The sequence below is a fragment of the Thermobia domestica genome, chromosome 8 (assembly GCF_964235325.1).
Source record: "Thermobia domestica chromosome 8, izTheDome1.hap1.1, whole genome shotgun sequence".
NCBI classification, from domain to species: Eukaryota; Metazoa; Arthropoda; class Insecta; order Zygentoma; family Lepismatidae; genus Thermobia; species Thermobia domestica.
In genome coordinates this window covers 161,829,680-161,901,768 of record NC_137461.1, presented here as the reverse complement: position 1 = coordinate 161,901,768, position 72,089 = coordinate 161,829,680, and the positions used below count along the sequence as shown (strand labels likewise).

Genomic DNA, 72,089 nt, shown 5'->3' with positions numbered 1-72,089 from the left:
TTGTCTCACACTCCTGAAAACAAACATTTTCATTAGTAGTAGGTACTCACCCTGCAGCAAATTGAGTTCAACACAAATTCTGGTTAGAGATGTCGGTTTATTTTCCAGATAAGGGAACATTAATATGAGTGCTGTTGATGTATATTCACACTCCAATACACTGAGACATTAATTTCCTTCGGTAGTGCACTACTGTAACACATACTCGATGATATATATATATATATATATATATATATATATATATATATATATATATATATATACAACACTTCGTTCACTATATTAAACACAAAAGAGGGGAGGATGAAAAAGTGATTATTTTAGGTCTGGTTGACCTTAGAAAAATAAAAAAAATATGATATACAGATTTCTTTAACTCCTCATTTTCGATGAGTTCATGGTCTCTGACAGTCTCAGAGAGGAGTAAATAATATCACAAAAATTTTCATATTTTATCAACACGTTAAAAAAAACAAAATTTAAATTGATCAAATATCTTAGTTATTTCGTGGCACAGTTCCTGTAGTTGACCAAGTGTTCACGCACACAGTTCTAGTTCCACGTCACCAAGTCCTTCCACATTCCCATTTACTGCGGAGGGTAAGTGTTCTTCACAATGTTAATAGGCTGGATAATAATGTTTCTCGAAGTGGACATATGGTATGTCCATGAACGCAAGCAAATACAAATGCTTGGAACCTTGTACAAAAGTCCAAGGAAGGCACTGTGTTAAAAGACGTTACAGGCCTTTTCAAATATCTCAACTAGAGAGGTTTCACTTTACGTGTTTCACTGCCATACTGGAAGTGTAAATGCTTCCCATATTAACTGGTGGGGTTTTGATAAGATGTCCACTTAGTTCATCTCATATGAGTGACGGTTAGCACTGTTAAAAAAAACTATGATTTCAATTGTTAATTTCCATATCAAGTGTAGTTAATTTGCATGACTTAGTTTCACACACTGTAGATACGTGCACGGTTTAACACATTCTTTATGTGCACTCGAAAGAGATATATATAAACGCAAAGTTCACTACACACTCGAGTTTCTGGTATTTCACAGGAATCTCCACGGGGACTAATATGTCCACACGTCTTCCTGGGTTAGCAGTAACCGATAGGTAAGAGAAGTCAAGACGACTTCCTTACGACGATATTTAACGTGTTCTCACTTCCGGATACAAGAACGAACTTACCTTGTTCACCACTAAAACAAGTATATCTATCGCACAAACCCAAGAAAGGAAGAAACTCGCTCCCTTTTGAGTCTCTAACAAGAGGTTTTGTGCCTTCCGGCAATCTTCCGGGTGGTCCTCTCTGCAAATACCACCAGTTCAGCCGCATCTAGTTGCAATTTCAACCTGCACCCCTTTTGACAGGTGCTGCTCTTCATGAATGACGGTGAACTTGGAACCTTCTGCTCCCAGCAGAAGTCTATGAGAGTTTTTAAAACAATATGATTATCTTCACTTATAACACACTGATAAATAGGAGAAATACATGTTATGATACACAGAAATACAGTAAAATATTCATACAATACATTGTTATGCTAAACATAAACTGTCATCTCTCTCAGAAGCAGAAGTAAGCCCAATTTCCTGCGGCTGTCCTTCAAGCTGTCTGCTACCAATGGCATCCATGTTTGTATGGAGAGGAATAGAGGAAACATCTTTGATTATTATTAATTTTGACAAATACAAGATCCAAATGTCTTGTACGAAAAAGGATACACGCTGATAAAAATTAATCAGTAATTTTGTACGGTATTTCCAAGAACGATTTGAGCGTAATACGTTAATATTAATATTTTACATAGAAAATGAGTCAAAATAGAGTAAAACATTTCAAACTGGCTTGCATCTTGGGAAAAAAATATAGGTCCGCACACAGACCGTACCGGTCATGGGTGAAGAGGGGGGCGGAAGAGACGCTTGAGCTAGTTGCACAGAAACTCACACCTATAGAAATCTAAAAACTCACATATAGAAGCTAAAATTTTTACAACTTTTTAAACAATAGAAGTTGTGTGTCTATACCCACTGTTTCCAAGTCAGTGTTTTTTCCCTAAGGAAGTTTGTAGGATCTTTCCTGTGTATAATGAGTCTTATTTAGTCCCTCTCTAGTGATTTCTTTACATGGTGAGTCGTGAGGACCTCACATATCGAAGTCTAGGCGACGAGAAGTCGGGAGAAAAAAAAACTTCTGTCAGCGCTCGCTCCGTCTTCCAGCGTTCTAAAATCAATGCATGATTCCCATAGAATATGCCTATTTCTTCAATAATTAATCCATCGTAGAGGCTTTTAATATCATTCTTCCTTCATCCCCATGTAGCTATATATTATACAATGACTCAGTAATTAGATGCAAGTGGTAAATACAATATAACTAGCCTATAAAGGAAATAACACAAATGAATAAATACAATATATTACAATATTGTATTAATATTTCCGTACTACGCTCGGTGTTTTAAACATCTTTAATGATAATACTTAGATAATATTCAATAAGTATGCTAATATTTAAGCAATTAATTATATCACAAAATAATCTATTTACATATTGATATGTAAATGTGCCCCTCATCTGCATTTTGATATGCAGATGATGAAGAAGGACATTGGCCTTCTACAGTATTTTCCCCCCTATGATTCTAGGTGCTGTACTTGCTAGTACAGGACGTAGATCATAAAGAGGGCACATTTTTGTTCCTGAAACTATAATTACACAAAATATCTAAGGTTAAAAAAAAACAAAGTAAATCACATAGTAAATATAATAACTGAAATACCAATACACAAAAGCTAAATATAGAGAATTCAGTATTCCCTTACTTTACGTAAAACATGAATCACATAAGTTCCCATACATACACAAATACACTAATACACTAGTTCACTAAATAAACACTATAGCACTAACACTATGTACATTTTTGTCCAGTCCGGGGTTCGATGCATATATGTGTGACCTATTGCATCTCTATTGCACCAGTACCACCGTGAGTTTTGTCTTCTCTAGCAATATACGGCTTTAAGAGAAAAGCATTTCTGGTCATTTTGACCTCATTTGTCGCTGGATCCGCTAGTGTGTACATATTCCTGCCGGTGGTAGCGACAATCTTCCACGGGCCAGAGTATAGGAGTAAGAGTTTTTTCGACACACCTGCTAGAGCATCCGACTTGGGGAACACTCTAGATAGGACAAGGTCACCCACTTTGTACTCTACGGTACGGTGTGACTTGTCAAAGTTTCGCTTTCGTGCAGCAGCATTCATTTTGTGATTCTTTCTTGCAATCTCAATATAATACTGCACGTCATGGCGCTGGTCCACTTCTGGGATCTCAAATAGCCTGGCTATGTCTCTAGACATAGACTGTCCAAAATGACATTCAAAGGCTGACACGCCAGTGGTCAGTTGTTTCGCCGAATTTAAACACTTCTCAATTTTATCTAAGTATTTGGGCCACAATCTTTGGTTATCATGGCACAATTTACGTAGTAAACGTACTGTCGCCTTGACAGCCACTTCTGCCATCTCACCCTGCGGATAATATGGAGTAGAAATGATGTGCCTGATACCAAGGTCTGCTAACTCATTTTTCCAGCGGTTAGACTGGAAAGGTGACCCTCTGTCTGTCAAGACTAGTTCCACACTAGGGTTCACTTTTAAGTACTCTTTAAGTTTCCTAATTGTAGTGGTAGTGTTGGCTTTCCTACACGCATACAAACCAATGAGTTTCGAAAATGCGTCGTAGAATACTAAAATGTAGTGGACTCCCCCAATTCCCTTGGTTAAGGGTCCTAACCAATCAGTGCAGGCCAAATAGCCTGGCTTCTCAACGACGACGGGATTCAGTGGTCCCGGACGATAACATTTGGGAGGGTTGCTCTTCTGACATAATTCGCAGGAAGCACAAAATTTTCTCACACTTGCTCTCATCTTTGGCCATACGAAGAATTCAGATAGAAGTGGTAGTAGTTTACTAGCCGACAAGTGCCCTCGATCTGTATGGTAATAATCGAGCAGTGGAACTACTAACACTTCTGGGATGCATATTCGGACTCCTTCCCGGTCACGCTTACATAAGCGTCCGTTCAACACTTCAAAACGGTGACAAGCACCATTCGCCTTTGGTGAGTCCGTCTTCTCTTCTACATCTCTCTTGATCTTGCCGTAGACAGGATCTGAAGACTGCATCTCCGGTAGTATGGCTATCATCTTCCTCAACTCACATGGAATTTCCGTCAGGATGGACATCAGCGACTCCTGGAGGATAGGCTTCCGTGCAACACTGAGGTCTTCTTCTGTGTGAGGAGGGTACCTAGAGTGATAATCACTCAAATTCTCGTTGGACTTAACAAACTGAAATTCAAAATTGAAATTGGAGAGCAGCATCGCCCACCGGGTGATGCGCTGGTTTGTAAGCCTACAGTATAGAATGAACTTAAGAGCAAGGTGGTCGCTGCGAATTATGAATTTAGTTCCTACTAAATATTGTTTGAATTTAACAACCCCATCTATCAGTCCAAAAAATTCTTTTTCTGTCACAGAATAGTTCTTCTGTGCCGCATTAAACACACGTGATGTGAATGCAATGACACGGATATCATCATTATCATCACGCTGGTACAATAGAGATGAACACGCAATGTCACACGCATCCGACTCTAAAATCAGCTGTTTGTCAGGCAGGACGGTCTTCAGCACTACTTCTTCCTGGAAGATCTGCTTGATCTTCTCCATCGCTGCCTGATGTTCTGGTTCCCACTTGAACCTCACGTTCTTCTTCAGTAGTTGGAACAACGGATGGAGAACTTCCGAGTACTTCCTACTAAAACATCTATAGTAGTGGCAGTAGCCAATGAAGGAACGCAGTTCCTTTACGTTCCGGGGTGTTCTAAAATCCAACACCGACTTCACTTTCTCCGGATCTTTACCGATACCGGATTGAGAAAGATGAAAACCAAGTATGTTCAAACTTTTCCTTGCGAAATTGCACTTTTTCAGCCTGAGAGTTAGGCCGCCCGCAGTGAGTAAACCCAACACTCGGTCGAGGTGTACAATATGATCATTGAAGCTCCTGTCGGCCAAAATCAGGTCGTCAACATATGCGCCGCAGTACTCTTTAGCTTCAGTTCCTATCAGCATATCTAAAGCTCTGACGCAAGAAGCAAGGCTTTGTTTTGTCCCAAACGGAAGTTTCTGAAAGACATAAGATATGCCTTCATGTAGGAATCCCAAGTATTTCTGGTCGCTTTCCTTAACTTTGATTTGTAAGAACATTTCGGTCGCATCGACACAGCTAAACCAAGAATTGTCACAAATGTCCTGGAGAACAGATAGGGGTGGCATTGGTCTGTCAGAAAGATCACCAGATATTTTGGCCAGAGCTCGGCCATCAATACAGATCCGAATACGTCCGTCACTCTTCGGTGTCACTACCAGAGGATTAATATACGCCGTAGGCTGTTTCTTGATCACCCCCCAGGCCAACCATCGCGAAATTTCATTGGATACCAAATTTCTAAATCTCTTCGGGTAAGGATAGAGTTTTGTCTTGATTGGACGTTCGTCCGTTACTCCAATCTCATGCACGTAGTTAGCTATGCAACCTGGCTTGACATCAAAAAGTGCTTGATGCTTGAGAAGCACAGCTTTCAAACTTTCTCTTTGGTAGGCAGAGAGATCTGAGTAGTTCGATACAAATTCCTCTATATCTGAATGGGAGGCGCGTGTTTTCACTTTCATCCACTCTTCGGGTGGGAATACGTGAACTGCCATTTCTTGGGCACTTGGGAATCTTCCATCGTCCAAGTTTGGGGCACGAGCTGCCTTATCTATGTAGGTCTTAGGCTCATTCTGTGCACTAACCCGTATGGCCTTCCGTCTTTCGTCTGACGGGGAAAAATTACACTCAAAATTATCTAATTCATCCATAATACTAAATGGTTTCTGGCACTCTCCATTCAACTCCAAACAACGAACTACTAGATCCTCGGTCTCACAATCTACTGATCTAAACACCACTTCTACATCATAAGGATGTTTGAGATGTAGAAGGCCGGTGTCATAGTCTAACACGGCACGAGATTCGGTAAAAAAGTTGGATCCTAATATTAAAGACCTGTTCAGGCCTGAAATTATAATACCTAGAGTATGATATTCCTTCCCTTGTATCTCAATGACTAACAGCGTTTGGCCAATGATCGTCGCTGATTTACTACCAAAAGCAGACGTAACCCGTATATTCTTCGCACTCAAAAATGCGGGTGGGGGTGGCTATTTGAGACAGTGTCCCAAATTTCTTTCGAAATTGCAGAGCAAGTTGCCCCTGTGTCCAATAAACAATTTACTTCTTTTCCAAACAAACACACTTTTATCTCTGGTAGTGAGATGACGTTATTTGTAGGTAATTCATCATTACAGGAATCAAACAAGTTCTTAAATATGCCATTCGCTTCTTCATAAATTTCCCTATCTAGATCAATGTGTTCTCCGTTCCTACTAAGTAATGTTAATTTATTTTCAAACATGCCTTCACTAAAATGCTTCTTTGATTTTATCTCTAAACATAAATCACAATTTTCTTCTTCTTTTCCATCTTCAGTTACAAAAATTTCTTTCACTGCGGTTTCGCAAGAGTTATCATCATGTTTATTTTCTACGTTATCTTCAAAATGTCGCACATACTTGGAATGTAATTTAGTCAACTCGGGTGGACAAGTTCTCACCGTATCCATCCTACCGCCGTCGCAAGCATATGCGGACAATCCTCATTCCCTTGAAGAAGGAGATGAGGATTGGTTACTCCTGGTATTGTTTGTAATTTGACTGGGAGGAGGGGGCGCACGGTCATAATGCTCGAGTAATTGTATCTCTTCGTTTTCTCGACGGAAGGAATTTCCTCGCTGTCCATCCGCACTGCGCATTCCGCCCCTCCTACCGCGGGCTACACGACCGTTGTTGTGGGTGGAGTGGGAGTTCCCCCCACGTGACCAGCCAGACGACCCACTTCCGCTGCTCTGGTTCTGAGGCGGGGAGCGCTGGTGGTTGTTTTGGTTCGTGTTGTGTCTCCGTCTCTGGTAAGGACGCTGGTTTTCTCGTGTTCTGTTTTTCTTACGAGCCACGTGCTTACCGCTAAGGCCTGAGGGGTTATTTTCCTCACCTTCTATGCTCACCTGGAGCATGTTGACCCCTTTCCTCGGGTTTTGTTGGTAGAACTGGTCTCGATTAGTCATCGACGACTGCAGTTCTTGGACCAAATTCAAAAGTTCAGCAATGGTTTTAGGGCGAGACGAGACTATTGCCCTAAATAGCCAATTGGGAAAGTGCCGTGGGAGTACCTTCAATAGTGTCGCATCTGACATGCGTGGCTCCAAAATGCTGTTTTTGTGCAGCAAATCCAGCAGATATTCTGCAGGGGATTTGTGTACACGACTGTCAAAGTGAGATGTCAGAATGTTTGCCCTTAAGTTAGCCAACCGCTCTTCACTTAGGTAGCAATGCCTAAATTCACTCACAAAATCTTCATAAGTTTGAATTTTGCTTCGGTTTACCTGGAACCATTGGTAACAGGTGTTCCGGACAGCTCGGGGGATGAAGCTTAGTCTCATCTCGTCCGGTACCCCAGTGACCTCGAAGTACCGGTCGAGATCTTGCAGAAAATTATAGGTCTCGGTTTCCGTCTCGTTTCCCATATACACAGGCAGGGTGACATCTCTGTGTATGAGACCTAATGCTGTTGCCAGATTTTGTCTTGTCTCATGAGTACATGATCGAGACGTTGACGGAACAGGGTCTGTCTCGTGGGCAGTAGCGAGGTTCCCAGGTTGAGAACCGGGCAAGTCGCGACTCGAGGTGTTGTTTGGTGATGGAGGACGTTCTTGGGTGGCGGAGACGGAGATGTTCGCGAGTCTCCCCTCGATCACCTCACTTGTCTCCTTCTGTATGGAGTTCTTCCATTCCTCCATCTTCTTTTCTAATTGCGTGCATACATCCTGTACGGTATCTTGCATCTGCTGGATGCTACCGTTGCACTCTGAACGAATTTCCTCGAGTGGCGTTTCCTGCTCGATTTCCCCCCTGAGCCTGGCTAGTTGGGAAGCGAAACTCACTTCCACTCTCCTGACCTGATTATTTAGTTGGATAGTGGTCTGTTCGACACGAGACGAGACCTGTTGTATACTTTCAGTGAGATCAGTATAATTTTCTTCTAGCTGTCTTGCAACACTGCTAGCATTCTCCTGCACTTCGTCTAGCCTACTTGATGTTTCGGCTACACGATTAGACAGGTCTTCACGGGTATTATTTATCTCCCCCCTTAACTCAGCGGTGGTGAGCTCCAACCGCTCAGTTAGCTGCCGCTCACTCTGCTCAAGTCTCGAACTCATGGACTCCAACTGGAGTTCAAGACGAGCATTGCTAGACTCTATAGCCTGTTCTAGCCTTTCACTATTTTGTTTCGTTTCGGTACGGACTTGTTCTATACTTCTGTCTAATTTCTCTAAACCCTTTGAGCTCTCTTCTAATTTCTTTTCTAACTGGGTCGCATTTTCTACAAGCTTTAATTCTAACTTTTTCTCTAAATTCTTAGCATTCTCATCTTGTTTCCGCGTACTCTCTTCAAGTTTTAAGAAAATCTCACCTAAAATGGCCTCAATATTCAAATTATTCATATTATCCATAGCGCTACAAATATTACTGGCTGGGCTAACAAGATGTTCCGGAGTTTCAGTAGTTTCGTCCCTTTCCTCCCGCAATGGCACTTCCGGTTCCTTACCGGTGACTGGTGGAACCGTTTCTACCACGTCAGCGTCTCCCACTACGCTGATTGTGCGCTCGTTAGTGCTCTGCGCTTCTACAACACTACTCCCTTCTGAGAGCTCGTCAGCTCTCTGAGCGAAATCTTCAATTACGAACTCCTTGTCCATATTCACTAATTTTCGAGCCTGTGCTCTCGTAACGACCATTTACAATAGAAGAATTGTTACAAAGGTTACTTCCCCCCTAACTTCTAAATCCTGAATTCTCTAACACAATGTTATACAGCGAAACATTCAAAACACAAAATAAATTCAAACACAAGACACCGCCGTTCTTGGAAATTTCAGGGAAAACAAAACATAGACCGAAAATTTTACTTAAACAGTATTCTGACCAGTGAGTATATGAAGTATACTCTATGCCCTTAACGCTGCTGGCGCCAAGTTTTTGTGAGGTGCAGGTAGCCAGAGCCGAAACTAAGGTTACCAAGGAACACCAACACAAATAAATTTAAATAAATAAGGTGGAGTGGCTGGGAATATACAAAATTAACATAGAAATTTACATAAAATGCAAATTGTAGACATCTGCATAATACTTCCCTTCTTGGAGATAAGGGTACTCTCCTGTAAGAGCCGCCACTGCCACAAGTGAGTCGGTAGAGCATAAAACTTTTAGTTAATGAGAACAACAGATCTTAGGGTTATCTGTGCAACAGTCATGGTCAAGATGCTACTATAGTGAGTTGTTTATGAAATACCAAAAAGGTTAAAAAAATATATATATACTTTTAACTTAACAGGTAGCAGACTGTTTTAGAACTCACTATACTCATGACTGTTATTGATGGTTCTCTGGGCATTAATACTCTCTCTGGGCCCCATTCAGAGAGCCGGTCAGACATACACACAACAAGGGAAAATGCTTCCTTGTCTCACACTCCTGAAAACAAACATTTTCATTAGTAGTAGGTACTCACCCTGCAGCAAATTGAGTTCAACACAAATTCTGGTTAGAGATGTCGGTTTATTTTCCAGATAAGGGAACATTAATATGAGTGCTGTTGATGTATATTCACACCCCAATACACTGAGACATTAATTTCCTTCGGTAGTGCACTACTGTAACACATACTCGATGATATATATTTATATATATATATATATATATATATATATATATATATATATATATATATATACAACACTTCGTTCACTATATTAAACACAAAAGAGGGGAGGATGAAAAAGTGATTATTTTAGGTCTGGTTGACCTTAGAAAAATAAAAAAAATATGATATACAGATTTCTTTAACTCCTCATTTTCGATGAGTTCATGGTCTCTGACAGTCTCAGAGAGGAGTAAATAATATCACAAAAATTTTCATATTTTATCAACACGTTAAAAAAAAAACAAAATTTAAATTGATCAAATATCTTAGTTATTTCGTGGCACAGTTCCTGTAGTTGACCAAGTGTTCACGCACACAGTTCTAGTTCCACGTCACCAAGTCCTTCCACATTCCCATTTACTGCGGAGGGTAAGTGTTCTTCACAATGTTAATAGGCTGGATAATAATGTTTCTCGAAGTGGACATATGGTATGTCCATGAACGCAAGCAAATACAAATGCTTGGAACCTTGTACAAAAGTCCAAGGAAGGCACTGTGTTAAAAGACGTTACAGGCCTTTTCAAATATCTCAACTAGAGAGGTTTCACTTTACGTGTTTCACTGCCATACTGGAAGTGTAAATGCTTCCCATATTAACTGGTGGGGTTTTGATAAGATGTCCACTTAGTTCATCTCATATGAGTGACGGTTAGCACTGTTAAAAAGAAAACTATGATTTCAATTGTTAATTTCCATATCAAGTGTAGTTAATTTGCATGACTTAGTTTCACACACTGTAGATACGTGCACGGTTTAACACATTCTTTATGTACACTCGAAAGAGATATATATAAACGCAAAGTTCACTACACACTCGAGTTTCTGGTATTTCACAGGAATCTCCACGGGGACTAATATGTCCACACGTCTTCCTGGGTTAGCAGTAACCGATAGGTAAGAGAAGTCAAGACGACTTCCTTACGACGATATTTAACGTGTTCTCACTTCCGGATACAAGAACGAACTTACCTTGTTCACCACTAAAACAAGTATATCTATCGCACAAACCCAAGAAAGGAAGAAACTCGCTCCCTTTTGAGTCTCTAACAAGAGGTTTTGTGCCTTCCGGCAATCTTCCGGGTGGTCCTCTCTGCAAATACCACCAGTTCAGCCGCATCTAGTTGCAATTTCAACCTGCACCCCTTTTGACAGGTGCTGCTCTTCATGAATGAATGACGGTAAGGAAAACCGACAGGGGGGTAAGAATATCCTAGGATAGATTTACCCCCCGGTATATATTCACTGATGTAGATGTACACTTCAATATGGTATTAATATTATATCTTTTGTCTTCATTTTCTTTGAGTTTAAGGAAAACCAACAGGGGGGTAAGAATATCCTAGGATAGATTTACCCCCCGGTATATGTTCACTGATGTAGATGTACACTTCAGTATGGTATTAATTTTATATCTTTTGTCTTCATTTTCTTTGAGTTTAAGGAAAACCGACAGGGGGGTAAAATATCCTAGGATAGATTTACCCCCCGGTATATGTTCACTGATGTAGATGTACACTTCAATATGGTATTAATATTATATCTTTTGTCTTCATTTTCTTTGAGTTTAAGGAAAACCGACAGGGGGTAAGAATATCCTAGGATAGATTTACCCCCCGGTATATGTTCACTGATGTAGATGTACACTTCAATATGGTATTAATATTATATCTTTTGTCTTCATTTTCTTTCAGTTTAAGGAAAACCGACAGGGGGGTAAGAATATCCTAGGATAGATTTACCCCCTGGTATATGTTAACTGATGTAGATGTACACTTCAATATGGTATTAATTTTAGATCTTTTGTCTTCATTTTCTTTGAGTTTAAGGAAAACCGACAGGGGGGTAAGAATATCCTAGGATAGATTTACCCCCCGGTATATATTCACTGATGTACATGTACACTTCAATATGGTATTAATATTATATCTTTTGTCTTCATTTTCTTTGAGTTTAAGGAAAACCGACAGGGGGGTAAGAATATCCTGGGATAGATTTACCCCCCGGTATATGTTCACTGATGTAGATGTACACTTCAATATGGTATTAATATTATATCTTTTGTCTTCATTTTCTTTGAGTTTAAGGAATACCGACAGGGGGGTAAGAATATCCTAGGATAGATTTACCCCCCGGTATATGTTCACTGATGTAGATGTACACTTCAATATGGTATTAATATTATATCTTTTGTCTTCATTTTCTTTCAGTTTAAGGAAAACCGACAACGGGGTAAGAATATCCTAGGATAGATTTACCCCCCGGTATATGTTCACTGATGTACATGTACACTTCAATATGGTATTAATATTATATCTTTTGTCTTCATTTTCTTTCAGTTTAAGGAAAACCGACAACGGGGTAAGAATATCCTAGGATAGATTTACCCCCCGGTATATGTTCACTGATGTACATGTACACTTCAATATGGTATTCATATTATATCTTTTGTCTTCATTTTCTTTCAGTTTAAGGAAAACCGACAAGGGGGTAAGAATATCCTAGGATAGATTTACTCCCCGGTATATGTTCACTGATGTAGATGTACACTTCAATATGGTATTAATATTATATCTTTTGTCTTCATTTTCTTTGAGTTTAAGGAAAACCGACAGGGGGGTAAGAATATCCTAGGATAGATTTACCCCCCGGTATATGTTCACTGATGTAGATGTACACTTCAATATGGTATTAATATTATATCTTTTGTCTTCATTTTCTTTGAGTTTAAGGAAAACCGACAGGGGGGTAAGAATATCCTAGGATAGATTTACCCCCCGGTATATGTTCACTGATGTACATGTACACTTCAATATGGTATTCATATTATATCTTTTGTCTTCATTTTCTTTCAGTTTAAGGAAAACCGACAAGGGGGTAAGAATATCCTAGGATAGGTTTACCCCCCGGTATATGTTCACTGATGTAAATGTACACTTCAATATGGTATTAATATTATATCTTTTGTCTTCATTTTCTTTGAGTTTAAGGAAAACCGACAGGGGGGTAAGAATATCCTAGGATAGATTTACCCCCCGGTATATGTTCACTGATGTAGATGTACACTTCAATATGGTATTAATATTATATCTTTTGTCTTCATTTCCTTTGAGTTTAAGGAAAACCGACAGGGGGGGTAAGAATATCCTAGGATAGATTTACCCCCTATTGTGAGTGAGCAATTTTTCCTTTTGTGAATAAGATTCATCGAAAAATTAGATTTTTGTCTCTTTTGGCGATGTTTTACCGGGGGGTATATCTGTCCTAGGATAGTTTTACCGGGGGGTATATCTATCCTAGGATAGATTTACCGGGGGGTATATCTGTCCTAGGACAGTTTTACCGGGGAGTATGTTTATCTGTGGTACTATTTTACCGGGGAGGTACATTTGTCCTAGGATTTTTTTTACCGGGGGTACGTTTGTCCCAGGACTGTTTTACCGGGGCGTATATCTATCCTAGTACTTTTTTACCGGGGGGTATGTTTTACGGGAGGTACGTCTATCCTGTTACACCGGTATTACAAAAGCTTAGCCGCTCTCACTGTCGCCAGGATAAACAGAGTACTCTCGAACTATTCTCCTTTCTGAGTGTTGCAAACTAGAGATGCAAAAAAGCCGGCTTTTTTGAATCGATGGTTTTTTTCACATAAAAAGCCGGCTTTTTGGGAAAAAAACGAGAATTTTGGAAATTTTGGCTTTTTTCATTTTCATGATTTTTCTATCCAAATAGCTTTCTTATAGTATATTCTATAGTTAGATAAGAATTCAATGACCTAAATGCCATATTTAGCTCTGTAATTCACCATCAAGATGGATGGAGCACATGTTTTACGAATTAAAGCTAACATGAAGAATGTAGTATTTGAGGGCAATTTTACAGGCTATTTAACTTTATTTTAACTTTTGAGTTATCGACATTTTTTTTTCTTCTCTAGATCATTTTAGTTTGTCATCCGTGTTTCATTTCTAAGAGCTTAGTACTCTAGCTTCTAGCACAAAAGTTAAACACGTTTTTCTATATATCCGTCAAAGCATACGTCTTTCAGTATGTCCGTGAAACCGTACTTCCACATTTCTGTTATACTGTAGTTGTGCAATGATTTAGCAATACTTTTCCGGATACAACCTTGAATACCAATTTATACAAATAATCAATTGCGGATTTAGAAAAGTACTTTGGGAAAGGTATCTCTGATTGTTTCGTTTTCTAAAAAGTCCTAATTTTATTTGGGAGGTGCTTGAAGTTTATGAGTACAGGCATAACTAATATTTCGTTTCGTTTATATGTTTAGCAATAATCTTCCGGATACCACCTTGAAGATCATTTTATACTGAGAATCAGTAACGAATTTAGAAAAGTATTTTGGGAGCAGTTTTCTTACTACTAATGTTTAGTTTTTCTAAACATTCGTAATTTTTATTTGACGGGAGCTTAAAGTTTATGAGTAAAGGCATAACTAATAGATATTTCGTTCGTTTTAGACATTTCGCAACTTTGGGGAACAGGCTTCAGTCCGAAAGACCGACCCCCTAACTTTCGCAAAACCGTCACTGCTGGTAATTAGTAATAATAACGATTTAAAAACAATAAGAAAGGAAGTCGGCCAACTCCTACACTCCTAGTCGACCAGTACACGCACTATTTCTACATTCACAGATGGAATGAAGGAAAGCTTTGTTAGAATGGTCGAATGTTGGGTTGAATCCCGGACTTCCCGATAGAAGCGCAAAAGCCAACCACTCAGTCATGTTTGTTGTGCAGTTGTATTTAGCTTAACTTAAATATATTCCGTAGTCCTTTTTTTAGAGGGGGGGGGAGGTCCGTAATGATGTGTTGAATCCCTCTTGTTAAAAATTTAGAAAACTTGAGGATTGGGTAAACGGTGATGGTGGTCAAGGGCTCCCATGTTGCGGTTTCCAAGAGGAGGGGGAAAGTATAAGCGACGTTTCAAAAATAGTTTCAAATTTTGCTGTAACTAATGTAAAAATTCTATTGGATTTTCGATATTCTGAAGTACATTTTCCTCTAGGGGGGCGAGCGCCCCCCTCTTGCCCCCTGATGGGCGCCATTGATGGAGGTTATAAAAAAACTTAACTGTAGAATTTCAAGAATATACAGAACCAAAAGTTCCAGATGTGCAGCCTTTAATTGTATCATATAAATCTAAGTATTTCTCTTATTTTAATTTTATTTTGTTTCAAAAAGAGGGTATGGAATATTTTGAAGTAAAAATACTACATACAATTTTGCTAGTTATTTGTATATTTTTTTAAAAGAAGTTTTTACTTTTAGGGTTGGCTCGTTTACACCAGCTTTTTTTTTAAAAAAAAAAAACTGGTTTAAATCAAAAAAATAAAAAGAACAAAAATGCGAATCGTGTGAACTTCATGGTGACGTTTCCACATGTCAAACCATTTGCATTAGTCTTATTTCCTTTTCACCTTTTAATCAAGGTGTCCCATGTTCAATTCTCCGTCGAACCACAACCCTTCTTTCATGTGTAAACCAAGTAGCGGTTCCGATGTCACTTTAAGCGAAAGTCTTCTCCTTGATAACCTCGGTATTACGTAAGGATGTTAAGCCTAAACATACGAAACGAAACCAAATTATATATTTCTGCATGCCTGTTGTTTTATAAAGAAGCTAAGGTTGCTTAAATATATTAATTGAAATTGGCAAAATTTATCGATTGTCTACGTAGCTTCCAACATTAGCTTGGATTGGACTTTCAATGATATCTACATACTAAATTTGTAATTTCATACCTCAGTTTTAGCGTACTGATTATAATACGTTGACCTTTAAATTTTACATGGAAAGCAATAACAGGATTTTCCCGTTATTGTTTTACATTTAAAATAATGACGAGATTTTTCCGATGGCTAGGGCAGGAGTTTCTCAATTTAAGATATTTACTGACCGGACTTCTTTAAGCTTATGGGACCTCTTCCAGCATAACCCCATTGTTGCATAATAACACCAAGGCGAAACAAACTTATTTCTGTGAATATGTAATATAAATACATAAAGCAAAGTATCTAAATCAAAAAACCTGGTTTAAACCGCAAAAAAGCCTGGTTTAAACTGCCCCCAAAAAACGGGTTTTTGGCATTTTCAGAAACAACCATGGTTCTAGCCAACTCTGCTTACTTTTGTATATAGGAGGTTATTTTTTTTTTTTTTTTTATTATATACATTGGTTAATCCTTTGGAATTCATAATGTAAAAATGTTGAAGTAAAATTGTTTAAAATATCTTTTCGAAATTCATGGTTTATTTCCGAGGTTTTATATTATTATCGGCATCAACCACTAATTAAATGACTTTTTGTGTTATAGAGAAACGAAACAAAGTCTGCTTTATCAATTTACAGCAGAATTTTGAAAAAAGCCCAAAATTTCCCAAGCAAAAAAGCGAAGCAGAAAAAACCGAGTTTCTTTCCAAAAAAAGCCGGTTTTTTTTCGAGCCCTTGCATCTCTATTGCAAACCAATAAGCAGATAAATAAAACAAGAATAATCATTTAAAATAGGAATAAATCATCATTATTATTATTAATTTATTTTGTATAGTATTATAATTTGTAATTTGTCCAGTTTTTATACACGTGACGAATCACATTAGAAAGAAACTGATCAATTATTGACCTGTCTAACTATATCATAAAGTTAGAAATAATATACTTACGAGCAGAGCAGACATACAGGCAGGATCTTTTTTAAGCCTATTACTAATATTATTATTCTTAGCAATAATAATAATGATAACTAAATTCCTGGCCCTTAGAAGGTCTGGACTTGTGGCACTCATTCCTGTGAGATGATGGGTTGTCAGCAGATTGCAGGACTGCAGTTCGGTATTTTTATTTCAAGTAGCTTCCAATTGTCCTCACGACGCTGTGTGGACGCCGCAACGCCAACACCGTCTGGTGGGTACAATAGTCACACCTATATTTCCTCTGACCAGACCCATGACTGCTTGACTTCAATGATCTCATGGGGAGTGATATTCCCGTCTGGCTAGGATTGGTAATAAAATAATAAATACATATTGAAATAGCGAGGGAATTAGGTAGGAAATATAGATAAGTACTAAACTGACTCCCTGGAGCTAAGATTTATGAGGGGCTGTGCCTGCCCATTCTCGCAATACAACAAGCATCAGCTATGCACTGAAAATATTCGAGATAGGAAGATCTCGGTTTTTAAACTGTGTTCCTTTATGCAGTGCTGGAAGGAAGTATCTAAGGAAGAATCTAAGGAAGCATACCCCGCATACTCCCCCTCTTCTATTTAGAGCATTGCCTTTACGTCATTTATTAAAAAAAAAAAAAAAAAAAAAAAAAAAAAACAATGCAAAGGCTTGGATCGGGAGTGGAGAAGAGTTGCTCTATTCGATAACATTTACATACTTACCGACATAATTAACATCAAACTACACGTAATTTGTGTTTTAAGCTGAACAGAGTAGAATAAAATAGTTTCATATATTGTCACATGATGTCGGCTGAATGCAAAGCCTAGCTACCGAAATATATAGCTACGAATATACGAAATAAAATACGTTGTCTTTTTTCATCTCTTGGGCTTCTCTCATTTACAGGTTTCAGCTTCTTCTTACTGATCCTTTCTTTGTATCTTTCTCTTTCCATCTTCAAGTACTTTTGCCATTTTATTGAATCTTCCTTTAATTTTGATCTATAACGAGCAGCTCGCCTTTTAATAGCCAATGCTTGGCTGGCATAGTACAGCAAGTCTGTGAGAAACCACTAATACACTTGAAGAAATTATTACGAAATTAGTGGATGACATTACATAAGAATATTAATTATAACTAAACAGCAAAATTCTATTAAAAAAAAAAAAAAAACATTTAATCTACCACCTAATATGAATGAAACGTTTCAAATGTAACATTACACTGTGATAGCACAAGATAGAGCTAGCTGGGGCTTAAGCCCCTAAGAAGGTGTTAAGACACAAGTTGCCCTACAGATGAAACAAATAAGACAATATTTTTTTATGTTTTCTGGTTGATATATTACAGATGTTAGGTTCCCTACGTTTGAAAGAATTTTTTGTAGCTTCCCCATCGCCTATTTAATTTTGGTACCGTCGCTGAATCTAGGACTTGTTGTCAAATTTCTAGTTAATTCATAAACGCCGTAATTGGCAGTTTAAATAGCATAAATCGTAGTAGTTTGCTTCCCTCTAGTATAAAGATGTGATCTGCATAATTTGTATATTTTATTAAGGAAAAGCATACCATAAATAGTTATGCTATACAGTAGAAACACGTTTATGTACTTCAATAGCCATTATCACACTTCTATGTCATTGCCACAACAGAAATATATGTTGCGGTAATGACAGTTACGGTAATGACAAAACCACAATAAATCGTTATTGTCATTGTTCATTGTTAAATAACGGCCATGAGGTATGTTGGGCAAATATAATGCATTACAGCATAATGTAACTTCGTAAAAAGGTTTATGATTACAAAAATTCTTAAAACAAAACACACGTTGTGGTAATGACGTTGAATAAAAATACTCACCGAAAAATAGAAGTTTGAAGCACAATAAATCTTCAGTAATATACATTACACATGAACTGTCGCGTCATCACACACAACTAGGATGTCAAACCGTTCTTCAATTGTTACTTCTTCAGTGTTGCCAGTTCCAAGTTGCTAAATAATTCAATTATCAACTTTCTGCGGTAATGACATACTAAGCTGGAGACTGAGATTTTACAAACAATAAAATAAATAGATTTAGAGGTGGAATATTTTATTCATTGGAGTAATGAGGAGCAATGTATATTCTCTTGAATGTGTCAATTATTTAAAAAATAAAATATTGGAAAGTGACACAAACAGTTATGTATTTTGACAATTTGTTAGAGGACACGTTGCGGTAATGACATTTAAGTAAAAACTTAATTTTAAAAAAATACAAAGAATATATGCTAATGCAAAAACCATATTGTAACGCTCGTAAAAGTTCATGAGGAATATCAGGAAGACAAATATAACATGTATTTGTTCAAAAATACAATGAAAGCTTAATGGGACACGATTTTACCCCTAATCAAATATTCACCCATATCTCATGCAGCTAAAATTCTGCTCCGAATACTGAACAGAAGGTTATATGGAAGAACAAATAAAGAAGTTGAGGAGGAGCAGTTCGGGTTCAGAAGAGGCAAGGGCACAAGAGATGCAATTGGATTATTAAGGGCGATGGGTGAAAGATTTATAGAAAAAGGGAAAGAGGTGTATGTTATATTTATTGATCTAGAAAAGGCTTTTGACCGCGTGAATTGGAAATTGTTGTTGGGAGTTCTAACGAAGATAGGGTTGGAATGGAAAGATAGAAGACTTATAAGAAACTTATACATAAACCAACAAGTAAGTGTTAGGATAGGAAAGAACTGACGGAAGAGAGTGCAATTGGAAGGAGAGTTCGACAAGGATGCTGCCTCTCGCCAACACTATTTAACGTCTATCTAGAAGAGATAGTGAAAAAGAGTTTACATAATGATTATGGTATTTCGGTAGGAGGTAGAATGATTAAATGCATAAGATTTGCAGATGATATGGCGCTTGTTGCAGAATCTGAGAAGAAAATCAATAAAATGTTAGAAAAAATGAGAAAGGGCTTTGAAAAATATGGGATGAAAATAAATGTTAGAAAGACAAAAGCCATGGTGATTGGAACGAAGGGGTCTGTGTCAAATATAAAAGTAGGAGGGGAGAAAATAGAACAAGTGAATAGTTTTCGATATCTGGGTAGTATTCTTAGTAATAACATGAAGTGCGAACGTGAAATAAAAGCAAGGATAGGAATGGCGAAAGAAGCCTTTAGGAGAAAGAAAAGTCTGTTTTGTGGGACCTTGAAGAAAGAGTTGAGAAAAAGACTCATAAAATGCTTCGTGTGGAGTGTTGTACTGTATGGGGCGGAAACGTGGACATTACGTAAAGGTGATGAAAATCGACTGGAAGCCTTCGAAATATGGGTGTGGAGAAGAATGGAAAGAATTAGTTGGGTCGAGCGCAAAACGAATAGTGTTAGAAATGGTGGGTGAGAAAAGAACACTTTTAGATATTATTAGGAAGAGGAAGAGAAACTGGTTGGGACATTGCCTAAGAAGAGATTGTATCATGAGGGACGTCCTAGAGGGTATGCTGTCGGGAAAGAGAGGGGTGGGGCGAAGGAGACTACAATTAATGGATTATACAAAAACAGAAAGATCATACGCGAAGACGAAGAAGTTAGCGGAGGACCGTGGAGCATGGAAGCTTCTCAGCTGCGGCAAGTGACCTGCCAATAAAGGCAGAATACTTATGATGATGATGATGATGATGATATGGGAGTATTAAAAAGTATTTTTCTGTTCTTTACTACCATTGATAATATTTTTTTCTTGAAATACTTTGGTCGTTGCGCAACGCTGCAACACTAACATCAGCCGCCACTGCTTTGCTGATACATTAAGTGCCTTAATATCGCGGTCCAGTTCGACGATGGGTGTCCTAGGTGTAAGGGGGAGCTAACCCCCTTACTATATAGACGTGGCAATAATCATGAGGCTAGAAAGATGGAACAAACACCACTCGCAACCTTTTGCACAACTGAACACAAACAAAAGCGGGCCTAATTGCTGCACCATGCATAGCTTTTGAGATCTAGCATGAAACATAATCCAAACATTTAAATTCTTCTGTGTTACGACCATCGTCACGCAAGTGCTTTCTTATCATGTCCTCACTTATTTATCCATGTAATATGTCATGATTTTTTTGAAATAGTTTATTCACATACAGAATTACTTTGTGGCATAAGCAGCAATTTTTAGCACTTTGCCCTCCTGAGATATTACGCCCCAAAAATGGCATCAAAATCACAAACTTCAACTTTCGGACCCCCATAAATCTATGGTGGCAAGCTGTGGATATTTCTGCAGACTCTTTTTACGTGCAATAGTATTCAGCACAAAACTTATGAACCCCCCACTTTATGCCATTTCAAAATACAACCCCTTTAAATGTGTAATTTTCTGTAGTTTTTCTGGTTATTTCATGTATTGGTTTACAACACTACATATTTTTTTAGACGCAAAAGTTTATATTCTCCATGTACCTCAGTCTCTCCTGTAAGCATTCGTTTTTGTTTGGTGTTCGTCTGATTCGTACATCCTGAGCAACTGTAGTTTTCGTAAACACTTGCAAGTGCAAAAATTGGCACTCCACCGACAACAAAGATGGCCGCCATTTAGAAACACTTGCACATACGAAAACGTGTTATTGACCTTCCCATACACACGGTTCATCAGACTGAAATTTTTATAGTTTTCGGAGATGGTCGGGCAACCACTTCAGATGGATTGACCCTCTAGCGTTGTTGTCGGTGATGACGTTTTGGAAATTCCTTGAAATAATGTCATCGATTAGTGACAAACTGGAATCCTTTATCATAGCTGAAAAATCTTATCTACCTGTTAGTCAAAGTTGGCTGCTGAACAAACAATATTTTACTTGGTCACGAATTTTATTATATATTTTGATTTTTCTTCAGATGTCCACCAAAATTATGGAATTTCTTGGAAAGATGTTTGTGTAATAATTCTTCGAAACACTAACTATTGGCTTCTCGTAAAAGTGAGATTACTTCTCGGTAATCACCAGAGCAAAGTTGTTTTGAATTTTCTTTGCTTTTAAACATCTATAATAAATATAAAATGCTAATTTGATTTTATGCAAGTTTGTTTGAGGCACTGGCGGATCCACCAGAGGGTGCGTCCCCCTGAAGGAAAAATACAACTCTTTCTGTGTTATTTCAATAAAACAAGACGGCAAAGGCATTTTTCTGTTAATATATTTGACCAATAATCTGCTTCTACTCTATTAATACAAACGAGCTAATATCTCCAAGCGTTACAGTGGTTAGTATTTTGCGCCTCCTCCAAACCTTCCATCTTTTGGACAAAAGTGGAAAAGTAAACTATCCGTGGCCCAGCAGTTGATCCATGAGGGGCCGTGAATCCCTAAGGGAAAAATACTTTATTTTTCGCTTTTTCAACGAGATGATGTGAAAAGAGTATTTTTTCCTGTCAATATATATGACCAATAATCTGTTTTCATGTTTCAACGGGTAACATATTCGTCTTCCACTGGTCCTTCCATCCTTTTCTGCAAGAATGATATAAATATTTCGAGGCTGAAGGTCAATTTATTGAAATATATATAAGAATTGATTGAAACTTTTTTTTTCTGATAGTGCGGCCCATATTCCACATACCAAAATGACAAATCTTTCCAGGATGGTCTGACATAGCTACATATTTAAAAAAATAAAAGCCAGTAACTTCAAACTAAATTATACAGATGTTTTATTTAAGCTTTAGAATGGAAGGTAATACAGTAAGTTTTGAAGAAACATGCTATTTTCTGCAGATACCTCGTTTCAAAATTTCTGACGCTGCTTTTGTTTCAGCTGAGACACGTGCCTAAAAACACTCCCTCCCCGCAGTTGAAAAGATATTCTTCCAGAAAATTTTGTACTGGGTAGGGGAAAAATCAGAGTGTAAGGTGGTTCCACTTGTTAAAGGACAAGTATCCTACACCAGTGACATGTAATCGCACATTAATTTACCTTCTTCGGGGAGGCAGAGTAGTTGGTCAACTTCTGGGAACCCACACGATGTATGTCTAGAAGAAACACCGCTGCTGAATAATTTGATCCTTTTTTATCTTTTTTCTTTCCTATTTATAGAGCGCGAGAGATGAGGGAACAAGAAATGAGATCTGTGTGAAATGAACATATTACCTTTTATTTCCGAAATAGTATAAAAATATAACTTATTTTCACTCCATTTTAAGACACCAAAAATTGAAAATACACGGAAAACTTTACTATTGCTTACGAGAATTTAAAATACGACATTCTTGAGAATAGTTCCAGCATAGTATACAACTAGATTTAACAGATTGCTTATCACTTCATCGATTTTCCATAGCATGCCAGCTTTTGTTGTAACTATTTTGCTGTTGAATGTGTAAGCGGAACATTGCACAAGTTTTATGTAAGTTCAGATTGTATATTGATTACTGGACAAAACTTACCAATAACTTTAGAAAATGCTATTCAATGGAATCGTTGTCTGCATATCAGGTGGGCACGGTGGACCAGTGGTAGAGAGGTGCGTGGGGTTCCTGATTCGAATCCCGGCCAAGTTTGTGATGGACAACATCGGTTCAGTGGGTTATCTCTGTGTACTCTTTTATTTTCTCCCTCTTTCTCATTCCAGCAATTCTTCCATTATCAATCACTTGCTTTAATCGTCGTCTCCCTTACTTAAACTATAATTATAGGACGCTAAAGATTTTTGGATATCAGGTAGTGGAACACAAATTTACATAAAATTCAATTCATTATACATATAATGGCTAATTTCTCGTGATCAAATTGTGGAAAAATTAACTTGGATTTTATTCAAACCGAATATTTTGCATCTTTGAAAAATTAGTGACAATTTTTTAAACTTTAGTGACTTTTATAATTTCGATTTTTCGTAACAGGACTCTGTACTACGTTTCTTCAAAATGGGAGAAAACTGCAGTTGTAATTGTAAAAAATATAATTGTATTTTTTCCTTGAAAAATATGATTCACGAACCCGAAGGAAACAATTTTTTGCGTACCCGTAGTATTCAAATTATTCTCCATTATTATTATTATTACTAGCTGAACCTGCGCTCTTTACACAGAGCATTATTCACATATGAGCATGAATCTCCCTTTCATTCCTCACATCTTGTACATGTCCCTTTAGAGACACAAGTGAAAAACGTCTGGATAAAAATTGGCAAGGGGTACCATAAAGAGGAGATTTTTTTTCAATATCTCGCACTGTTTGCAAGATTTGAGCCTACTTCCGGTTGGAGTTTCTAATTCATGTATGACCAGGGTTTACTTTGTTCTTGCATGCAGTATGTAATAAACAAATACATTGCATATACAATTAATTATATTGCCAGTGATACATCGTGTTCATTGGGTAAAGATTCATCTTAAGCCTGGAGAAATGGTTAACCTTCGTTTTTAATTATAATTTGACCATGAAACAAACGCCTGAGAGATATACAAACCCATTATAAAACTATATGGTGCTGGAATTTATAACTCGTAGGATATGATGCTTTAAAAAAATTAACACTTCCAGTGTACCCCTAAAAAATGTAATAAAGAAATAACGGCCTTTTTTTTTTATATTCAATTAGAACTGGACAATCTACATAAAATTTGGAATCGACCAGGGAAAACGGCACGTTTCTAGCTTGTGGTTTTCGAGATCTTATTGTCGAAAGGGTTGGAGACAAACATAAAACTAGCATTTTAATATATAGATTATTATTATTATTATTATTCGTTTACTCGAGAAAGTTGTGTTAAGAATCATTTGAATTACTTTGTTCGAATACGGGAGGATGCGAATTATACTGTAGAAGTACTAGCACATACATTTCGAAACAAATAAATGCTTCTGTTTGACAGAATACTCACTCTATAAGAATTTCAATTCAGGTTCTTCAAGGATAAGTTTTTAAAAACTATCATTACCCCTATCCTATATTAATTTGCCTCCTGATGAACCAGATAACCAGTAACATGTTTATCCCCAGAGATATATATATATATATATATATATATATATATATATATATATATATATATATATATATATATATATATATATATATATTTAAAAAATGCACAAAATGAGAACTACGTGCACGGAACTTTCCTAGTTGAATGTTTGTATTACAATCGCTAAATACAGTTATTTTCCTTATTAGTGATAATACAGAGTAATTGTGTAAAGGTAATTATCAACAGTAGGCGACAAGGAAATCAATTACGATATTAGAAAAACTATATAATTCAACCCAATATCAAAATAATAATGCTATTAATAACTATCTAAATGATACTAAAGCGTAAATAAATTACAATATATATATATATATATATATATATATTAGGGTGTCCCTTATGCATACCCAAAAAAAACGAAATTCGAGATAATCACTGGGCCACCTCTTATATTTTTTCCTTTTCATATACAATGAATTTGAGCAAAATTTCAGTTTGATACGATAATAATTAGAGGTCGCTCAAGCTCAACAAAGTTTATTAGCTTTTTTCTATTATAAGCCATTCATACAATTACAAGAGAGCCTTACCTGCGCAGGTCTACGTAACCGAATGGAAGAAAACATTTTGTTCGTAACACATTTGGTGTAAATACCACTTTTTACACATACACACATTATATACAATACATAATTACACACACTACATAATTACATCCCTAGTGATTTTCTTTCTTGCAGTCGGGGAAATTTCGTCTATGCTCTTGGACAACTTGCAGCAAAAACTGTCTTTGAGATTCATCACGAACAATCGCTCTATTAAATTCTTGTGTTAGAGCAACTGCTCTTTCAGCACTATCATTCACAACGTTCAAACGCCGAACAATTGCCAGTCCCATTCTAAAGTCTTCTCTTTCATCCCATGTACTTGGATCACTCTGCAGAAAGTTTGTAGGTATGCCAAGCCACTGAAAGAACAGAATCGATTTTTTGGTCACAAATGAATCAATTTCCGTATGCAAGTATTTGCTTGGGTTATCAATAATCTTGCGTTGAGACGGAGTATTTTCCCCTTCACGTTCTTTTAGAGCCTTTACCATTCTTTGTTTACACTCTAGCGACAACGTTTGGTCAGAAAAAGCCAAAGCGACCAGCACCTCACTCAAATACCACAAATGTCTCATCAGCTTCTGAAGCGCAGCCTCTGCAACACGTGGGATCTTGCTCTTGAATTGAATAAGTCCTTGAAGTAGTTCCAGATTACAAGCGGGAGCAAGTTCAGCATGCGTTGCTGTAAACCATGCTTTAACATAAAACACAAACAAAAAAAATGCAACTTCTTGGATTTCCTTTTCTTCCTGTTTGGTTATTCGAAGCTGAGAATTAAGCATATAAATTTTGAAGCTGTATAGTGCCTTCGATAACCACCTGGCATGATGAATCGCACCTGGTCTTCTAAAGTGAACTCCTCTCTGTGGTTGCTGTCCAAGGAAAATTATTGTTAATTCTAGAATTTCAGGATAATCATCTCTGTAATGATCTGACTGCAATTGACGTTGTGCAAAATCCAGAACAGATTCTACGTTGTTTCCCAGTAAATCAGATATAACTTTGTTCAAGATATCGGGCTCATATTTGGTGCCGGGCTCATATTTGGTGATATCGAGTTTGTCCCAAATTGTTGTAATGTCTCGAACAATGCGACTTTGGGCCCAGTCGTTACACTACCACAAACGCAAATTTTAAACAGATTAGCAAGCATTAATTCCAAAATGTGCTGACGACATGGAAAGTTAAGAAGTTTTTTCTTTAAAAGACGCTGTAAGTGCGTGCAGGTACCCGATACGTTCCCTGTATTACTCGCAGTTGTGTCAAAACGCAGTGCAGCTACTCTGTCGGCAATTTTCCAGTCCTTTAACAATTCAACAACTGCTGTAGCTTGTGCAAGACCAGTGCTTCTTGCTAATTTTGCGGCTCCTAGCACTTTGTCTTCAGTTTTACCAGACAAGTCTCTAACAACCACAGGTAAACGATCTGTTTTCTTATTGTTGTACTCGTCATCCATTAGTTTGCTGTCCCACTGAACCTGAAGTGGCCCCTCGGGTTGACATTTGGCTTTCAACATTTCCGCTGATGCTTTACGATGATGTTGCCGACTACGTGAAACTGCTGAGCGGTTTATAGCTAGTTTAGTTGCATCATGTCCTAAGCTCTGTGCAGTAGCAGTTATTAAATACGTTGCTTTCCTAACGCTCACTTTAGTTTTATCTAATGTTGCACACAATTCAGAAGTAAACACACTCTGTCTTGCTCATTTCTTTGGTGTTACCTTCTGTAGAGTTGGTTGAAAGTTGAGTAAAAGTGTCATTAGAAATTGCATTTGAGTCGTCACCTTCGATTTCATCAGAACAAATACTTGCATCCAAAGCCACCACTGTTTCCTTGCTTTGACGTTCCAGTTCTTTCTGTTTCATTTTGTTAAATCTTTCCTGTCTCTCTCTAGATCTCGACTCTCTCACGGCAAGTGTTTTATCCACATCACCCATTGTTCCTGGACGGCCAGGTTGTCGTTGCGCTATGAGGAAGTCTTTGTCATCTTTATTCTTCATCGCATCCAAAGCATTAGCACAAGCGATATCAAACATTTTTTTCTAATTCACCCACAAACTGTTTTTCAGTATTCACATGTGTATTAGTTTTCCTACTGGCATTTTTCTTTAATTTGCACCACTTCTCAAATAACTGTTCAACTTTGGTGACCGTGTGCTTCCTCGCACGAATTGCAATGCGTGCTATTTCCCAAAATTCCTCAACTTCTTGCATTACACAGTGTGAACTTTCTCGTACAGTCTTTTTCAACAATAGGTGATGATGGAGAAACAATTTCAGGACCTGTTTATTGGAAGGGAGTTTGCTACCTAGTTTGCAGCATGGTCTGTGCTGCCCAACAAGTAAATTTTATTATTATTCCTAGTCGTGTAGGAGGTTTTCTTTTTCTGTTCCATTTCTCACTCGAAATTAATGCACCGAGATCCTCTCAAACGTCTTACTGATTGATGGTACACCAAACACCACGATCTACTAGCGTACGAGATACAGTAAAGAGAGCCAAAGCTTCCTTAACCAAGTTTAAATTCCCAGTTTGCACGTAAACGACAACGGTAGTTTGGTTATTTAATAAGAGAAATACCTTAAAATTGACCTTTAAATATAAATTGGAACAAAATCCTGCACACAGATTAACAAGAAATTATTGTCAATGACTCTTTTCTTTTGCTACAATAGTGCTGCTATCTGTTGGTCATCTCTTGAAGTATATACGAATAGCAACATTCTGTATACCTGATTTCAAAAGGCTTGAGCGACCAGTAAATATTTGAATATTAAAGAAATTTTTTATGTGTAACCTATTCTAACGAAAAAGAAAAGAAATAACGGGTGGCCCGCTAATTTTTCCAATTTTCAAAAATGAGGGACACCCTAATATATATATATATATATATATATATATATATATATATATATATATATATATATAGTGTCAAATTTGTATTGTTTATATCCGTTAAAACATAGCTCCATAGAACAGCTGTATAGGTCATCTTTCTGCTGCAATTCTTTAAATACATGCAGCATGTTTACTAAGATGATGCCGGTACTGTCCACAGTATTTCCTACAATTCATTTCAAATCTCATGCGTCGATACTTAGTAACTTTGTTTCTAAATATCATTCTAAGTCAGAATACCAGAACAACATTATCTGATACAGTAAATGCTCAATTTAAAATTTATGTTCATGTGTGCTCCATTTCTCCTCATAATATAAGAATATCATAGCAGCGACGAGTTCAACTTTAATTGGGAAGGGGATAGTGGAGGAACAAATTTTTGAGGGACATTATTTATATACCGAGGAGGATATTTATATATTTACTTGACCTACATTAAAATATGTGTAGGGGCTAGACTTAAACACAGGGGGATGCTCGTTCTGTTGTTCCCCTCTGGAATTGTCAATCTATCACAGTATTATCTGCAAAAGCACATCAACAATCGAATGACTGAGGACTTGTAAAATGAAACTACTTTTTTTCTCTTCGTCTATTTTTAATTTTTTCCAACCAAAAAAAAAATCACAGAAAAAATTATATTTACATACACAAAAAGGAGAACGAAACATTATGTACATATATATATATTTATATATAGTAAAAGATATCACTACTATAGTGACATATATACCCCTTTCAGAGGGTGGTGCTCCATAATATGGAGATCACTGGAACACAATAACCTATCCACACCAGAACAATTACATACCACAAATATCCAGAACTGGTGTTTGGTCGTCACTTGGAATAAACTTATCCATATTTAATCAGTCTTAAGTCATGGTTTGATACATATACCTCTCTTTTCATTTTTCTCTCCAATGTTCTCGTGTAATGTAACAATACAAACTAATCATTGGCACGTACAAAGGTCGTAAAAACAAAAACTACAGCAACTTACTTCATTTTCTTTTGAAAATGCTACTAGGAATTCAAGACAACAAACTTAGAACATTAATTTACCTGAACTCCTATGCAATATTTAACATCCATACATAACAAAGCTAAATTACACATTCATCGTAGCCTCTAATCCTTTAATTTCTTTTTAAATCGAGAATTGATAATTCCAAAAGTAGGGGATCTTACATATCTTGATTTTTGGAAAATACTGAATTAATCTCGATTTGTTACTCTACCTAACCATACATTCATCCACGCTGTTTCAATTGGAGGACATTCCAAGCCCTCAGGAACTCTGCAAATTGTTGGAATGAACCTTACTTTTAGCTCCAGTGTAATTACTGAAACACTAAGTCGTACCTCCGCTGTTTACTAATGAGATCTTTATAATCACTCCTATGGTAATGCACTCTAATAGGCTTTCACATAGCAGCAGAGAAAATGCTTCTACCACTTAACCTACTACCTGGAAGCCCATACTCATCGCGAGCTATACCATTATCTCCCTTCTCAATTCTAGCTCTTCCTGTCTCACGACTAGCTGCATTGGTGGTGATATTTCTATTTGGTAGGTACATCAATGCAAAAGTAGAGACCGCTCAACAAAAGCAATCCCGTTTCCATCGATACACTTTGCCCATACCTTCGGATGAATAAAACTAATTTGCAGGACAAACATAATGGCCATGCATGCAAGCAGAAACCACAAGCATGTATTGAACTCTACGGTATTGGAAGTATGGATCGGTGTTGGATACAACAAGTGAACGATGGGATTTTTAAAAGGAAGATTTCCACGCAAAATCTCTTTAAGGTTTCATTCTTCCAGTCCGCCATCACTCAAGTCTTTATCAATAGGAAAATCAGGTACCACTTGATCATGCCTTCCGGGATCCCCCCTTTCATCTCGTGTAGGCGTCGTAAACCACGGATGCAGAAGCACATCTGCTGCAGACAACCGCTCCGATGGATCTCTTCGAAGCAAACAACGAATGAGGCACTTAGCACGCGACGATAAACAGTCAGGAATGATGAAATGCCCTCTGCTTATTTTGGCAAACAGGCTGGCGTGTTCACTGTCATTGAAAGGATATCTGCAACGAAACACAAATTAGGATACAATTAGCTTCTGAACACAAAAATAACCGAAAACACCACATCTACATTATGGTTTTAGTTTTGAAAACACCGAATATACCTGAGAATGGTCTCCTAATCACTTATAAATACCTTTCGTATTAACAGAAAAAAATAGTTCACAAATTGTCCTAAATCAAAGGTTTTAAAAAGTGAACAAATACAGATAAAAGTTTTCGGTGATCTGTGATTATCTTAAAGCAAATATTAAAAATATTTGCTATTACAAAAGTAATGAGAAGCTAGAAACAATCTTTTGAATTTCCTATATAAAACCTCTATATCTATGGAAGATATACAGAAATGTCCGTGTTTTTGCTACACGATTTAAACCCGATTATTTAATGAGAATTACAGTTTACTAGGGATGGGCACGAGCAAGTTTTCTTTGAAACTCGACTCGAAAACTTCTTCCAACTCGACTCGAATTCGGGTCGAGTCGAGCCAAATCCTGTGTGTAGTTTCAAGCATTCTATTCGAGTATCCTATATAGACAATATAATTATCAATGATACTACTACTACTACCGTTTATTATTATTATTATTATTATTATTATTATTATTATTATTAATAATAATAATAATAATAATAATAATACACAGTGTGTAAATATGAAAGATAGGCGATTTATATCTGAATACTAAAAACTAGTTGACTGCAGACCTCGGTCGCCGAGAAGTCTTTAGAAGGCAAGGACATCGTTTATGAGGTTCTGGGCTTGAGTTCCGAAGGAGCTAACATTCGGGCTAGAGCCAAAAATTGTTAAAAGCTATAGAGCGCCGGCCAAACATGTTTAAAACTGCTCGGCTCGGGTTTACGGATATCAACGGCTCGGCTGACAGCTCAATCACTATCAAGCCGAACCGAGAAGAAGCCGGGATGAGTCAACAGCTCACTCAACCGAGCCAACTTGAGCCAATGCTTCATCATGACCAAGCCAGTTCGAGCCGATGGCTCATCCCAACCAAGCCGGCTCGACCTTTTCGCTCAGTTGAACTGAGTCAAGCCGGTTGACATCACTACCTGGGTTGGGCTTCTTGGGTTAAAAAATTCAACCATGCATATCTCAGCCTTGATCGTATGAATTACAGTATATACTTATATTGGTGCTCACGGCATTTGAGGTTGTCTTGTTACAAAAATCAATGGTCGTCTCGTTATCGAGATGAGTCGCGATGCGAGCAGTGTCCTTTCTCGTGAGCAACACAATCTATTTCATATTACTGCTTGCATTTTTCATGGCTTTCGTTTTCCAGTCTAATTAGGTCATGATTTCAAAATGAGCTAAAACGAGATGAACGAGCGAGCTATTTATCAAACTCGACTCAACTCGACCTCAGAAACAGACTCGACTCGTGCTCATCCCTACAGTTTACCCTGCTTCCATAAATCAATACACACACAAATACTAAGAACAATTACTCAGAACATATACAAAATTTTAATAACATTAATTAAATCTTGAGCTCCCTCGTGTCTAAGTGGTTAGCGTACGCGCCTTTGGCGTGGGACACCCGGGTTCGATTCCCGGCGAGAGGTGGGTTCGGATCCCACGTTAAACTGTAGGTCCACGTCTCATATAGCCCCGCTGCTGAACGGGGCGCTAAATTTAATTAATTAATCTCGAATTAATTACATATTAACGAAAAAACCTTTCTATAATATAGGTCCTAATATCTGAAACTCTTCGAACAACATAAAATTAACTCGTAGTTCATAATAAAATTCATAATATAGATTTACAAAAAAATCTTAGTTACGGGAATAAAGTTGACACCATAAGCGTTTTCTTACGATTAAACGAACAACTTCAGTTCAAATCTATTTCAATTCATTGTATGGTAGGTTGCTACTTTAGAACACACGATCTTGATTCAAAATTAAAATTGTTTGAACAAATAAACCTAAGTTTAGTATATTTGTAAATATTTATAAAGAAAACTAGATAATCCTATTTACCTTCCTACGAGCATAGTGTACAAAATAACACCAAGACTCCACATATCTGCTGCCCTTCCTGAGTACGGTGCATGACTACGAAGAATTTCCGGACTGACATACGCAGGGCAACCACGCTTGTCTTGAAGCAAGTCATCATCTGACTCTAACACTACTGCATCTTCTAAAGTTTCCAGTTTTAAATGTGTCCTGTAAGCAAAATACACAATTAAGCAGCAAGATCTATGGATAATGACAAAATAATATATATTAATTTATAGGTTAAATATAAATGTTAGTAAAATATTGATTGCTGTCAAATTACAGGTCTCTTATTAAAGCTAAAAATTTCTCCTATTTAATATTCATAGCAATTGTTTTACATCATGTCTCCCCTCTATACAAAACTGTAAATTATGTTGTCAAGGCTATTACAGTAATTTTGATAAATGCTTACGAAAAAAAAAAATCGTACACCAACCAACCTTCAACAACAAAACAGAATGTTTCATGAAAAATTAACCTCCCCCTTTTAACTTTCCTGTCAGACACACACATACTTAAGAAGTTAAGGAATCATGCGTTGCTCTTATTTCGATTTCTTCGTTGACTTTTTAATTTATATGATATAACGCAAGTTATGATTACGCTTCCTGTATATGACTAATACCATCCAAGGAAAATAAATCATTAAGGAAGAAGTCACAACGCTGTTTCTGTGGTACTAGTTCTGCTTTCGCAACCAATATCAAGCAACGGTATTGCAATATTTGTAATAACCTTACTCTCACACACACACTCATGCTACCCAATAATCTGGAAGTTTCATTGTTTGAAGTAAACCTTGAAGCAGCCACATAATTATACAAGCTACGCCACCGCAATACAATGCATGTTGAGACTACTCAAGGTAGAGGACATGAAAGGTAGAAAGATTTCGCAACGAATGCTAAAAGTAATTTGCGTATACCTGCTTTAGATGTTGCAATCCAAAAATTGGTTAGCTCAATTTGGCAAGTAATTCGAGGTCATTTTAAACGTCAGTCGAAAAATACACACGAACCTTTTTATGGAACTACTGAAACTGACCTGCGCACAAAATCAAGTTGTGTCATGTGTATAAATAAAATAAAAAAAAAAAAAAAAATTGAGAGAAGCAGTTTCAGTTTACATATTTCATACTGGCTTACAATGATTCCTGGACTATTTATATTGGATTGTGATATACGATTTTGGCGTCTCGTATATCGACATTACAAGCTGTATAGCGGACATTATCTCTTCCAAAGACTTTGGATAATGAAAGAAAATAAACATACTTTCCCTTTCAGTACATTTGTATACTTCATTTATTTTTTGGAGCTGAGGGTGAGATAAAGGAACTTTATAGGAATACTTGAACTCGTAACTGCTATTCATCCCAGCGATATTTTCTATTGCCATTCTAGCGACGATATATGAGCGCAACAAAGATCTGTGACATTGATTATGCATATTTCAGTAGCTCACCAGGATAGGATATTATATGTGCGAATCTCTCAAGCAAATTGCATTGATGAACAACGAACAAATTATTTCATTCCCACAACTTTCTCTACTTTCTAAAAGTATTTTACTTTCTCTTCCAGTATATGCATATCATATTGCTCAGCTTTTCTTTTTATGCCTGATGCACGCAAACTGAGCTGCCACATTAAGAACAATGTTTTGCTTGACATTATCCCATGTTGGAATATTAGTTTAATAGCTATAATGACATTCGGAAAAAAGCTTTCTTTTGCTTTAAACTTTCTTCCACACGAACAATATTCTCTCAAAGACAATAGGATGTCAGTATTTATTATTACAGTAATATTAACAATCCTTTAAACAACAAATTCAACAAAAAAATCATGCTAAATAATTGTAGCAAGTTTAATTTATAATTAAAGGTGCCATGATTTATAGTATCATCTTTTATGATATCCAAGAGTGGCGATTATTGAGGTGCGGTAGTGAGGTGCAACGAACTTGAACGTCACCGATTTCTCTTCCAGCTTGTCCGCATCACCACAAAGGATCCGATGGAATGCACTGTAGGTCTCTGCCCTCTGCAGGGGGTCGTTCAACCCTTTAGAGCTCAAGTAGGTTAAGGCCTACTTCAAGGATTTCACACTTGTTAGACAATACGACGGAGAGAAATTTTCTTTACTTGCGGTCTTGCTTCAAAAGCAGGACTCAAACCAGGGTCATGGTTTCACTGGAAGATTATTCTGACCTCATTCCACTTCGTATACGATTATATTGTTACAGTTCTCGTTCAATATAAGTGATCAAACTACATTCGCTAGAAAAATTTGATTATACTATAATCAAACAACAGGATCTACAGTTGTAGTAGGTAAAGATCTTTTCAGTTTTTTTTTTTTTTTTTCAGCGATTTTCCTTATATGCAAACATAACATGGTGTTCTCATGTAGACCTAATTCAATACTTGGCGCAACGTGGTAGATGTAATTCCCGGTTAAGATTAAGAAGCCATCATCATTTGAGATATAATCTTCAATTTACTAGAATTATTTCAAGGGCACAAGTTAAGGAACCCCACAATTTTTGGATCAGCAAACTCTCCTCATTTAAATTTATTAACACGAGAAAAGGAACATCTTAATCAACAACGCATGAACTGGCAGGAACAGGAATTTTTATAATATTTATTCATTTACGGATGCATCCGTATAAGTTTATTTTTTTCTAGATTAGTGACTAAATTCCTCTTTTCAACTTACTTGATGAAAGGCGAAAAGCTTAGCCAGAAGGTAGAAAAGAATACAGTTCTAACTGCATTTATAAAGCAAGCAAGCATTTCAACAATATTTCATCTTAATCTTTAGCAACGAAGATGTACTAAATAGGTTTTAATACTACGCTCCTACACTTCAACAAACCAAGTGTGCACGTGTGTTTACTGTGTACATGGTTCTTCCGATTCCATTCAGTCCGCTGACGATGAGATAAACAGCTCAATGATAATAATTTTGCTCATTTGATGAAAAATAGTATCAATCAAAGCGACAGATTTCCTTCCATAGCCAATGTTAGCCTTCGAAACTCACGCATCATCGTCAGAAAGTCAGTCGCACAAGGTCTAAAATATTTTTCTCTCTGACTGCTCATCGTAGTGTAACAAATAACCCGCCTGTTGTGCATTTCCCACTAAACAGAAACAGTTTTATTAAATAGGTGAATCTTTATAAAACAATCATGAAAACGAGAAAATACAGTAGTCATTTGAAACATTCTTTAAGTGGATTCGTTTGGCCATTATAGTTGCGATAGATAGCATAGAGCTATTTAGTAACAGCAGGATAATTGCATCATATGTATACTTTTCTCTCACAAGTTTAGAACAAGTTGCATCATCATATCACAAGGCCACAACAGTCACTGGTATCCAGTGAAATCAGAGGAAACTGAAGTATGACCAATTTAAATGAGTGGATATCTGTCCCTCTTTTTCAGGGTCATTTCTGTCCCCTCCCCCTTTCCTTCAAGCCTTTCTCTCTTCTTAACAAAATAACCCGTAAATTCTTCCGCCTCCCATTCGTCACAAAATTTATTAACTTGGTGAATAACGTGCTAAATAGGGGTAATATGAGCCAATATATTTAAAAATAATGCTGAATTTGATTTTCTTCAAGAATTTTTCCGATGATCTCTTCCGCTATACTAATAATTGTTGGGAGAGTACGCTAAGGTAAAGTACCTCTACACAGATTCTTCTGCTTTGCCCTATGAGAGGAAAAGAAATGTACGGGTAACAAGTTTGAAATTTTGGGTAGCAGTCTAATGCAACTGGCTACCATCACCATTTCCACCAAGAATTCTGAAGTTCATGATCTTTGTTTCTTTCTTTCTTTCTGAAGGGGGGGGGGGGGCTTGAGCACAGTACAATGTTAGTAAGAATGATTTTATTCATCTGAGATAAGATCGGTAACAAAATACAATTAAATGTTTTAATAATCAAATTTGAAAGAAGTTAATTTACACCATCTTTTAATGGCAGCTAGTACACAATGCACTTGTTTTGCTTGCTCGTGTTTTACTTCTGTTTCAGGTCTTTAATTCTGTTAAGTGTTGAATTTCCTCATAGCTTCATCCTAAAATATCTCCTTTACCTATAACAATGTCTACAGATGGTCAGATCAAAATATCAAGAGTAAAGAATAATTAAATATTTCATTTGTTCTTAAAATGTACTACAGCTTATTAAATATAGTCTATGCAATTTTCGCAATGTATAAACTGAACGTGTAAATGAGAAAACGCTGTAGTCATTCAACTGCACCATTATAAAATTACACACTGTACGAATAAAATTTTCGGAAAGACTTCAGAGGTCCATACGGCTTCTCGGTTGAATGATATGCGGTCAGTTGGGTCAGCACATCGTCTCTCACTGTCGTCATTTCTAGATTTCCACACCGAAGATTGCTCTGTCACTTAAATAGTTCTGCAATTGCTTCACGATATAGGCCTACTGTTTAACATAAAAAATGTTCGAGTTGAGTTGATTGAGTTTAACGTCCCGTTCAGCAGCAAGACTATATGAGTCGTGGACCTACTGATTAACGTGGAATCCGAACCACATGAGCTCCCACCATATCAAAAATTGAGTAGACTTACTTTTCACTAGGAATCGAACTCAGGATGATGTGCATAAAATGACACGCTAATCATTTGGGTATTTTACATAGTTCATCATTATATTTCAATTTCAATGTACGCTACCTGCTTACTTATCATTTATAGCAACGTTTTCTGTGATTGCCTTATTCCCATGATTAATTTGTATAATATAGAAACGACAAATAGTTAATGCATAAAACAATCTTACAATTTTAACTACCATTGTGTATTCTATATTTAGTTCTCGAGTCTCTTCTATCTTCAATGCTCATCCACGTTAGTATATAACGCCACGAGTTCTCACACGTGATTCGCCCAGACAAGTTGCGCAAGGCTGTGTCCTTTCTCCCTTCCCCTCGCCGTGCTATTTGAGGATATGACGTATTACAAGGCTTCCTGCCTTTATGGTGGAAGTGAGTTCACTGGTCTATCTGCAGAATAGCCTATATGGAATTCACATTTCGAAATGCCGTCCGCCCATGCTACATAAACCGACGCTTTTCAACGGTTGCTAGCAACAACTCTTGATTTGTCTTGTTCTTTAATTTTTACTGAATGACAATATTTGTGCAATCATCAGTCTCACAAACACCAAAGTGTAAACAATGGGTTTCATTTCAGAACCTCAAATGTTACTGAATGGATACCAGCGTGTAATGTATAAACTATCTTATTATCTAAAAGCGATCAAAATGCAACAGAACTAGGACACATAACCATGAACTATTTTCTTCTTCACGAGTTTCCAATATTATTACAAAACTTCACTAGTGAAGGGCAAAGTCATGTCATGATTGGAGAAAGTACAATCGAACTTATCATCTATTTAACAAGATTTCAACTATTAAATGTTTTTCATAATGTCGTTCTTTTGAAAAGCAAGATCCCCATAATGTTCAGCAGCAAATGTTTTAACTAGATATACATTAAATGTCGACATTGAAGCAAGAAAGATATGTAATTTACGGTTATTCTGAGAATCTCAAGATAATATTTAGGATAACATGGTGGGTCAGAATATCTCCTAAAACATACAGTACAGCCTTCCCTCCCCTCGCTGATTACATTTTCATATATAAGTTATTTACTTTAAGCAGTTTGCGCCGAAATTTCAATAGAGGTTGTCTGAAACATGACAGTTAAGTGTGCTATATTACTTCTAATTTTAACCCTAGAAAGGCAAACTTCACTATCAACCCAATAAAGGTAAACATACGTAATATTTACGTACACACTAAATAATGATCTATAAATATACGATTCATATAGAAACTATTATTGTCGCTTTGCTCAAGGTTCCAAAATTGAAGTGTTATTGTTTAGATAGTATTACAGCACAACTATTATCCAGGGCCGTAATTTGTGGGGGCAGGGGGACAACTACAACATAGGGAAGCTCACCGCTGTTCGAGGGTCCCATTTTAACAAAAAATTTTCCTACTCCATATACGATAGAAACATGAAATTATAAATGAAGCATCAAACAGGTTCCCTACATTACATAAACAAAACACTATACAAAAGGTAAATAAAACAAACAAAGATGAGTCGTGGGCCCATTTCAGTAAAAAAAATATCTACTATTAGGGGCCCTAGAAATAATATTTATTCGTATGGCTTTGAGATTTGTCAATATTGTCCCCTTAATTAATTTGTCAAGTATGGAACAGGCCCAGGGGCGTAAATAACCGCGTTGCAGACCTTACCGTGTGGAAGCACCCACAGGCTTTTGGGGGCCTATAAAGAGTAAGAGAAAAATGAAAGAGAAGGGGCCCAAGAATTAGAAAACAACTTTTTCTAGGGGGCCCAAATATGTGTAGGAATGCTCACCCCAGAAAAAATCTAAGTTACGGTGCTGCTATTATCTTAAATCTTTTAGAAGTACATAGAAGAAGAGCAAAATAAATATTATTAACACTTAAGAACAAACGTTTGAGAAAGTCTAGATATAGGCCTATCACTGATTTTTTTTTTTTTTTTTTTTTTTTTTTTTTTTTTTTGGTTATTAGGAAATATTGAATTCATATTGAATAGTCCTTCCACATTACATGTGATGTTGATTCGTAAATCACACACAGTTATGGCACATTTTGATCTGATGTTCACCACATACTGGCTTATTACAGTTGCGGCAATGTTCCTTCTTGGGATCTTCCCACCTGAATCTGTTATTGAATTTGTCTTTCAAGGAAAACCATTCTTTCCTAGCAATTCAGTAACACCATTAACTTTCACTTGCCTTTCGTCAAATGGAAGTTCATTTGCTTTCCCATTTCTAAAATATACTGCCCTCTCTGTCTGATGTTATCCAGATTCTTCTCTTGAATGCATGGCGAGACTGGTATTTTTGTTTTTACTACATTTGGAAACTTTCGGCTTCTATGGTTGGATTTGTTGTTTCACATTCAACAGTTCAAATTACTGACACAAAATGTTGTTCAATATAATTTTCACTGGGATAGTAATCTGGATCTTTGTCGGAGTCATCTGCTTCTTCTTCTGATCTCACATCAAATTCAACGTTATCTTCCTCCATTTCTGAATCTGAGATCTCCTCTAATATTCCTAAAACAGCTTCCTCGCTATTTATTGAACCAAACTCGTTCATTTTTTAGTAATAATTAATTCTTTACGAATGATAATTGCCCATTGATGGTAAACATAAATAAAAAAATGCGTGCAAGAAAACTAACGCTAAAGGCAAACACACGCTAAACTTACGTGTAAGATTTTACGTTCAAAGGTAAACATACGCCAAATTTACGTATAAGGTTCTACACTCAATCGTTTGGTACAGAGAACATAACACCTACAGAAGTAATTAACGTCGGAACATCAAGCCAACTAACCAGCGATACCATATCTTGAGGTTTGTATTTCTACACTCAGTTCCTGCTACGTCACATCAGTGTTTCCAACTGATACACGTAAAATTTACGTAGTTTACCTTTCTCGGGTTAATTATGGATTATAGACAACTTTCAACAAGTGCCAGTAGGAAAGCTTCTAGGAAAAGAGCACATGGTAAGTAAATGAAATGAAATCTTTCAGTTTAACGTCTCACGATAATATCAGGCTAAGGGAGACGGATGATTTAGGCAAGTGAATGATGATGAAAGACTTGGTGGAATGAGGAAGTGTGAGGAAACAGGAGTGCCCCGAGAAAAAACACAGACACGTTGTTATCCATCACAAACTTACTTGGCCAGGGATCGAACCCCATGTACAGAGGTACGCGCTCTACCAATGAGCCACCGTACTAATCCTAACATATGGTAAGCGGAGAAGGTAACATATGAAGGAGAACCATATACTGGTACGAAACAACAATCCCGATTAATTAGAGGACAGTATCTACCAATGTGCATCGATAAACCTTGAGACCCCTCTTCTCCGCCTCTACGTTTCAGATAAAGTGTTTTAATAAGAAGTAATCCTAATAAGGGCAGTATAGGCCTATCAAAGAATTTACAGAATGTACAATACTCTTAGGTTAGTCTTAGATTAAATTTCACAATTTTAAGAATTGTGACATTCTTCAAACACAATCAGTAAGGTGGAAAAAGGTAATATGTATCAGGAGAACCGCTGGCTATTTAGAACAAATTTTCACTTACAAACTTTAAATAAAGAAAGATTAAATGTTTGTAAGAATCTATATGTAACAACGTTTCTGAAATCGATGCAATGGTAAGACCTATCCAAAGATTTGTCGTCATTGTTCGCTGGCGTAATATTAATTTCATCACAAAGAAAAATGCAGCTGCTGATATCCATGGAAACTAGTTTTTGGTAAATGTAGTAGGACAAAGACTCCAGACATTTTGGCTAACTGAAGGAACTAGAGTAACCGACGCTTTTATTTCTTTCCCTCTTCCCACTGTCAATGTTTAAATTGTAGTTGGTATTTAACAAAAGTGGTTTCCCCTTGTTGCCAAACGTCGTTGCAGAAGACAATGAACCACCTGCAAATACGCCAACGGTAGACGCAGCTTTTGTGAATGGTGTGTCCGGTTGCTCACTCGGGTTCCTCCTCTACACTGCTGGAGCTGCAGCAAACAAAGGTAACGGCGTTGCCATATCTGAAGGTCAACAACACACGTACGTTTTCCCTCGTTCTCACCTTGACAATGTTGCTAACCCAGTAACTGTCATGAAGCTGTTACACCTTTCAACGAATTTCACAACGTTCCGTCACCAGTATTCTCACTACAATATGATGATGAAAAAAAAAAAAAAAAAAAAAAAAAAAACGACAGTTGCATAAAATACTAGTTCTCTTATGCTGACCTGCTCAAGGAAACAGGCAATAATGGATCTTGAATTTGACTGTTGGATAGGCCTGTTTCACAATAAAAAGAACGCCCTTACCCAACACAATGTTTGTATCAACTGAAAATACACGTAATAAAACTATAATACCTACAAATATTTTTTTAAAAGACCATTGTGATGGAACTTACTTCTTCAGATTGACATTTTGCGAAATCAACTCAAAAGGTAAGGTTTACACTCGCGTCCGTTATTTTATATTAATTACATGTCCGTTCTTCGCACGGTAAGAATAAGTTTATGAAAAAATATTTCAATCCCTCTCCCAGGATGAATACTTGAATGGGAATGAAATGATAAAATCCACTTCAACCCAAGTGCTGTGTTCAAAAATTCATTTTAAACGGTTCAGTCGTTTTCCCATATGATGTCCGTTTGAATGTGAAAAAAAAAAATATATATAAACTACCCCCTTTACTTCCTCAGTTTGAAGTAGCTACTAATTCTGCTCAAAAATTAATTTCAAACAATCCAGACGTTTTTTCGTGATGACAACACGTAGATTTAATTTCTGGATAATTAAGAAAAAAGCCTAATCAAACTTTTTCAAGCGAGCATGCCATTTTCCACGTGAAAATTACGAGACCGAAATTTATAGCTAAATACTAAAATCGGATGTATTACCTTACAAAGTGATTTAACTATAAACACGCCTATATTACGACCAATCAAGAATCGTCAACCTTCTCTGCAAATGTCCCGTGCGTAACGTATTCCAAAAACAAATTGAATAAGTACCACTAACATGCTAATAATAAGTTTACTTTGGGGCAAAAGTTTCAATACTTTATCTTCTACTATTACAAAGGAAACACGAAAAATACATGTTTTCCGTTACGCACGGGACAGCAAAACATGACATGAGAAAACTACGATTTTTGCCTACCAGAATCAAACATTAATTAAAACAAAATTGTCAAATTTTTGCCAAAGGTCCACTTCATATTTTTTTTTTCTATTGTTCATAAATTACAGATTTAGAATTTAGTTTGAAAATTATTTGAAAATTGGGATAGGTGAACAGCATTGAGCATGATGTAGAACAGATAAAGTTTATGTAGTCAAAATCTTGTAAAAATATTTTACAAAAAGATTTTAAATGTCTCAGTATATAGTTACTCTATTTCTTAATAGAAAAACAAACATCATAGTTTCAAATTAATTTTGAAAATTTACGGACAATGGACCACTTGCCACAGAATCGCCCTTCTGCGTAATGTCCATGTTTCTGCTCTATATAGCACAATCCCCACGAAACATGTTATGAGCTTTTCTCAACTCTTATTGAAGAATCTACAGTGCAAACAAGTGCAGTAAATAGTAATATTATTAGTTTTACAATATTCGGAAATTATTTTCTAAAAATTCTCAAACTTACGAAGAAACAAATCAAAGTGTTATCTCTTACTGGATTATAAATATTCTTAACAGCTGCTGGTTATTTTAGGTTTTAAAATGAAATGAAACTTTTCAGTTTAACCAAGATTATGCCGTTAGGCCAAGGAAAACGGATGATTAAGATAAATGATTGTAGAATTTGTGGAATGAGATTGTAGGAGGAAACGAGAGTACCCCTATTCTAAGAAAACTCACGGACACAATATTGTCCACCACAAACTAGGCCGGGGATCAGGACCTCACGCATCAGAGGTAAGCGCTCTACCACTGAGTCACAGTGCCTCCTATTTTCGATTTTGCCAATCAGTAAATGCAAATGAGTGTAAAAATATATTTCTCAACTAATTAACGAAATTATGAACAACTTCCTCCTTAATCATTTCTTATAGATAGGCCTATACTTTAAGAACTGTCTTTGTGCTTTCCGCATACCAGTCTCCCGTAGACAAGACATGTGAGTTGGGGAGCACCGGCGTCACAAACACTGGACGAGCAATCTTGCAAAATACGTAACTAAAAATATCGGTAAAAAGGGAAGCATAACTATGTGCAAGATTAAACTCCACCAAAGAACTTGGCATATGGAAACACTGCTTTTTAGAACACCCCGGTGTGCAAGGGAATTCAGAAGAATAACACATTGTCTGCAGCAATTCCACAGGATGTGCAGCAGCAGCTCCACCAAGGATAGGGGAAGAACGGAGAAAGGAGGAGGAAGTTACTATGATTTTTCAGGAAACCCTTCCCACTGTCAGCATTTGTAATGAACCTCATTCTACCTGGGATTATATTTTAAAACCAGTTAACACACAACGGTTATGGCTGAAACAAGTAAACGGTAGAGAGGCTGTCCAGTACTTCCTCTCCCGATAACGATTAACATAAATGTCAATAGATCGTCAGTTATGTCCGTTAACGGTAAGAATAATACACAAAGCACAGGAAATGAATGCGTGCTACTTCAACGAATTTTCTATTGAGTACAATGCAAACGATGTAGAAGTATCACATTCGCAAGATCTGTCATGGCGACAATATCAAAATTTTGCCTGTTGTACACCGAATGTGTCAAATACATCGCAAAACCCGGCATTTTACACCACTTCGTACATATTCACATACAGAAGCTGATGAAGTTAGTAACCGCTGACTACAGCAATGTGCAATATATTAACACGCTTCATTGTTTACTACATTTCACGCTATTTGTAATGCTGATCAGAACTTCACGGATGCCTTTTTCTCTATGTTAATTATAAACGTATAATTAATTACTATTGCTTTCCTCAATGTTAATGTTGAACCTATTTATTACTACTGCATAAATTCTATCTTCGGAAAACTTATTCTTATAACAGACCGAAACGAATATGTGGTTCTGGCAAACGTTGCATCGATCAATATATGTTCTATAGCATCTGGGTGCTGCAGTGCTGGGGCTCGGCAGTCTGGATCTATACGAAGTTTGCGTGATATGTTAGGAGTTGCGCAATGGTACATGCAGAACAGGTCACCGTCTCTACGAATTTCAAGCTTCATCTAGCAAAGGATCAACAATAAGAAATCTTATATAACAGCTCTGTATCCTACATATTTTTTTAAAAAAAGTAAAATAAAACTTCCATCATGAAGAGAGAATTGGTAAATAATTGTATTTTTGTTTTAAAAAAATAATGAAGAATTAGAATATGTATTTAGATCGAAGTGGAATGAGAGTGGACTACGACTGTATTGATTCATTACCTTACTAATTCACCACTAAATTGCTGAGCTAACTACATGATAATTTTAGAAATGCTGACTGTTTGCAAAAGCTTCTTTAAAGACGACGACGTTATAATCTTAATTGCATTTGAAAAGGAACTATTATTACTACTACTAACAACAATAATAATTATAATAAAACGTGGAACGACGCATTAAAAGTTGAAATTATGACGAACTCTGCAGGTCTCCCAACTGTATGAATTATCTACAATAATAATACTTCTCTATAATGCAACATTATATCATTTAATCCGCCATATGTGCTATCTGGAGATCATACGTTCTTTATGGCTTGTCTATTAATAAGTTTCCAAAAGACATGACTCATTCGTTACTGATGCCTGAAAAGAATAACTGCTTCTACGCCGATTAATCATACGGCATCTCGCAATACATTTATTTAGCCAACACCTGCAATCAGCAGCAATAATACACAGCGAATGCTATTTGCCCACGATATTGGGTAAATGGCTGCTTGAATGAAGGGAGAAATGGAGGGAGAGACCAGCATCGTTCGTTGTCTGGCTCACGGCGTATTTCTCAACCATCAGAGCACAGAGACCATAAGCAACCTCGTGTTGTGTCATCAACTCCTTCTCTTTCGCTCACTCACTTGTTTACTCGCTAAAAAACCTTGTTGCAAAACACAAAAGAAAAGTACACCCACCCATAGCTTAATAACCAAGAACTTGCAGGGTGTTGCAGATTCAGGGACTGACTGACCCGAATCGAACCATTCTTACTCAATTGAATTTATACAATGAACAGTCTATTCGCATTTGCACTCAATCTCTTCAGTTTTAACATTGAGTGCAAATGAACTTTCAAAATTGTTTGAAAAAGATACCCAGTTCTGAAACACAAACATTACGTGTTATATTAGAAGTTTATGATGTTTTAAAACTTTACATCCCAATGATCATGAATGTTTACATAGAGTGATTTTTTAAAATATTCGTGTAATCAGAACCTGAAAAATCCTGGGTGCCAGGTCGCCACGCTGATTGGAGATATACAAGTCTGATGTCTAGATAATTAAGGCCAAAATATGTAGAACTATCTATGAAATTACTGGCGACTAGCTCACAAGATTTTCGGAGTCTTAACTTCTTTAAAAGCTCTTGTCCTCAACACTTCTCAACCTCATTGAGTTTCTTCGCGCTTTCTGAGCACGGATAATCATTCTATTTTTTTTTCTCGCAAACTAATCATATACAAATGAAAGAAATTCGCATTATTAATCTTGGTCTTTAATAACCATCATATTTGGAAGTGCTACATGGTTACCAAATTTAAAGTTATAATCGCCACTGAGCTTCACAAACTCTCCACGGAATAACGAAATTACCATAGATGTTCATTTCACTCCGACCTCACTCACCCTTGCCCTCGCGAAGGGAGTTGTCCATCACCGTCGCGCACCCTCGCCCTCGCAGTGACAGTTGGTCCTTGCCCTCGCGAAGAGAGTTGTACATCGCTCTCGCTCTCCCTCGCCCTCATGTTGGAAATTTCTCCTCACCCTCGCTGTCGAAGCTTGTCCTCGCCCTCGCGCCTTTGAGGGTGAGGATACCCTCGAGAGGGTCACCCTTGCGAGGGTAAACATCTCTGGAAATTACTATTAAGTCTCACACAAGTGTGTTCATTGTTGAAAAAGTGAAATTAAATATTTAATTTTAACGTCCCACGGTTATGCCCGTTAGTCTAAAGGAAACAGATTAGTAAAAGTGAATGAATGCGAAGTTAACTTTTTTATGCTCTCTTACCGGGAATTGAACAGGGGGAACACGAGCTCTCTGTTGAGGAATAACGTAACGTATAATACAAAAAAGACAGCTGCTGTAAACAGAAAAGCAATTGTATTTTGTAAAAAGATCTGGGCAAAGTATATAATATTCAATAGTTGCCGTTGACAAACTCACTGAGGTCTGAGAAATGTTAAGTAAAATACTTTATTTAAAAGCACTTACCTATGCGGATCGCAAAAGACGAATTTCCGAAGCTTGAGATCCCGCAGAACAATGCAGTTTTCGTGGCACGCCTTGACTGCTTCGACAATTTGCCTAAAAAGTGCTTTCGCTTCCATCTCTCGCAACCTCTTCTTGTGTCGAACATGTGAATGGAGATCACCGTGACCAGGAAGGAACATCAGGTAGGAGTATCTCTCGCCCAAAAGAACTTCGTGAAGACTATTGATGTGCGGATGAGAGTCAACGCGATAATGAGCCGCCAGCAGCGCACCTGCGTCCCGACACACCACCTAGAAAGGAAGAAAAATACTATTATGATATACAGAAGAGAATATTGAAAATCTATCCAGTCATTTGATTTATAAAAATTCCAATTCGCTGATCAACCGCACCGTCTTACAATAGTACGCACAATTAAGAGACTTCGCCAGCAGGAAGTCCTCGGGTATTCTATGAACTGTGTTAACTCCTGAATATCGAAGCCCAACCTCTCATGTTGCAAGATGCCCAAACTTTAAAAATTAGCAAAATTAACTACTAAATAATAAGGCTTCCATCGCTGTTACTATGTGCTTGTTTCGCTAGATTTCATTCCAAGCTAATTTATAAATTATAAGGGCAAATAGCTCACTTTGTACATCAAATGTACATAATCGTTGGCAGATATATGTTTTAATTTACATCTTTTAATACCGTAGAATAACTATTCGCAAATAAATTTCCACAACTTCATTTTAAAGACCCCCATTGCTTCACTGTTTTCTTTCTTTGTATGAATATATATATTACAAGTATTATAAAAGAATGTCGCAAACTCTTTCGGAACGTGAACTCCAAACTATGGATCAATATTCCCGTAGAAATGTCGCACGCTAAATTACGAAATTAAGTTTTTGTTACCGTACATTATAAACAAATCTTTATGTTTGCAGTATAGCCATCAAAACAGGCGTTGCAAACCGTACGTATACCTTGACAAAAAGGAATTGAGTCACTCAGCTTATTGAGAAATTGATGCAAAGTACAACAGAAGAATTTCCTAAGACCATGACGTTACTATGAAATTCAGTGAACTCAGAACAGATCATAAACCAAAGAAAGGATTAAGAAATTCACAAAAACAAAAATCTTCAAGAATCGGGATTATATCGAGTCTTCTGTCATTCTCATGTTGTTGTTGTTGTTTTTTTTTTTTCTGGGATTTTTATTAAGTATTCACAGCTAAAGCAAAACTAATAACCTTATCGTAGAAAGATTACTATGTATTTATAAAATTAAAGCATTAATATTGTTATTTCTACTTGCTGGAATCACCCAGTACGGGAACTCCTAGTATAAATGACGGATTCACGCGTAAATTATAGAAAAGACCCGTGAAACAACAACAGTGACGTCTACAAGTTTGTATTATTGCAGGAAGACCACTTGCTCAAGCGTTAAATATGAAGAAATCGGCAACAACAAAATTGCTGTAATACAAATTGCATCAATGTTGCTGATGTTTAGCGAAATGGTAAAACGCAAGTGTAGATGGGCAAATAATCATGTTCGCTTATTTGAAATGCCAAAGATTCAGGGGGGAGTATACAGTCAAAATTATTAGGAGTTCACGAATCCTTTCTTCGAGAATTGGAACATTTTGATATTTCACTGTACAAGTGGTTTCGTAAGTTAAGTACTGCATATTATTGACTTTTCTATCTCTCTCAGACATCGCAGCTATGTAATTATTTCATGGAGTTCCTTGACAATCAAGATCTCACTCACAATGTAAAATGACGCCAACTTGAATCAGAATGAATATATATATATATATATATATATATATATATATATATATATATATATATATATATATATATATATATATATATATATATATATATACATATATATATATATATATATATATCACTTCAAGGGCGACTACTTTTGTGTAATTTTTATGTTTATCAATTACCAAATATTTCGAAACTTTGGATGAGTAACACACACACACATTCATATAAATACAGCTCAATTCAATTGAGAACAGCACGCTCCGGTTTCTTTCCAAGGGATTGTGAAACTTGCAAAGCGTGAGTGTTGCAAAGCAGCGTGTCGTCACTGAATGAAGTGGGACAGAGAACCCTTCCACTCAACCCAATCATTGTAATGCTGAAATTTTTCTTTCTTTCTTTCTCCCCATCTTGACGAGTGTTTTACACAAAATGAATATCTGAAAATTAAAATTAAAATTTGGAAATCCAACCAAACCTAGCACATCATTGGTTAATACATTTACCACAACAACAACAAACCGCTAACTATTCAGGTTAACTTATGTTATTACTTGGAAATTACATGTTCATGGTCATATTGAGAAACATTCGTCAAAATTGATGTTTAAACAACTCCCACATGATCTCATTCGTTTTATTTTTTACTCGCTAAAATAAGCATAGAAAATGAATTTCAGACACGTAATGTATTTACCTAACACTATCTGCAGTAACTACAGTGTTGGAATTTTTTTCAGTTTTACGTCCCACGCCTATGGCGGCTACGATAAAGGAGACTGATTATGCGAAATGAATGAAATAGTGGAATGAGCAAAGTGGGAGGACCCCGAGAAAACCCACGCACACATGTTTGTCCACCATGAAGTTCACTTGGCGCGAGCTGGAAGCGAACCAAGGACACCGTGCACCTGAGGTGAACACTCTACCACCGAGCCACTGTGGTCCACCTGTTGGAAATTGGTACAGACTATCTTCGGTATATAGGCCTTCATTTTGCAGAGTCTTATCGGTTCCTCATTTCACCTGAAGGCTGATCTCAGAACAAATGTCCAAATTATTTAGTGACAATTTTATTTTCATTACACACTTCCCCACTCCCTGTCAATAACAGACCATAACTCTGAAAAGACTCCTGAATACTACTGTCCATTATGAGTAAGTCGAGCAAATTTTAATATTAAGCCAAGTTTGCCAAAATTTAAAACTTGGCTCAGATGCATCGCTATACTAATTTATTCTCCGTAAACCCTTTGCTGTGTCAGGAATGTTTTTACTAAAGACTAGATCTATAATCTTGACCTACTACAGCTGCCATGCGGAGCCATTAAATAGACAGGAATAGGGGGATCCAGTTTCTTTATCTTGAGGCAGTGGTGGTTCTAATCCGGGGCGGGGGACCTAGGCCCCCAACTTTTTTAGTGACTAAAATGATTTAAGGCAACGATATACCTATCATAATCTGGATTCTGGCTGCCCCCCGCAAGGGACAAAATGAAAGAATAGCTTGAAAATTCGGATTAAGGGACACCACGCACACAGGAACTGCATAATAACACTAGGTTAATTATATTGACCATATATGATATCTATTGCTACACAATGGGCCTATTTCTCAGAAGACCATCTGGACTTGAATTGGTGACACGAGACAAGATTCCTTACAGAGGCAAACAACAATTACTATTAATGGTAAATGTAAATATGAAAAGATTCATTAGCATAAGGTTGCAGAGGTCTCACGGAACTACTGGAGAATTGCACTACGAAGAACAATTTTTGTAACACACACAAAGGAAATACATATTGTTGTGAGCCACTTTCTCACTTCTGATAAGGGAGAGGGGACTGACTATATTAGTGTTTGTTGCCAATTTGTCTTGCATTAGAATGATCCTTTGTTATGGTTGATTCAGATTGGTGACGACGCTAGATGGGAATAACGGGGTGTCCCCCTATGGTGCCTTCGTCTGCCACTTTGATATGTTGTACATCCTTTTCGGCATGCAAAAAATTAGCTCCCCCCCCCCCAAAAAAAACTGCTTTTCCGTCTGCCCCATCATTACATTAAAGACGGCGTCATCACTGTTCCAATCATAAAATCGGATTTCAAAATTTATCTCAAAGGTACACGACGCACACGTGACATGTTACATTATAAACCAACGGAAGGTAGTTTCTCGTTATTATTATATCATATCGTAGCATATTCAAATGTGGATGAGTACTACTGAAAATAACTTTCCAGAGGCAGAGGGTGCTTGAATTCTTTCTCTCAACCAGTGGGAACCATTAAGACACATTAGTAAAAATTTAAATGTTATCGCTACAAGCTATGGAAAGAACCTCCACACTGCTTCAGAAAGCTATAGTATAGGGAAAAAATTAGTGCATTAGGTTAGCTTTCTCCCTCAAGAGTCGCTACTTCTCCTAACATGGTAATGCTATTTAATGCTATACGAATAAGAACTATTTCGTGCTTACTAGCCTGATAATTTTCTTTCCGATCACACTGTCTAGCTAAATTACACAGTACAGGGAATCAGAATAGCTTAAATCACCCATAAAAGTGAGAAAAGCAAAAATAATCACTATATTTCATCAACAAAAATCATAAGCAGTACCAGGCCCGTAGCCAACCCAAAAATTGAGGTGGGCCGGTCGAAGTTAGGGGGGGCGAACCAATCATATTATACTTCATTTGCAAGCCTATCGTGAAACTTTTATTGGGGCCAGCCAAAGTTTAGGGGGAACCGCCCCTCCTAGTCCCCCGTAGATACGGGCCTGAGCAGTACACACTAACGCCTCATTCCAGCCGTGGGTTGCGAATTATTCACAGATTCGAAATTTGAAGACAAATACAGTCAGGGATTTCGTTTATTAGCTATAATTTCACAGAATTTCGCCTCGAAGTTCGAAAGTGAATCATTATCATAAATCTCCTGAGACTAACGCGTGGGACGTATAAAATTCAAATATGAAGATAGGAATCTACAGGCATATACAGTAAATTCTCTTTTGAATTGCTCGAACTGTTAATGCATATAGATTACAATGCTTGTTTGCAAGGGCTCCCACGTTGTGGTTTCCAAGGGGGAGAGGGAGCAAGTATAAGCGACGTTTCAAAAATAGTTCCAAATTTTACTGTAACTAATGTAAAAATTCTATTGGATTTTCGATAATCTGAAGTACAATTTCCTCTAGGGGAGGGCGAGCACCCCACCTTGCCCCATTGATGTTTGTACGTTTAAGCCCTCTGGTATCACATAACGATACGACTTATACTATTAAAGAAATAAATCGTGAGATCAAAAAAAAAGTTTTAACGTTATAAACTATTCCGAGTCATTATTATTTTTTTTTAACAAAAAGCCATAAAACGTTCCATGATTACGTCAGGTGATCATTTATAAGAACAAAAATGTACGTTAAAAGTATTATTTTAATCTGTCTAGTCACTATAAATGAACCAAACACGCAGCAGCAGATTTATTTATGTTCATTGCACAAGAATTTTTGACGCAATCACCGCTCTGTCCCTCAACTATTTCAACACGAAACAAGTCTTCGGTTTGCCCGCTACATCTTTTCTCAAGGTCAGTCGTGACTTGGCCTAGTTCCGGCTGCCGCCCACTGAGGCCGCCACATTCACAATCCACGACGAGCATAGTTTCTCAAATAACGGGGGACTTCCGGTACACCAACTATATTGTCACTTCTTCACTTCCATAAATTCGTATGCCACTTTACTAAATTTAGTTCTCCGTCAAACAGCACTGACAAACATTTCCCCTACAGTCATTTATCAATAACATTTTATAGGCCTACTCTTAGAAACACCTACTTTGGGAGTTCAAGCGTTCAAGTTGTTTACCTAGCAAAACTGCATCTTTCTTATACGAGGTGCGGATATGTCGTGCATTGTTACAGAAAAATTGGCAAAAGTAGTTTGATAAAACCCAACATATTAAAACATAAATCATCATTTTAATTAATTTATAAATTAAATACAACACTAAAACCAATCGTAGCTGTAATATTCGAGGTAATTTTCCTAGATTCTTATATGAAGGCACTTGTTCTCAGAATTATTCCAGAAACAAAAGGAAAGAAATGCACATTCGCAAAATAACTGACTTTGCGAGAGAAGAATCTGTCAACACCGGAAAGAGTAATAACACAAATACACTCAGCAATAAATATTAAATGTGCGTGGATGAGTAATAAGCATCGGCACTCCACTATCAGAAGGCTCTGGTGGGAATCCTACGTCCGGACACCCTACTATTTTCTTTCTTATCCCACTACGCAAATGAAGAGTAGTGCTTTCAATATATAGGCCTGGCTGCCTTCCAATATTTCATTTCCTTTGTTAATATGTCTGTTTTAGTGAAATAGACTGTATTAACTTTCTCAAAAACCGGTCCAAGTTGAACCATTTTCTGTCGCAACTCTCTCTATAAAGATCCTGATAATTACGATATTTGGAAGCACTTTATTTCATTAGGAGTCTATATTCTTTTTTTTACATATACTGGGTTAACTTTACAATGTCAGATCCAGCTGACATCTCCCTCAGAAACGAGAAATTACACTATTAATTTTATGAAAATGGGTCAAAACTTCTCTAACCTTAAGCTAACCCGTTTCTACTCCATCCTACTTATACCTATCTTACTCTATTCTACCCTCCACTCGTAATGTTAAGTTTATCCCATATACTTAAATTTCAATTCAGTTATCACAAACTGCACATTATATCAAAAAAATTTTGATTTGTATACATTAAACGAGACATTCGGAGTTAGCGGCAGTCAAACACTAGCACCTTAATGATCAATACAATACTCTGAGCATTACTCAATTGGCTAAATACTAATACGCTGAACTTATTATAAACATAATTTGAAATAGTAACTTCAATATCCACACCTAGGTACATTGTAAAATTTGACAAATTCTTCTTTATACTAATATTTATTCTAATAGGCCTACAGTAAGTGTAATTTGTGCTACCAGTAAAGCAGAGTGGTAAGAGCGCGGTCGTAAGTTCCGAGATGGCAGAATATTGATCTTGCATCACAAGGTAATTAGGGAACTATTTAAAATATAACTTTAGACCATATATCCGAAATCAACTGCAATGAAAGCTTGTGTTGACCACACGCCGTCTGGCTGGATATGGCCCTTCGCGAGTTGACACCATACAGCCTAGTTCACTGCACCGTCATCAAATGAAAACATCTTTATTTACATTTGAATAGGTGAAAACAATAACGGTGTTAAATGCATAGATATTGCTTCCAAGAAAAACTAGTGAATCTGCTAATCGCTCAAATTTCTTAAAGTACTATTATAAACAACTTATCTCTGAAAAACAGCATCATTTTGCTTAGATCTCTACTACATGACCATCCTCTTTTGTGCACTTATTTATTAACTTATCTCGACCAAAATGTTACGTACACCGATACTGATTTAGTCGAAGGAAAGCAAAGCTTGTTCTCCTTTCTTCAAGAGGTCCTCACTGATAAAATATTGCCTATTAAGCTTTCAAAAGCTTTTCAACACCAAGGTTATGGGAGTTGTAGCCTTAAGTTTAACATGGAATCCGAACCACACGAGTTCCCGCCAGAATGAGATTGTACTGTTCTATTTGACACTCTTATAATGTCCTAATATACATTGTTAAACAGTGGATTGTTCATAGCTTTGTCGATGAATAATGCGATAGTCAAGGATGCCTACTTTGTCGCTTTACTTTCGCCAGGATTATTAGTACGCTGTTGTCATTAACAGAGCATATCCATATGAAAACTTATTTCAATTTAATGGGCCTTATGCAGAGTCGTTCTGACGCGTGATTAGTGCCATACTAAAGTTTAGTATGTCTCCTGCATTAGTCAGGCGTTTAGTATGACGCTAATCATACGTCAAAACGACTCTGCATAGGGCGGAATATGTCGAACTAGAAATTATGGATGGCTTTGCCGCGCCTAACAATATAAATATATATATATATATATATATATATATATATATATATATATATATATATATATATATATATATATATATATATATATATATATATATATATATTGTAGCATGCAGTTTTACTACACAGATCCATAGTATAAGTAGCAGGGGCGGATCCAGGGGGGGCGATCGCCCCCCAGAAGGGGAGACTTTCTTATTTTATATATATATATATATATAAAACCCATCCTAAAGTTTGGAACCCTTAAAAGTAGCAGTATGACAACATACCGCCCCCCCAGAAGTCGGTCCTGGATCCGCCCCTGATAAGTAGTAGTTGTAGTAGGAACGGGTTAGAAGCCCCAAGCCCCGCAGGGGTGGTTGGGTTTTGTTGACATAAAATGGGCAAATTAAAGAATTCCCCAAAATTTTCCGTACATTTTACAAGCCATTGATCCGTATAGTAAAACTGCACTTTTGTGGTTTCATTACATTATGACAAACTAAGGAAAAAAATTCAAGAAACTGAATTAAACACGTACTCACCTTACACACGAATTCCTCTCGGGTATGAATATTAACACACCTATATAAAGTGCTGCCTTCTACTTGGTCCAAAATCAGGTACTTGTCACCAACCAAAGAGGCTGAAAATTGTCTATTATTTGGAAATGTTGGCGGAGAAGAAGGTTGAAGATTAGGGCTCAAATACCCTGCAGAACCACCACTACATGTTGATTTAGTCACCGGTGGGAGAGCACTTTTGAGTACTTCGCAGTCCTGCACATCCGCAGACTGCAGTTGTTTGTGTCTTGCAACATTCAAATTAAGCGGAGGTGGCCTTGCAACTTGCATTTTAGTACTGCTTCTTATAATATACTATAAACACAAATATAACACTGCCCTTGTCACTTTTGCACAAAACTTAGCACACACCACTAATATCACTATACGCAAACAAGCACTTTAAAAATATATAGCGCTATACCATAAAGAACACAAAATGAGTTATTAACTTCCTTTCACAAGGTTTCATTCCAAACCAAAGGTATCTCCAACGGGGAAAAAATCTACTGAAGATTTCCCACGAATTACTCCGTATTTCAGTCTGAAATATAAAAACAAATAATAAATAAATAACTTAAATAATTACATACAGTACAAAAATGTCTAATAGTTATATATTAAATTATTTATGCATTAATATTTATATCATTCTTACTGTTAATGACACACTATTGATTTAAAAATTCAATGTGATACTTTTCATTCAATAATATTAGCTATAACAGAAAATCATGTCTTGTCTCGGTTTTCACTGGAAAAAAAAAAAAAAAAAAAGCAGGGACTTACTCTATTCGATTCTAAAGGAACTGAAAGAAGTGTGAATGGGTTACTTCGAAACATTAAATGTAATTCATAATGTATCACTAAGTTAAAACTATGTACTCTCTACACACAGGCACAACAACACACCGATGCAGACAGCTTCTGCGCCTTATACAACACTGTGCAATAGTAACTATCACAATAAGGCAATACAATCTTATGAATCTAACCTTCAAATTGCTTGTTCCTGAGTGGATATCGTTCCAAATTTTGACCGTGGTAGCATAGGATGTCCGTCCGGCCCTTTGACTACGTCTCCGTGTCACGGACTGGCCAACTTCTGGGCCGGTCCCGCTCAGCAACAGCAATCACACACTACACCGAATCCAACGATCGCCATTTTGCGACTGGCTGGTATTTCTTTCTTTACATATGACTTTACCTCCTGCTGCAGACCCTGGCAACCATGAATCGAATCAGACTGGTACGGTGCTGCGCTCTGCGCAGTAGTATTCATCCGCGCTGTAATGGTTCTGTTCGTTTCAATTCTAAATCTTCATCTTGGGAAGAAGGCAAATTTCCCTACTTATTCTATACACTATAGATGATGAGATCATATAGTGCAATGAGTATATTTCAATAATTGTGGAACTATTTCAGAATAAGTAATGATGCACGTAAATTTTGACTACGCTTGCGCATTGCTATGAAACATCAGGAATCTTCGGGACACATGTAGTCAACGCTATATTATGAAATGAATAGATGCTTGTGCGTCAGACAATAGAGCAATGAGCTGGCGTTAGGAACGTATGAGGCAATCGGTTGAAGTGTGAACTGAGACTCAAATTACTCATTTAGTGGTAATTTACATGGTGGAAGATATAATAATAATCGTGACTCATAAATTGTAATACCGACTAAGTTATTTATACAGGAAGAATATATTTTTTCTTTGAAAATAAAATTGTATTCTAGATAGCGGTAAGATATGTATCCCGCTACGGTCAAATATATTAAATAACTGGATCGTTCTGATGGGAGAAATAGGCATAATAAGCATATCTTCACAAATTAGGTAACTATGTATTAAGTGGTCCCTGGAGACTTCTATTTTACAGTAGCGTCATTTCAGGGTTTGTTCGGGAAGGGGCACCAACAAATGTGTGGTTTCATTTTTTTTGGTGCCAGATTTTCTCAACCTTGGGGTCGGGACCCCTAGGGAGTAGCGAGAGGAATAGGCATTTTTTATTTCCATATTCTTATGTTTGACAGCTGAAATTATGAATATTCGTATATCTCAACTCAAGCCTTCTTGAACCCTTTAGACAGGGACGCCAGCAGAAGTATTTCAAGAGGTGGGGGAAGACCGACACACCACCGATGCACGCATGCACATACATAATATAAAACAACAATTATTTACTCATATATCGTTATTAGCTACAGTTAAGTAATATAGTATGTGAGAGATAATTGTATAATTCCAAGAACTGAACCCTGGTTCGATCCTAGCTCATGTCAAGTGAACTTTGTGGTGGAGAAATACCGTGTGCATGGGTTTTCTTGTGATTTCGTTTCCCCTGACATTCTTCATTCCACCCTTCATTTCTAATCATGACCATCTCCTTTAGCCTACCCGACATAATTGTGGGACGTAAAAAAAGATTTCATTTCATTTTTTCCAAGAACTAAACATACTTCGAAAATCCAGGATGGGAACTGCTCCCCTGTGTCCCTGGTGCGGACGATCATCCCTCTAGATCAGTGATGCCCAACCGATGTGTCGCGATACACTGGCGTGTTTCGAGATTTTAGAATTTAAAAATTATGAATCATTTAATAATTAGTAAAATCAACTCCGAGACAAACTGTAACAGTAAACGCTTCCAGCGGCATTAATAACACTCCGTACTCCATAGAATCACTAGTTTATTGAAACGTAGGCCTATAGTCTTATAATTTATATGATTATTAGTAAAAAAAATCAAATAAATGTGTTGCGATGTTATGTGCGTTCAGTAAATTGTGTCGTCAGACAAAAGAGGTTGGGAACCGCTGCTCTAAATGATATATCTGCACGCTTAGCGGTTCAATTGTTTGTAGCGCTGTAACTGAGAACTTCTTGTGGAAGGACAAGCATTAATATTTGGTTCCCCTAGAAAATTATGAAGTTGGGCCTCCTAAAATTGTAACTAAGTCCCCTAAAATTTAAAACCTTAATAAATATTTTAGTAATTTTATGAACCCTAATTGTGTTTTGCTCAAGTAAGGCCCAAATTACCTTTATCTTAGGGAAATGGAAATATATTTTGTTGAGATGGTAAGCCAACAGTAATAGGCCCTACCTAAAATTATTTTCAGTTTTTGAAATTATATTTCTCGAAGCCCTAATAGTAGATACTTTACTGAAATATGCCCAAAACATATTTTCGATTCATTTAGGATTTTTTTAATATGGCGAACCTATTCCAGCTTTATTTATACAATGCTTTTCAAAAGTTCCGGAACGGCTAAATATATTCGTTAGAATGCGTTTTTCTGGAAATTTGAAAGATATAAAAGTTGCAGGATATCAACAGACCTATCGAAAACTCGTTCCCGTCAAAATGTGTGCGACCTGTGTGGGCTCCACGGGGCCTATCTGTGATTTTCAAATTAGAGCCCCCATCTTTTTATTCCAAATTCAGTATCTACGGAACAAACTAAATCAGAATATGTGCTGCTTAAAGCTGTGGGATGTGAATATTAGGCCCTACAGGGCCGGAAATCTATTCGGGTGAGTACTGTGAAAAGTTCCGGAACGGCTAAATATCTTGGTTAGAGTGCGTTTTTCTGAAAATTTAAAAGATACAAAAGTTCCAGGATATCAATAGAACAAGCGGATGCCCGCGCCTTTCAAAATGTGTGCGGCCCTCTGTGGTCCCCACGGGGCCAATCTGTGATTTTTCAATGAGAGCCCCCATTTTTTTTAAATTCCAAATTCGGTATTTACGGAACAAACTAAATCAGAATATGTAGGGCTCAAAGCTTAAGGTGTAAATACCAGGCCTACAGGGCCGGAAGGACTATTATGGTGAGTAGTTTAAAAAGTTCCGGAAGAGCTAAATACCCCGATTAGATTTTTTTTTTTCTGAAAACTTGAAACATACAAAAGATGCAGGACATCAACAGACCTATCGGAAGCCCGTGTCTGTCAAAATATATGCGGCCCTGTTTGGGCTCCACAGGACCCATCTATGATTTTTATTTTAAATGAGAGCTTCCATTTTTTTAAATTCCAAATTCGATATCTACAGAACAAACTAAATCATAATATGTACTGCTCAGAGCTGTAGGATGTGAGTACCAGGCCCTACATTGCCGGAAAGACTATTAGGGTGAGTAGTGTGAAAAGTTTCGGAAGGGCTAAATATCTCGGTTACTATGCGTTTTCTGAAAACTTCTAAGTTACAAAAATTGCATGAAAATCAACAGGATTGTTGGGCTGGTAGGAAAATGAAAATGTTTAGACCCTATGGGCACTAGGAAACCGAAGTGTTATTTTGCAAGTAGGTGCCCCTGTACTAACAAGGTGGAAGTGTGTTATAGGTCATAAATATGTTCTGCAAACTTGATGTATTAAAACAAAATTAGTCTAATTGTGGTGTATGATTGGTAAAGAGAATAGAGTGCAGACAGGCACAGATTAAGAATGAAGGTTTAGAAGAATTCAAGTGTGTATTTACGTAATTATTGGTGTCTTCACCTCTGAATAGTTTCTGCAATTGCATTCTATTAGACACAATGAATTTTGCCGAAAGAGAAAGAGTTACTATTCTTATGATGCCATTCTTATGTTTTGGTGATAGAGTAAGGTCATATCATAGAATGGTGATAGAGTAAGGCCATAGAATGGCCACCTAGGTCTCCTGATCTAACTCCGCTTGACGTTTTGTACTGGGGATATCTGGAAAGCAAAGCGTATGAACAGAAATCTGATAATATTGAACAACTGAAGGAAAGTATAGTAAATATTTCAAGCTAAATTACATCAGATATGTTAGCTGCAATCATGGATGAGTTTTATTTACGTCTGGGTTATTGTCAGGTCACAGAAGGACATCAATTCGAACACGTAATTAAATGCAAACACATTTTTTAAATGCAAACACAACATTTGCAACAGAGAGGGTTTGGAGTCGAAAAATACTAAGGAGTGACAAACCTTGGGGCAGTGTTGGGTAAGTTACTTGTAAAAATGTAACGCGTTACAAGTTACTTTACTTTCTCTTAAAATGTAACGCGTTAGTAACACGTTACTTGCCTCAAAAAAGTAACTGTTACTTTACTTCGAAAGTAACGCGTTATTTTTAGGTCCGAAACTTTGAATATGTGGAAAAATCTTATTACTTCAGTTTTCCGTACTGCAATTACTACCGCTATTATTATTATTATTATTATTATTATTATTATTATTATTATTATTATTATTATTATTATTATTATTATTATTATTATTGAACGTTCTGAATCGATTTATGTAAATACAAGGACAAATTTTTACTTGACAACTATATCAACATTTTAATGTAATGTAACATTGACTAAAATACCATACTGCGTTACTCGTAGGGCACGAGTGAATTCGAGCAAGTTTTCTTTGAAACTCGATTCGACTAGAAACAGATATCTTTGAGCTCGACCCGAGAACTCAGCTTGAAAAATTTCCTCCAACTCGACTCGAATTCGGATCGAGTTTCGAGTCGAGTCGAGTCAAATCTGGTATATAGTTTCGAGTACTCTCTTCAAGTATCTTACATAGACAATATAATTATTATCAATGGTACTACTACTACTACAACTTCTTTTTCTTTTTCTTCTTCTTTTATTATTATTATTATTATTATTATTATTATTATTATTATTATTATTATTATTATTATTATTATTATTATTATTATAACAACACTGTGTATAAACATGAAAGATAGGCGGTTTATATATAAATACTAAAAAAGTAGTTGATTGCCAACCTCGGTAGTCGTGAAGTCTTGGAGTAAAGGACATTGTTCACGAGCTTCTGTATTTGGGTTGAGGGTCTAGGTTGAGTATTCGGGCTCGAGCTAAACGTTGTTAAAAGTTATAGGGCACTGGCCAAATATCTTCAAAACTGCTCGGCCCGGGTTTAGAATTGTCAACGACTCGAGCAGATCGGCTCACAGCTCATTCACTATCGACTCAAACCGAGAAGTGAGCTGAGCCAACAACTCACCCAACCGAGTCGGCTAGAGCTCTTCGCTCAGTTGAGTCGAACCGAGCAGATGGCTTATCCCAACCAAGCCAGCTCGAGCCGATGGTTCACCCCAAGCGAGCCGGCTCGAACCATCGGCTTAGTCAAGCCGAGCCGAGCTAAGCTTGTTGTAAAAAATCTCTTGTAGTCTCGCTATCGGGACGAGACGAGATGCGAGCAGTGTCCCCTCTCGTGAACAACACTAAAAGTATTCCATATTACTGCTTAGCTTACATTTCTCATGGCTTTCGCTTTCCAGTGTAATCAGCCCATGATTTCAAAACGAGTTAAAACGAGAGAGCCACTTATCAAACTCGACTCGACTCGAAACTCGACGCCAAAAACAGTGAATCGGTTCGGAACTCGACTCAAGAATATTACTTTTGACTCGACTCGAAACTCGACTTGGATTCGAGTCGAGTTTTAGCTTAACTCGTGCCCATCCCTATGCATTAGAAAAAATGGTTGCTTATTATTATTCTGCTAAACTAATTATATAATAATAACAATATTGCTATATAAAATTAAAAATACAGAATATGAAGAAACATTACACTACAACTGACAAAATGAGAACACATGAACTGGGGGTGAATCAAAATTGCCAATAACTCTAAAATCGATACATGCTTTTTAAAGCTAGTTGTTCCAAACTCTATAATCAACGGGACTTTAGGATATGCAAACTGATCGTTAAAAAACCCTAATATTACATACCATCAACATTACATCAATAATGTAGGCCTGCTCATCAGAACACCGTTTATTCATATTAAACCCTTACTGAATGTCGTTCATTATGACACCCTAATTCAGCGTTTCCCAACCGGTGAAACCGAGGAAATCGAAACATAATTATTAATTCTGTTGCAATCAAATTGCAAGACATTGTGTCTCACATTATATTTGTGAGGAAAAATGTATATTTGTGTTTCACATTACTTTGAGCGTCTACTATGAATCTATAATTTTAAGTTCCATACTGTGTTACTATTCTGAACATTTTTAATGTTAAAAAGGTATTTGTTACAATTGTTATCACCATTATTGTTGCAGACTATTTCGTAACTTGAAATTTTAAAATATTATTTAATCATTTCCAGAAAGCAAACCTGCATACAAATTACCCTCATTTGTGTTTTAAAAGTACAAGAGATTTGTTTGTTCGTTCGTTATTTAGTAATCTTCCTTCTTAGTGAAAGGTTGGATACAATTTTCGAAGAGAAAGTGTATTTTTATAAACCTGAGTCATATTTCATTGTAATTGTTTTCTATTTTTAAATTAAATGAAAAATAAGCATAATGATTTACCACGGATGGAAACCAGTGATCGAACCTTCTTGTCTGTGAAAAAGATATCAGTAATCACAGAAAAAATTACCAAGGTGTTTTATGTTTACAAATAATAATAATAATAATATCTTAATGAGTGTGCCGCGAGAATTCAAGTTACACCCGTAGTGTGCCGCAAGTTGAAAAAGGTTGGGAAACGCTGCCCTAATTGTTTATAAATATTTCCCGCCGGGGCACCACTTTACTTTTAAATTCTGTTCAGCAGTGGCGTACTCGATTTTATTTTGGTGCGGCTTTGCTTGAAAATGTGAAAATTCTGCAAGATATTTTATATACTTTGCTATAGTAAGTAAGATTTCGGGGGGGGGGGAGCTTAAGCCCGGAACGCCACTGCTGTTCACCATCATCTTCAGCTTTTAAGAAAAAGTATTCTTTCAAATGTTCGAACGATAAAATATTTTCGTTCTCCATTCAAAGTAAAATAGACTACCAGTACTAATGCACTCGTAGTTCACTCACTGAATGTATTGATTTGGAGCTGTCAAAATCTAAGACAAAATCTTCCAGGTGCTTGCAATCAGTACACGTGATTTCCCTGAGGCTGTCCTCATCTCAGCAAGTGGCACTATATTTTGTTATGTAAATAAACAAATCAAATTGTATCTATGAATGTATTTGCAAGCCTACCAACGTTAAGTTCGTAAGGCGAAACGGGAAAATGTACATCGAGATTTCCCGTTCCGCCTTGCATTAAGATGAAAAGTGATAACAGGTTTTACATGCTAACTTCATTGCTAGAGGTAATAAGGCGAAACGGGAAAAGGCGAACAGTGCAGGAATTGTCGGTCACTGACATCGTTCATGCTCCATTGTTCCATTCTGAGAAATTCACTTACAGGAAAGAAACATTTCTTCCCCCCCAAAAAAAAAAACATATTGTAGTTACTCATCCGAAATGTAACGCGAAAAAGTAACGCAAACTAGGTACATTACTTAAAAATTTATAACGCGTTACCGTTACAGTTACTTTGGAAAAAATGTAACGCGATACTTGCGTTACGTTACTTCCCAAGACTGCCTTGGGGTCCCTGTCTCTGTAGTGACATCTTGTACAGTACATAACAGGCTGCATGTAGACACAGCCAGCAGGATATGATGTGCATTTTAGAGGAACAATATTGTTGATCCCCTTAGAATTTCTTCCCACTTAGGCTTGCATAGCAACTCATTCTGTAGTTGTTAGACATGACATGATTTTGCGACGTCGAATTCATTTTTGACAACCCCAACAGCCAATGTTCTATAATCACCTTGTAGTGTGGAGCCCTACATATAAGTACATACTGTACTGTAATACTTTCCTAGCATCGGAATCTACTATGACTACTAGGGACTAGCATTTAATAAAGCAAACTTGGGATTTGTAGGGCTTCTATACACTGTCAAAAATGTGTACACGTTGTTATGAACTCTCACGTCAGTAAAGTTTTGTACAAGTGTTGGTATTACATGTTTTCATTTACATAAAGGAACATTGCAGAGAGTTGTCGTATGGATCCAGTTGTCAGTTTTATACGTGTGCAGATTGCGAAAACTGTTTCTTATCGAAGCCGTCGATGCAATTCTGATCTAGTATTTGCTGCTGCCATCGTGATTACTCATTATTTTTACAGAATTTGGAAATATTTTTCAGTGAATGACAAATTCGATCTCTAGATAACATTTGCAAATATGATTAAAATGTGACTTAAGTCGTATGCTTAATGCAGTTTATGTTCTTGACGTTCAGACAACGCACTTCCGAGCTTCAATACTGTTTGGATCTGATATTCTCTGTTTGGAAATGTAGTGAAATCAATAGGACCCTGGACTTGTAATTTATCAACTCAAGTTCAAACCTTATTCAAAGTTGCCGTATTAATTTCTCTTTCTCCCAGTATTCCTGAAAACTAAATGCTGGCTGTATTTTGTTTTATCAAAGTTACTGGAAATGCCCAGAAAGCTATGATTGCTTTGCATTTTACAGGCAAGTTTCAGAAGATTTTTAAGAGTAGTGTCCTATACCAACCACGTAGTATCTACTTTCATGACTTACGAATTTACTTGTCAGTACGTTTCGCGTGATTCCATTTAGCAAATTCAGAATCCTGGGACATTTCATCATTAACCCACTTTTGAGCACTTTGGGACCCATCGTCCGAAACAAAACAGAACTGAGCACGACAGTATGTTCACATATTTTCGTGCAGAACAATTTCCAGTGAAAACTGAGGCTGTAGGGCCTCGGACTAGCTTTGAGCACTACATATTCTGATTTAGTTTGTTCCGTAGATATCGAATTTGGAATTTAAAAAAATGGGTGCTCTCATTTGAAAAATCACAGATGGGCCCCGTGGGGACCACACAGGGCCACATACATTTTGAAGAGCACGAGTTTTCGATAGTTCTATCGATATCCTCCAACTTTTGTATATTTCAAATTTTCAGAAAAACACATTCTAACCAAGATATTTTGCCGTTCCGGAACATTTCACACTACTCACCCTAATAGATATTCCGGCCCTGTAGGGCCTAATATTCACATCCTACAGCTTTGAGCAGTACTTATTTTGGTTTAGTTTGTCCCGTAGATACCAAATTTGGAATAAAAATGGGGGCTCTGATTTGAAAAGTCACAGTCCCACAGGACCCACACGGGGCCGCACACATTTTGGCGGGAACGAGTTTTCGATAGGTCTGTTGGTATCCTGCAACTTTTGTTTCTATCAAATTTTCAGAAAAACGCATTCTAACGAAGATATTTAGCCGTTCCGGAACTTTTGACAAGCACTGTATATTCATGCTCATATCCTATCATATGGAGTATTTATTTCCTTTCTGCCTTTGTATTGACAGGGTACATTACATTTTGAAATATTTAATCCCTTCCCACAAAATAGCCTACAGAGAGAAGACGCGTTCTTGAAAATAATCTCTGATTTATATGACTGTTGATGGGACTAGATCTAATCATGTATTAAGGACAGAAAGAACGGGCCATGTTGGAATTACTCCTGAAAATTTTACAATACGGTCAATCCATACGAAGTGGTCCAGAGGTAGTTGCTCGACCATCTCCGAAAATTCTAAAAATTGGAGTGTGATTAACCTTGTGTATGAGAAGGTTAATAACATCATTCACATTGTCGTATGTACTGAGTACAAGTGTTCCTGAATGGCGGCCATTTTTTTTTGTCGATAGAGTGCCATTTTTTTTTTTATTTGCAAGCGTTTACGAAAACTAGTTGCTGAGGATTACGAATTAGACGAACACCAAATAAAAACGAATGTTTAGAGAAGAGAGTGAGCTACACGGAAAATATACACTCTTGCTTCTAAATAAATATGCAGGGTTGCAAATCAATACATGAAATCACCAGAAAAAGTACTGAAAATTACACTTTCAAAGCTGTAATTTGGAATGGCATAAAGTGTGTGGGGGGGAGGGGGTCATAAGTATTGTGCTGAATACTATTGCATATAAAGAATCTGCAGAAATATCCACACTTCTGATACTACTGGCACCATAGATTTATGGGGGTAGATCGTTGTAAGGTATTGCGAAAAGAAACAAGATGAAACAAGTCCCCTTACCTTCAAGCAAATGGTGACATTCGTTTGTTTGCAAGATGTTGAAAACCTCCACGAGAGATCCCAGCAGGAGGCGCACGTAGTTAACGTGGCATAACTATAAGTGCAGATGAGGATTCTCCATAAAACCTTCAAAACAGTACGGAAGACTACAGAACGCACAGGTAACAAAACAACAATTATCACATGTCAACACAGCATACTCTGTAATGTCCGTACGGAAAGCCACATCAATTCCACTTTTGAAACCTTGCAAAGGTTAAAAATTGTCATAACCAGCTTTCTGCCATGCGTAACGAAGCATTAGTCGATAGATATCTGCCGAGAACTGACTGTAGATGACCGAATGTAATTTCAGCAGAAAGAACAGATCATGTAAATTCAGCTGCTGCACACAGGAACGTAACCGGAGGTAGTCAGTAACTCGCTGACGTACAATTTGTATTGGCGAAAGGAATATAAGTCCGAAAGTTGAGTATATTTTGTAGCTCTTGGTGGGATTAGTTTCATATTCACAAGTTTTCCCACATTAGTATCCCAGAGAATATGTTCATCATTGTGTCCCAACCAAGAGTCACACAGTACGAGCGATGTATCGTTGTCAGATAAGTGTGGATTTAATACCGACAAAAAAAAAAAAAAAAAAAAAAAAAAAAAAAATTGGTAAGATGTTCTTTCGTCATCTTCCCCTCACATTTGCGTCCACTACTGCATTAGGAGGACACCTTTCTCCCACGTCCCGTGCACCTTCTTCCACGTCATCGAATTTATCACTGGATTCCTGAAAGCATATATACAATTTGTCACTAGACGTCCGTCTAATGAGACTGCAACATCAATAGTGTGTGTGTTGCACTATGCATCGACTGCAACGTCGTGATAGTATCTTTCTCTCCCTTTTTCGACAATGTACGGTCTGACGATAGTTCGTAGTTAAATTGTCTTTGATCATAGTTCCACATAAATTCCGTTGATATGTTTTTCGTCCTGATATGCTCATTTACTTCCGTCACAAATGCTTCCGAAACGTTTGATAATTCTCCTTTCCGTAATAGTAATATAGTGATTCGACAGGATATTATTCCACACTGATGCTTCAAATTTGTAATAAATCCTACTGAAGCTGTGAAATTCGACAGTCCAATATTTCTGGCTATTTCCATCGCTCAAAGTTGTAAGTGCCAATAATGAACGCTAGCTCCCACATCTCGCGCTTCATCAAATATTGCTATGGTACCCTCCTTGATAGTCTTTAACTGTAGTGTACGATTTCCATTGAACGGAGCCATGTTTTGCCATTTCTTTGCTACATATTATAACACGCATTAATATTGCTTTTTGTCTTCAGTTTCGGGTATCGTTGCAGGAGAGTTTTTTTCTTTTTTCTTTCTTTTTTTTAAATTTTTATGAGTTGAATCTGCGCCCATGATAATCCTCGAATATGTTCTCTAGTGTGCCATCAGTTAACTGTGTGATCACACTGTCAACATTACACGTTTTCGGCGACGGTTCGTATTCACTCTTGCTACTTTGATTGTCCCTTACAGGGCTTACAGTGTCATTACGCGTTCTCACTTTTCCTCTTCATTCTCTTCACAATCTTCACCACTGCGCTCTAACGTTCGAAGACTTTCGGGTTCTAACTGATTTCCATATTTTTGAATAATTAATTCTTCTAGAAAACATGCAAATGTCTCATCTTCCAGACCAATTCCTTCCTCATGACGTAGCTTGCGTCGCACTTTCACTATAACCAAACGTACTACACTCATTGGATTGATCATCACTCTCCGCGCCATTTGACGTCTCACTACATATTCAACCTTTCCTCACGCAAAGAACAAGCGTTTGCAGCTTCACTGTTGGGAGTATTGTAGCGGTAGACTTGGGATGGGCTCTCTCTGCCATTATGCAGTGCTATCTATTGGTGCAAGTTTTCTCCATCTTGCACACAAACGGACATCCCGTATCGCTTTAGGAGCACCAACACTATTAACACTATTATTTCTATGCGTATTTGTTCGGTCGAGCTCACGTACTTTCCTGGATGGGCAAATACACACAAACACAAAAGCACGTGTAATGTTAGCACTACTGAAGCAAACAGTAATATCAATTTTTCTGCAAGCTGGTGTAAACGTCCGAAAAAGCGCGTGCTATACCGAAAGGGCGTCTATAAAGTCTGACCCCGAGCCATTTTTGCGGAAACGGTTGGGTGGATGGAATCATCGGCGCACACGTATTATTATTTTTTTTTTCAGGGCACACATGTTAAGTGAAAACGTATTGCCCCAGGATGAATCGGAGGGTCCCAGACAGAGTCCACCTCACAATTTTCAAATGGTGATGGGGGCCAAGTAGTATATCGTTTGAAAGGTATTGTGAAAAGAAACAAGCTGCAACTATTTCCGAGTCTGTATGCGCACTCTATTCAAAATGGTGGTTGCAGACTCTTTCATGACAACTGTGTTGATATTTTGACTGCCTACCATTTTGTACAGGGTGATTCGGAACTTGCCTCATTTTTTTCCCCGCAATACCTTCCTAATGATATATTACTAAATGACACCCCTTATCATTTGAAAATTTTGGTTGGACCCTTTCTGTGACCCTCCGAGGAAGTCTGGGACACAACTTTTTCATTCAAAATGTGTGCCTCTAAAAATAATAAATACATATTCGCCATTTTTTCCATCACCCAATCATTTTCCTCAAAAATGGCCCGGGTCAGACTTCACATATGAATTGTAGTTATGGCACGTCCTCTACTTTGTCGTACTCTTGCGGACGTTTACACTATCTTGCAGAAAAACGGTCATCACTGTTTGCTTCTGGGCTGCTAACATTACACACGCTACCCTTTTTGTGCGTATTCACCCGTTCGAAACTAAGTACTTTCCTTGTAAGTATCTCGTACGGTGCCGGTATCAAGTTTTAGATTTACAAAGAAATTCGTTCTTCTTCATTTTCTCGAAAACTATGCATGAAGTTTTACATTCACTCATATATCTTTTCAGCTGTGTGAAATTTATCGATTTGTATATGTCTTAACTTTGGACATTTTCCCCCTTAAACGCCGATAATATTGCAGAATTTTGTTTAATTCATTATGATGTTCTATGATTTGTAAACTTGAAATATTTTAATGTGTTGTATTAGTTTGGAAACTATTCCGTTCAGAATATCCTTCACAAAATTATTGAAAGATAATGTTATATTCTGATTATACTCTTCAGTCATATATATTCTGAGAGGTTCTGAGAATTTGAAATATATATACAGTGAAACCTCCCTTAACGGACACCTCTATAATACTGATACATTTTTTGTTCCGGTAAAATTATATGTTTCCTTATGGAACAAAACCCTCCCTTTTACGGACAATCTCAGATACGGACGCGGACAGTACTTTTTTTTTCAGATGTTTGAATAACCTCTTCATAAAAGACAGGAATGTTCTCGGTTCTGCGATATATTATTCCTTACAAGCGTATCTATCATGAGTCTAGACCTGATGAACCATCAAACAGAACAGCTTCAAGCTAAATTTTTCCCGACAATTTCTTAGATACGGTAACAAAACAAACATTGTATGTTTAACAGTATCATTTTCAACGAGCAATGTTTCCTCTCTTATTTTTCTTTATTATTATTATTATTATTATTATTATTATTATTATTATTATTATTATTATTATTATTATTATTATTATTATTTTGGAAAAACAACATTTTTCTTTTACTTATGATACTGAAACAAGTCCGGGTTGGAGTTTTCCCGGCTTCCTTTTACACTTTCTCTAGGAGGATATTCTTTGTGATTGGGGCTGGGTCAATAAACATATGCACTCCCATATGCCTTTTCTTCCATTCCACCAACAAAGGTACCGCGCCAGTACACAGACGCACACACACACACATATATATATGTTTTTCCACAACCGTACTGAGGATTCTCAGAGGACACTTGCTAATGAGTTTTATTACCCTTCTAGAGGAAAAAGTTAGCCTTTTTCGCTAAACAAAAAAGTTTAGCCGATTAGTTGGTTCCTAACGCACCTTTTGAGAAGGTTCTGAGAATTTGAAATAAATGAGAAACGCTTACAGGGTGATGACATATACTTAGAAAGTTTAACATACACGCATTTTCTTTGCAGTACCGGTATACGAATATATTTACACATACCCCAGCAATTATATTATTTAGCAGAAATGAATTTCTCCTTCATCCCTCCCAGTAATTCAAATACGTACTAAATAGAGTATTTTCATATTGAATTTTACGTACTTACGTTCATACACAATGTATTTACTGTATATTACAGCACACAATCACCGTGAGAAATTAAATTTCTGTAACCTCTCTGTAAGGGACACCTCTCAATAATGGACAAAAATTCATGTACCATTGGTGTCCATTATTCAGAGATTTCACTGTATATATATATATATATATATATATATATATATATATATATATATATATATATATATATATATATATATATGTGTGTGTGTGTGTGTGTGTGTGTGTGTATTTGAAGCTAATAGTATAATCCTCTTTGGAACTACTTTCGTCTGAAACTACTATTTTTCTCTTGTATTTTGCAAACTATGCATCAAAAGTGTAGTAATAAATTTCCTCAAATAGCTCTTAAAGGTTGCAACACTGTTACGTATTGGGAATAATGAGTAAAAATAATATAAGTGAAAGTAATTAAAAAGACATTAAGGTATTGTTGGAGAATAAATGATATTACGGATGACATGTAGGAAATATAGTATGGTAGAAGGAAAACAATGAAGGTGGAGAAAGAATAAGTTAATGGATAATATTAAGATTATAATTCTTATGTCAATGCGAAGTAGTTACCTAAAAACCACATTATATGTAAACTTAAATTTGTGGCAGTAATGGAAGAAACTTATGGTGAATGGGTGAGTTAAGTGATTTAACACTATTGCACTAAACCTAACTAGTAAGTGCAAGAATTTAAAACTCTGATTTTCGGTTCCGAACAATACATCTGGTATGTACAGAAAGCATAGGCTGGTAGATGTTCCACTTTATTTTCATGCAAATAAATTTCCCTTCCTTACTTACCTTTGGTCTACTTGGACCTGAAAGTTCCCTGTTTCAGAAACTTCAAAAAAGTAACCTTTCATTATAATATTTATAAGTCAATGTAAAATATAATAATTGTAAGTTCCATATGTAACTCACGACTTTGGAACCCATCGGAAACAAATGAACAATAAATACTGGCGGAAATACGTCATGCTTAAGAGTAGTATTCGTAAGGATAGTATAAGGATCCAGTTAGCTCATAATTCAAGTAAATTACCATTTACTCTTAATTTTGACATAAATTTAGTTGGAGTCTAAGTAGCATTCTAGTGGTCTCCGTCCCCCCGAATTTTAACTTGCCAGAGACGCCCATGCATAGGTGTATGATTAGAAGTACTGTATGTGCACAATTGCGATATGGTTAGTAATATGGTCAAGAACTATCAAAGTTCATTTATAGGAAAGCACAATAAAAGAAAGGAATGACGTAACACAGTGTTATATTAGTCTTTCTTTAACATTGAAGCGACCAATTAGAGAAGGGAAATACTTATATTGCGCAAGGATGAAGCAATTTGTTTCATTTTAGCTTTTCCTGCTATATACAAAGCAAGCTTCCTGTTCGGTATCATGGCAACACGCCCAAACTCAACGCAAAGTAAACTTTCCTACAGGGAGCGGAGCGATATACATCAAACAAACTGCTGTCAACACAGAATCCCCATTAAAAACTCTACGAGATCGAAATATTGGTATTTTCTTTTCTCTTTTCAGTCCGGCTGAGTAGAAATATGTTTCAGGAATTACCCAGAAGCATTAACAGTCTCAACCAAGTGTTCATATATTTTTATAACTAGAAGTTCCTTCACAACTTAGTTTAACATTATAAGTTAGGTCCTGGATGTGATTCCCGGGAAAGGAATATGTTGTAAAAGTCTCATATTAAACCGTGGGCAGCAATCTACATCATTGAAATCGGAATTATGCTTCAAATTACAAACTCATGATTATCGTGGATCCCTTCGAAAGGGATCAAGTTGGCTTGATGTTAATGTGACTAAATACAAAAATTTTGACGTACTTAAAGTAAAATGAATTAGAAATTAATCTAATCTTAACTTAAACTTGAGAGATCTAAGTACTCTATGACTGCCTTCGGTGTAACTATTTGATAGTTCAAACTTGGTTCAGATTGCTCCTTGATTTAGCAACCTATTAAATAGTAATCTGGATTCCATTTCATCAATATTAAAGCAGGTCTCATCCTTTATAATTTTGCTGTTAAATAAGAACATAAAGCGCAATCACTTGAACATAAAAGGAAAGAATATTGGCAAACTCTGAGTGTTATAATAGGAGTTTGTGGCTAGTCGAACGCATGTTTGACTTCGGGTTGCGCTGTCTGATTCTTGAC

The 72,089-nt window shown here is 36.9% G+C and overlaps 1 protein-coding gene across 2 annotated transcripts; it reads right to left on the bottom strand.

The window, feature by feature from the left end:
- Positions 1-28,689: 28,689 nt before the first annotated feature.
- Positions 28,690-55,909, bottom strand: LOC145693323 (tribbles homolog 2-like). 2 transcript variants are annotated; one of them, XM_081769208.1, is made up of 5 exons: positions 55,643-55,909; positions 54,630-55,191; positions 46,327-46,616; positions 32,216-32,404; positions 28,690-30,211 (listed from the first exon to the last, which is right to left on the bottom strand). In XM_081769208.1, the coding sequence occupies exons 2-5, from the start codon at positions 54,936-54,938 to the stop codon at positions 29,935-29,937; spliced, it is 1,065 nt and encodes a 354-aa protein (XP_081625334.1). In that variant the 5' UTR covers positions 54,939-55,191; positions 55,643-55,909; the 3' UTR covers positions 28,690-29,934. The 2 variants fall into 2 exon arrangements, with proteins under 2 accessions (XP_081625334.1, XP_081625335.1); XM_081769209.1 differs by lacking the exon at positions 55,643-55,909 and adding an exon at positions 55,437-55,553.
- Between the last annotated feature and the right edge of the window lie 16,180 nt (positions 55,910-72,089).

Bases quoted from the DNA above. Each gene is read 5' to 3' on its own strand.
- LOC145693323 (XM_081769208.1), bottom strand. From the start codon at position 54,938: ATGCAAGTTGCAAGGCCACCTCCGCTTAATTTGAATGTTGCAAGACAC. The intron at 46,617-54,629 runs GTGAGTACGTGT...CTTCCTTTCTAG, and splicing joins GAGAGGAATTCGTGTGTAAG to GTGGTGTGTCGGGACGCAGG. The intron at 30,212-32,215 runs GTAAATAGGATT...GTTTCGTTGCAG, and splicing joins TACACTATGCTCGTAGGAAG to ATATCCTTTCAATGACAGTG.